General features: G+C 44.5%; 1 protein-coding gene and 1 long non-coding RNA gene across 3 annotated transcripts; one reads left to right on the plus strand and one right to left on the minus strand.

Moving 5' to 3' along the window:
* Positions 1-296: 296 nt before the first annotated feature.
* Positions 297-25,252, plus strand: FBXW12 (F-box and WD repeat domain containing 12). 2 transcript variants are annotated; one of them, XM_054976806.1, is made up of 10 exons: positions 297-449; positions 2,896-2,933; positions 10,153-10,313; positions 11,894-12,015; positions 13,653-13,859; positions 18,810-18,971; positions 20,541-20,748; positions 21,498-21,682; positions 21,775-21,902; positions 24,934-25,252. In XM_054976806.1, the coding sequence occupies exons 3-10, from the start codon at positions 10,157-10,159 to the stop codon at positions 25,031-25,033; spliced, it is 1,269 nt and encodes a 422-aa protein (XP_054832781.1). In that variant the 5' UTR covers positions 297-449; positions 2,896-2,933; positions 10,153-10,156; the 3' UTR covers positions 25,034-25,252. The 2 variants fall into 2 exon arrangements, with proteins under 2 accessions (XP_054832781.1, XP_054832780.1); XM_054976805.1 differs by lacking the exon at positions 297-449 and adding an exon at positions 882-1,013.
* LOC129328067 (uncharacterized) lies at positions 21,676-31,132 on the minus strand. The gene is made up of 4 exons (XR_008596849.1): positions 31,025-31,132; positions 28,914-29,900; positions 25,440-26,545; positions 21,676-21,827 (listed from the first exon to the last, which is right to left on the minus strand). It is a non-coding gene; the product is annotated as an uncharacterized LOC129328067 (long non-coding RNA).
* Between the last annotated feature and the right edge of the window lie 40,957 nt (positions 31,133-72,089).

The raw sequence follows: 72,089 nt of genomic DNA on the forward strand, positions 1-72,089 counted from the left end.
TGAAAAAGAAAAGAAACTGGCTCAGGGTTTTCTTTTTTCTTCCACTCGCTCACTCGACTATTACAACTGCTGCTACTGAGCGGGGCTCCTGTCCTTCTAAAAATTGTACGCAATGCAGGAGTTCACGCACAGGCAGAAATCCTGTAGCAGAGGCTGAGGCCACAGGCGCTTTTGCAGAGACGATGCGGCCTGCGTCCAAGGGGCGGAGCCCGAAGGCAGGGAACCTCGGAGCCGGAGGGACGCGTAGTCGGCGGGGGCCTGCAGGGGGCGCGGCAATAGAGGCGCGGGCATCAGGCTCCGCAAGTGTGCGGGAAGGCGCCTGGGGGCGTTCTTGAGGGCTGAGGTTGTCAACATAAATCTCAGCGTTAGAAAACGTTCGCCTGTTTACGAGTCCTGTAGCTAATAGGCATGGGGAGGATTGCAGCTCCAGTTACAGTTGCGTTCCTCAGGTAAAGATCCTCCGCTTCCTCGTTTCCTTTTACTTTTGCCAAAGTTGGTAGGCTTGTGGTCAAACTTGCAAACTCAGCTAACCGTAGTAGCGCCTTCGAGTCTTAAAACCTCCCCTCTTGACTAGGAAGCACGTTAGGTTGGTTTGACTACACTTGCTTCGGGAACTGCGCCGAGGCTCGATTGCCTTTGGAGGGGTTATTCCAATGGCGAACAATGAGGCAATTATTGGGGATGAACAGATTTCTCCCTTTCCCCTAAGGGCGAGCGAGCAGCACGAGGGAAACGCCCAAGCCGAGCCAGGCAGTCCCAAACAGAAGTGCCCCCTTCCCCGGTAGCAGAAGCTGCTTCTGTTTAGGGCTGGTGCGGAAAGCATTAGTTCCGCCTCGGCTGCTCCCGCAGCTGCGCCGGGGCAGGAAGGGAAGGGAACTTGCCCGGAAGTTTGTTTCGGGCGCGGCGATCTTGCACGAGAGATGAGCGGCGAATCGCTTACATTAGATTGCCTGGTCCATATTTTCTCGTTCCTGGAAGCACCGGATTTACTCAGAGCAGCCCAAGTGAATAAGGTAACCAACAACGGCGGGCTGGCAGCAAACGCTCCAAATCCGCCTCTAGGCGCGGAGAATCGTGCCTGTGTCTTCGCCGTAGACGCGGAGGCTAGAAAAGGAGCCTTTTCTTGCAGCCCTTTTCCCTACAGTCAAAGATGCAAGTAGTAGCTGCAAAACTCTTCCGATGTTCCCTTTAGGATCTTCAGGTTTAACGAGCATATCGGTCTTTAGGCCGCTGCGTGTCGCAGTAGTTATATATAAGTTTGTTCCTCCATTTGCTTTTAGGGGAGGGAGGGGGTTGTTTATTTTTTAAAAATGGAGTTTGTCTCTGGTCAGAGAATGACACAGTATTTAAAGTAAAAAACCCTTACATTTTTGATCCCAGAGGCATTTATTTTCTCAAGGGCTACTGACTGGATTCATAGTGATAGGATTCCTTAGTGAAGTATTTCCTAGGCCACCTATTTGGCATTTAGGTATCCAATCCAAATTTAAGTGCTCTGTAAGAAAGTGGATGAGAATGAAGTTGCAGTTCTAAAAACGCTTTCCTGGTAATAAGCCCCATTGAATAAAATGAGACTTGCTTCTCAGAGCCTCGCTACAAGTGACATCTTCCACGCGAAGGGCACTTGATCATTTTCGCAAGTCTTTCTGGGTACTGAAGTCCCTCTCCCACACCCCTTTTCCTTCTGTTCCTTCCCGTCTCCGTTAGCACGGCTGCCTGAAGAGACGGAGAAAGCCTAGGAGAGCAGCTTTTGCAAATCATCTTGCTGGGGGGTGGGGAATGCTCTAGAGAAAGCTGACATGTGAAGTCCTCCCCTCTCTGTTAGAACTGTTAGGATCGCTGCCTTAAAAGTCAGAGAAAGCTGCAACTTTCTAAGCTTTCTCTAGAGTATTCCCCCCCTCCCCGAGCTGCCCGCTGCAACTTTGCTAATAGTCTTGCTCGGGGAGGGGGGGAAATACTCTAGAGAAAGCTTAGAAAGTTGCAGCTGCCCGCCCCCAAAGATCATTGAGAGCAGGCTTGCGACTAGAGAAACGATTTGCAAACGCAGGCTTTCTCTGACTTTTAAGGCAGCGATCCTAACAGTTCTAACAGAGAGGGGAGGACTTCACATGTCAGCTTTCTCTAGAGCATTCCCCACCCCCCAGCAAGACGATTTGCAAAAGCTGCTCTCGTAGGCTTTCTCCGTCTCTTCAGGCAGCCGTGCTAACGGAGACGGGAAAGAACAGAAGGAAAAGGGGTGTGGGAGAGGGACTTCAGTACCCAGAAAGACTTGCGAAAATGATCAAGTGCCCTTCGCGTGGAAGATGTCACTTGTAGCGAGGCTCTCAGTAAACCTGTTTAGAGTTGCTTGCTGAGTGTATTCTGGTCTTGCTTCTTAAAGATTGTGCTGACCTATTTGCTTTCTGTTTATGTTCTGCCCCATCTTTGAAGTTTCTGCACCAGGTGCAATGTATTCGATGCATAACTTCCCTTGCCCAACATTGTTTTTCATAGTGCTTATATTTGAGTAGAAGGAATGAGGGGGAAGCTTATAGGGTTGTGATCTTTTTCTGGGAGGGCTCTTGTGTGTTTTACAGTTGTACCACAAGCAGTGATTCAGTTGGGGATACTTTCCCCAACATTGTACCTGCATGCCAAGAAAACATCCCCTTCTAAATTTCTGCTAAATCATGCCACTTAATAGGATAGATGCCTGGCCAGAACCTCTCCCTTTTGAGCAAACGCTGAAGGATGAAGTAAATAATGGATTAAATAATGCTTCCTACTTCAGTGTTGGCCCTAGGGAGGGGTTTCTAGAATTGTGCTTAAAACTCTAAAGAATTTTCTCAACCTGCTTTTGTCAAGTGAGTCCTGAGGTAGTGCTTCCTACAAACCTGTAATTATTTCTCTTCTTAGACATGGCTCGAAGCAACAGAGACCACTACACTTTGGAGGTAAGTTTTGTATTTGTTAAAAACTGGATCTGAAGATTCGGTAACTAAAGATCACAATTTTATGTCTTCTGTTTTTCAACTTGCTATGTATGTTTATATGATCAGCAAAATCTAGAAAGCTCCTGCCCCTAATCATAAAATCAACAATGGGAAGGACAATAGAGTTCTGGGACACACAGAGAGAAATAAGATTTGCAAAGGCTGGATTAGACTTGGTTATGCAGATTAATACATAACCATTTACCTTCAGCCGTGCAGTGAAGATCCTTGTGCTGTGGTTGCACCTGCTGCCAAAGCAATGTTTTTTAATATTTGCACAGCCAATCAGATTTGCAATGGCTAATCAGAGGCACTGGTGGGCAAAAGTTCCATCCTGCCCCACTCGCTTTCTAAAAGCACTTGGTGGGTGCCAGAGAAGGTATTGGTGTGTTGGAAGAAGCAATGTCTGGCGTACAGAGAAAGAGAAGACCCTATAGGGGGCAGCAAAGGCCAGTCAGATAGGGACGTGAGGTCAGCACCCTAATGCTGAGTGTCATTTCCTTGTCTTGTCTCCAGATTGGTACTCTCAGGGCAATATCCTGCTTCTTCTTGGAATCTCTCAGTTAGCTATATAGCTAGACGTCTGTCTGTATCTCTCCACTTCACTATAAAGCATGTTAGTTCCTAAATAAATTTTCTTTACTCTTTAATCAGTTCATGTGACTATTGTTGTGCAAATATTCTGCCAACAGGGTTAATGAGCTCCAGACCACGTGCATACTGATTTAAAGGTAGAAAACAGCCTGAGGCTCTTTAAGTGCTAGCAGGGCAAGGTGAGCGTAGCGGAGAACAAAGGATCAAAGATGGCGACCTGCTTTGGTGCACTGCATGGACTTTGGATAGACAGGCTGGCAGATAATAATTATCAGGCAGATAATAATTATCAGGTTTGAAGTGAAAGAATGAAGACCCATCTGATTGAATGTGATCTTTGGGATGTCACTCAAGCTGGGAGACCTGCAGATGGACCAGAACAGCAAGCAGCTTGGGACTCCGCAAACAGTAAGGCACGAGCAGCTATTGTCTCGGCTCTGACAGATCGTCAGCTTTTAAGAGTCATAGATATGCAAACGGCTAAAGAGTTGTGGGAGGAATTGAGGAAGCTGCATGTGAAATCTTCTTTGAAATGCCAAATGTATCTTCAAAAACGCTTGTTCAGTTTAAGAATGAAAGAAACTGATGGTCTGAAATCTCATCTGGATGAGATGCTAAATTTAGCTCATCAGCTAAGAACAGCAGGCAAGGAAGTTCCAGACCTGGATATGATTGCCTTAATTTTGATAAGCTTGCCAGAGAGCTATGAAAATGTGATCCATGAAATAGAATCTAAAGATTATCTCTCCCTGAAAAGAGTTATAGGAATGTTGGAAGAGGAGAAATCATGCAGAGATTGTAAGAAAGTTAAACAGAACAAAAGAGCTTTAAAAATTTCTGCTAAAGAAGAATATACTTGTCATTCATGTGGAGAACAAGGGCACATTAAGCGAACCTGTCCCTTAAGTGATTCACAAAGAAGGGGCTTTAAGCCAGAGGGAAACAAAAGGACTCAGTTTAAAGCCAGTGGAAGAACCTCATTTAAAATTAATAATGAAGGGCTTGCAAAAAGCTCCCGACTGGTATATAGATTCAGGTGCCCTGAATCACATGTGCAAAGATAAGAGTTTCTTTGAAATACTGAATGAGAACTTATACTTAGCAAATGGAGAAACAATCTCTTCTGAAGGAGTCGGGTGTGGGACACTTTACTGCAAACTCCCAAGTGGCAAAATCAGGGAAGTTCTTATCACAAATTGCTTGTATGTTCCAAAACTGGAAAATAACTTATTCTCGGTAAGAGCCATGGGGAGAAAAGAAGTAAAAACAATATTTGATGGAGAGAAATGTTTTATCAGAGAAGAGACTGATTTGATTGCAACTGCTGCTGAGAATGATAATCTATACAAACTTGAGTGTCACAAGGAGAAAGTGAATTTTACCTGGCAATGTAATCACAAGACTTGCAGCAAACTTTGGCATAGGAGATTTGCACATATAGATAATGAGGCAATAAGCCAACTTGAATGGAAGAACCTAACAAAAGGCATGCTGGTGACCAAATGTGCTGATACAGAGAAGTGTGAGTGCTGCATAAAGGCAAAGGGGACTAGACCCGGCTTTAACAAGCATAGCACAAGCCAAACGAAGCGACCCCTTGAGGTGATTCATAGTGATATCTATGGACCTATGAAAACACCAACACCAAGTGGAAATAAATATCTGTTAACCTTCATGGATGATTATTCAAAATTTACTGTGGTCTACCTGATCAGAGAGATAAGCCAAGTACTGGAAAAATTCAAGTCTTATTTGGCTATGGTGAGTAATAGATTCCGAAGAAAGCCACTAGCAATCCAGATAGATAATGGAGTGGAATACCTGGGAAAGGAGATGACAGGCTACCTAACAGAGCAAGGAATAGAGCACCATCTCACAGTTCCACACACCCCAAAAAACAAAGGAATAGCAGAAAGAAAGAATCACTCTCTCACTGAAATGTCCAGATGTATGCTGCTTGAGGCAGAGCTACCTGACAAGTATTGGGGAGAAGCTATCAATACTACCTACCTACCTGCAAAACATACTGCCTACTAAAGACAGAAGTAGTACACCATTTGAGCTGTGGTATGGCTACCAACCCAGAGTGAATCATCTGAGAGTGTTTGGGTCAAAAGCCTACACTTACATTCCTAAAGAAAAACAGGCAAAGATGGATCTTAGAGCGGAAGAAGGCGTGTTCGTTGGTTATGCACTGGGATGCAAAGGATACAGAATCCTCAGCCCAGAAACAGAGATGGTCAAGATCTGCAGTGTGGTCGATATTGATGAAAGGGAGAAACCAAACAAGGTGGAGAAAATAGATATCAGAGAAACTACACCAAAGAGAGGAATGAAGCACAGCAAACAGAAACAATAGAGCTGAGCATGATGGCTGACACACCGTCAGAACTGAAACAAGGTGAAGGGGATGCAGAACAAAGTGTCAAATGTTCAGCTAGATCAAACAAAGGAATTCCACAAAGAAGACTTTCCTATTTGGCAAGAACAGCAGCTGTACCAGAACCTTCTAGCTGGGAAGATATTGAAAGGATGCAAGCAGTAGGATGCAAATGGATCTTCAAGACCAAGCATGATGCAAAAGGGGAAATACAAAGGTTCAAGGCTAGACTAGTTGCTAAAGGATACTCTAAAAATATGGAGAAGACTATAATGAAACCATCACACCAGTGGTGTGAGACACTTCAGTAAGAATACTTCTGAGCATAGCAGCAGCAAGAAAGATGCACATGGAACATCTTGACATGAAGACTACTTTTCTACATGGAGAATTGAAGGAAGATAAATACATGGAACAGCCACAGAATTTGAACAGTCCAAAGACAAATAACATGTGTATAAACTTCAAAAGAGCATCTATGGGCTGAAACAGGTTGCATGGGCCTACAATAAGAAACAGACCTAAATGCTCATCAAGCAAGAATTCAAACAAGGTGGGGCAGAACATTGCCTTTATTCAAGAAGACATTGCAACAGCAGTGGGAATACTATGCAGGAAAAGCACATCACCAAACAAAATGACTGGAATGCAGTTAAGAGACTAGCAAGATAACGTAAGTGGCACTGCACACTTGATATTCAAGTTACCAGCAAGTGATAACCCCAGACTAGTGGGATACATGGATGCAGATTGGGAGGAGACTACAGATAGAAATTCTACCATGGAGAGGTGTTCTTCTATAACGGAGGAGCTGTCAGCTGGGCGAGCAGGAAGCAAGAAACTGTAGCCACATCCTCTACTGAAGCTGAATATATATTGGCATTGGAAGCGTGCAATTAACTCAAGTGGATGCTACAGCTAATGGAAGACTTTGGGATAGATGAACCAAGACCTATATAAATATTTGAAGACATTCAAGGATGCATAAATCTTGCAAAGATGGAAAAGATCAACTCAAGACCTAAGTACAAAGATATAAAGTGTCACATAGTAAGAAACACGCAAGACGAAGGGCATGTTGAATTATAGTACCGTGCTGCAGAAGAAATGATTGCAGGTGTTCTCACCAAACCACTTTATTGAGAAAAGCTTGAAAGCCTACGTAAGAAGATGAATCTTGTGGACTGTATACACAAGACCTCAAGAAGGGGTCTTGGAAGAAGCAATGTCTGGTGTACAAAGAGAGAAGAAAACCCTACAAGGGGCAGCAAGGGCTAGTCAGATAGGGATGTGAGGTCAGCACCCTAATGCTGAGTGTCATTTCCTTGTCTCCAGATTGGTACTCTTAGGGCAATATCCTGCTTCTTCTCCGAATATCTCTCGCTCGCTCGCTCGCTCACTGTTACATAGCTAGCAGCAATGCAATCTAGCCAATGTCAGTTGTTAAAGGATGCATCCAATTGCAAAGAGGTATACAATCTAATGTAAATCTTGCATGGTATGTAGAACGTAGGTATTCTTATTTCACTATTTGGCATAAGTTAGCCTGAATCAGTAATTACTGAAACAGCTTTAATCAGACATTTCTCTTTCTCACAATCTTAATGCAGTTAAATGTCCTTGAGAAATTAAGCTGCCATAAATCAGCTTTGATAACTGCTGAAGTAACTTCTCATGAATAGTTGTTTTTCTGCCATCATAAATCCCAGAAAAAGAACACTGACTGTGTAACTGGCAACTTGTTTTTAGCTTTCATAGTTTTCCTTTGAACATCACTTGTATTCTAATATAATAAAACAGACATTTCAGAAGAATGTAAGAGCTTGAAAAACATGCAAACTTCTCAGATCTGGATTCAGAGAGGGTGCCTTTTCTGCATATGCTTTGGCAAGAGACTTAAAATTTGAATTCATTCTTATATTTAGTGTAGGCAGAGTAGAATTGCCATGCATTCTCTCATTTTGTTATAATAGTTTTTACATATTCTAATGTGGTATCATATCATTGATTCTCTTATACTTTATTTTTTTACATTTAGTTATACTGATTTAAAATAAAGCTTTTTTCTAGAATATTGAGTGATTTTTGACTGAAATAAACTTTTAATTTTCCTTCCGTGCCCTAAAAGTGATGCATGTCAGAGAGTACTCACTGATGTTCACATCTGTGACTTAGTAGTTTGTGTGTTGCTTTAATTCAACACAGAGAGACATCTTAAGTTTCTGCATGGTTGTTTTTTGACAATACCCCTTCACAGTGAGTCTTTAAAACTGGCACATGGAATGAACTGCAAGCAATTTTGCACAATACAAATAGATCACTATAGTGACCCAAACATGTCTTCAGGGGATATGTGCCTGAATTATCAATCAAGATACATTTGTTCTTGGACTGGCCGAAACAGCCGCCAGCAGCAATGACCTGGCTGTGTAAAACTAGCAGCTACTGCACGAAGTGACTTGAGATGAACTTTTGACAGCTGCTGTCAAGGAGCTTAATTAGGTGCCTACCTTATGTGTAATGAAGGAATCAGGAAAGTTCATCTTGTGTCTGTAGCAATGCTAATGGCGAGGAAAGACAGAGGTGGCACCTTATATCTATTCAGGAATGGAGTTCCGTGCACAGAACCATAAGGGAAGAATGGGTGGGATTAAAGTAGTCATTTTGGCAGTGGAGGGTGATGGAGATGGTCAAGAGTACAGATATAGTGGGAAAAGAGCTGGAAAACAGACTGCAACAAGAGAGTGGAGAGCTTTAAAGGTCAAAACAAGGAATTTGTTCTGCAAAGGAAAGGGAAGAGTCAGATAATAATCAGATCTGGCTGTTTTCTTTGATTATATCACTGAAGGGCTACACTTGCCAGCAGTGGGGTAAGAGGACCAGAGCATGAATTAGAATATTAGCTGAGGGTACAGAGAGGAAAGGCGGGATTTTTACAATGCTGTGTATTGGGGCGGGGGGAAGCTAACGGTTTAAACACAATGAACTGAATAACTGATTCTTACTGAGTTGCCAGGTTGTAATCTACAGAGAACCTGATTAATAGTGATTCAGTGAAAGTTGTGCAGCTGTTGTGTTTCTTGCTCATTGCTTCCTTCCCAGCCTTCTGAAGCCTCACAGACAGTGTCAGAATGAAAAGAGAAGGAAAAGAAGAACAGTCAAGAGAAGGCCTCAGATGCAAAAGTATCATAAGACCTGCATTAAATTGATAATTTGTCTCCCAAACCTCTGTATTTTCCTTCTGTCGACTTTTAGAAAATATAGCCTCCTCCTTTGTCACTACTAATCTTTTGAAAATGGCTGTGTTGTACTCTTGACATGAATCAACAGATCATTTCAACTGACCCAGAAAAATTTTGACCATCGAATGACACAGAATGAATTTCTTAGAGGTACTGAGTGACTGTATCATGCATCTGACAAAGAGAACTTGATTCTCAAAAGCTTATGCTACAATAAAATTGGTTAGTCTTAAAGGTGCTACTGGACTCTCTTTGATTTTGTAGGAATTGGGACTCCAGGATGTCATTATAATGACAAACTTGAATACTATTTATAATATAATCTTAAACTGGAGTGGCTAAAATTTGCTGAATAATTTTAAAAAACATTTAGCATACTGATTTTAAGCCAGATAGAAAAACAGCTGTATCATCTGAGTTTGTCAATGTTGTACTATTACTGCTTTCTGAGTGTCCAGGCTGTTTGGTTTCACTTCTGTGCAGCCTTTTGAATACTTAGCTAATCATCAGACTTGGCAGTTTGCCTCAATAATGACATTGCAGAGGTAGCATAGTTATTAGCTGTCACTTCCCTACAGTGTACCCCCCCCCGAGTAAAAAAGCCCTCTTGAATAATTCAGTTTTGCAGCATTTGCAGAAAGCCAGGAGAGTGGGGGCTTTCCTGACCTCTTCAGGTAGACCAGTCGATAGGGTGGGGGCCACAGCAGAGAATGCACATGTAGGAAAAACCTCACAAGGAGATCTTGATAGTTTTAATGTTCCTTCAGAGCAGCTGTGGGTGGCTCGAAATTTGATCCGAGTAGCAGTGCTGGGGAATACATTTCGTTTTGTTTCACTACCTTTCCCAAACACATCTACAGCGTAGAAGTTAGTTGTGAACAATTACCTACCTGCCCCTACGGTGAAAGTTGCAGAGAGAGAAATCTATATTTCAAGATGATACTGTCATAGTTTGTATTTACAGAAATATGTGCCTAAATCAGTGGGCCTTCTGCAATATCTCAGTGATCCCAGGAACACAGACCTGGAAAAAGTATTATCTCCACCGTTTTAATATTGAGCATAAAATGGTATCAGGACGACCTTCAGTTGACTATTCATGTAAAGCCATGAGAGGACATCAAGGTATGAGGTGTGGTAAAAACCTGGTTCTTCATCTAGAAGAATTTTTTTAAATCACCCTGTAAACTGCATTGCATTCTGTTTTATAAAAAGCTTGCAGGTACAAAACTTGCTTTGTAACAGTGGGGTGCACACCATTTCCCAAGAAGCACCTATCTCCTCGGCTTCCCTGAAATGTATTTTAAATTGCTCTGAGTCTAACAAGCAGTTTGGTATGACTGCTGCAAGTCTGGAAAGTATGTTTGGTGCACATACCATTACCAGAGTCTGAGGGAAATTTTTAAGCCCATACTTCAGAGGCTTGCTGCATAGTCGCTTCTGAGGAAATGCCGAAGAGATATTAATTATACTTCAGGTCTTACCCTGCCATCCTTTGCTTCACTCCTGGTAGCTGCTTTTGAATGTGTATGCATGTGTGTCATTTTTAGCCATTGGGCTTACTTTTTATCCCCACTGGGATTGTTATGGATGTGATGCCAGAATTCCAGATAATCAGTTGGATTTGGCTTCATGATGTTACTGACTGCAGTGCAAGGTGATTCCTGTATTGCATTGGCTCATTCTGAGACTGAAAGGAAAAGAGACCTTGGAGTTGTAGTGGATAGTTCAATGAACGTGTCAACCCAGTATGCCATAGCAGTGAAAAAAGCAAACTTTGTGCTGAAGATTATTAGGAAAGGGATTGAAAATAAAACAGCCATTATTATAATGACCTGGTATAGATCTTTGGTGCAGCCTCATTTGGAACTGTGTGCAGTTCTGGTCACTATGTCTCAAGAACATTGCAATGCTGGAAGAAGTGCAGAAGAGGGCAACCAAGATGATTAAGGGATTGGAACACCTTCCCTGTGAGAAAAGCCTGAAAGTCTGGGACTTTTCAATTTAGGAAAGAGATGACAGAGAGGGTCATGATAGAGGTTTTATTAAACCACACACACGGTAGAAAGTGAACATAGAAAACTTGTTCTCCCGCTGCCAAAATACTAGAACTTGAGGGCATCCAATGGAGTTGATGGCCAGTAAATTCAGGACAGACAAAAAGAAATACTTTAGACAGGAAGTGATTAAATTGTGAATTTTTTTGCCGGAAGATGTAGTGATGGTCACAGGCATAGATAGCTTTAAAAGGGGGTTAGACAGACACATGGATTCATACGTCTATCAGTGACGACTAGCCATGGTGACTAAAGGGTACCTCCACATTCAGAGGCAGTGAACCTCTGAATACCAGCGCCAGGAATCGGTTTCAGGGGAAGGCCTCAGGCTGTATGATCTGATTTCCCTCCATAGCAACCGGTTGGGCACTGTGTGGGACGGTACGGGATGCTGACTAGATGGACCACTGGTTTGATCAGCAGGGCTCTTCTTACATTCTTAACTATTCAGTTATTCTAAATGTTTAATTGCAGGTTTATGAGATACTAAACAAGGCAACCCTGATACTAGAAAACAAATGCCCATCGGAGTTATTGCTCAGGCTTTATTTTGAGAGAGTGCTCATTCACTTAGTGAACCAAAAATTAACAGATTTTGAAGTTGACATATTTGATTTCCAAAGAAAATTCTGTGGTATGTTGTCCTAGGAGAGATACACGATATGGCTTACCTGTCATCTAATGAGCACACATTTGCTGTGGGAAAGGTGAAATCGGTTGTGTGCACTGCATCTGCTGATGGCACTGTCAAGGCATGGGATGTCCAAGAGGTAAGCCAGACTCCAGAGGAAGAGGGACAACTTCTCTCCTGGCTTTCAGTCACCTGAATTAATGTTCACTTTCTGCATACCCATTATATTAGGAAAATATTGTTTATAATTTGCCTTTCTCACTGGGACCCAAGGCAGATTACAAGTATGATTAAAGCTTTCAGTCAATCAGTAAGTGCATTATAAAATATGGTAAGATCAGGAAATCAGTGAGCAGATTAAAAAAATTTGGATCTAACACTAAAGATTCCAAGTTAAAAAAAGAATGCAGTTGGGCTGGGATTGTAGAACAGGGAGGTTAAAAAAAAACAAAAAAACGTGCAAACATGATTGAGACCCAATAATAAATTTTCCTGCCCTTACATGTCCCTGCAGACAAACCCCACCCTGCTGAACTGAAAACTGAGTTTTCTTTTCTGTGAAAATAGCCAAGAGTCAGATCCATGCTAAATTTTTCATCAGTGGAACAGAACTTTCCTGCCTTCCTCCCACTGCAGCCCACTGATCTCATGAGATCAGTGTTCTTGCATCCCCTGGAAGACACAGCTGCCAACAGGCTTAGAGAAAAAACTTGTATCCCTTTAATAGTTATTGTGTGGAAATGGGCAGGCAAAGCCTTTCGTGGCATTGTGGTAAATAACACCCTATTATGTCTTTAAAGGGGGCAGGCTATTTTTTCTCCCGGCAGTTAACAATGCTAGGACCCCACAGAACAACATGTAGGGGTGGGTCTGCAGTGGAAATTGTCAGTTTAGTCTGGGTCAATCCCCAAGGTTACATAACAGCAGGGAAAAAGCAAATAAATATGAAATTTGATTTAATCGGTGGAGAGATGGTGTGTATGTATACTGTTTTGCTTGAACAGGCTAGGAAGCAAGCTAGCCATCTTGCACTGCTACTGAAAAAGCAGTAGGAAAAGGGGACCAAGATATTAGTGTATGTCCAAACAAACACTGTTGTTCACAGTGGCCTTGATACAGTCAAACGTTTATGTATGCTGTCAGTCTTCTCACATGCCAACAGATTTATGGAGGGGGGAGAAAGCAAAGACCTCTTGGATTGGGCCAACTGATTTCTTAGCAATAAACTTCATAAAAACACTGCTAACGTGGTATAATTAGGACTAGATACTGTGTGGACTGTATAAGTAGCTTTTTTCTTGCCAGAATAAATGCAAGTGATGACAACAATTAAAAGGAAGTCAGAAGGGAAAATAAAAATACATATGGTGGTTTTGAAGGCAACTTATATGAGAACAGAATCTTCCAGTCTCCTAATAGCTGTTTAGTCTTTGGGTGTAACTTGGGAACAATACCGAGCTGCCTTTGGATCACAGTTTGTTTGAAATTATGTACATTTTGTTAAAAGCCTTTTGGTTGTAGATCAGGACTTCGAAACACAGTGAACAAGACTGAATCATCATTGTGACCCAATAAAGAGAACAAGTTCCAACAACGTAGAGGGGAAATGTTCTATGAACAGGTGATCTTCTATATAGTATAGCATACAAAATTGTTACTAGAACACATGCTATATTGTGATACTTTCAAAAATGCATATTAAGTATTGACTGCACTGATGTGGTCATGTTTTTAAAGTGGTACTCATCAGCTGGCACTTTCTATTGTTTTGATCAGGGTACACAGATTTGGTCGAGTCCCAAAGAGGAAACACAAGTACAAGTTATCACACTCCCTCAGCATAATCTGGTTGTCACAAGAGATTTGACTGGGACAATCAAACTTAGGCATGGGGATACAGGGAAAGAGCTTGGAGCATTTTCAGCAGCCTCTACTTTCTGCCCGATGGTTGCCTACACAATAAACAATAAGCCATTCCTGTCGGTAAGTAGTGTTTGACAAGCTTCCTGTTACCTTGATCAAGAATTGCTAAGAACGTGGCATAGTGAATTTTAAAATCCTGTAAACAGAAATTGTACAAGCTGGATCAAAGGTCAGCCTTGTCTAATATATTTTACAAGAATGCAAAGCATCAGCTGGTGTCAAGTGGTCCACTTGAGGTTGGCTGCTGCTAAGTAGAGCCCATTTTAGACCTTTCTTAGCTTAAGAGCAAGTGTGATGGAGAGCCTGCATTTAAAGGGTCAAATTATCTGCCTCCTACCTGTTGGAAGGCTGTAAATAGGATTTATTTCCCATTTTTCTCTGCAGTGGGGACCCTAAGCAGCTTACAACACAATTCTCCCTTCTTCCATTTTATTCTCACAACCACCAATGAGGTAGATTAGGCTGAGAAAGTATAACTGGCCTAAGATCATCTAGCAAGCTTCTATGGGAGAGAGGAGTTGAACCTGGATCTCCCAGATCAACACAACCAAAAACCACAGTTGTACATAGGGACAGCTGTGGGTGCTTAATGCTTCTCCCACTGTCTAAAAACTTCCAGTTGCTTTTCTCTAAGGGAAAGAAAACAGTACAGCAGGGACGGTAAAAACTGTGTGTGGGGGGGGGGGAGAACTAGTACTAAAATAGCTGAAGCTGCTGCTACTGATGAAATTCATAGCCTTCTCAGGTCGCCTGAATTGCTTGGAAAATCATCTAGCTTGACCCTGGAAATACCGTAACAAAACTTGGAATATGGAAGGGGGAGCACTTTTCTTGCCTTTCCAGATCAGAGAGCACTGGTCGTGAGGTGAGACAAACCTGGCAGTGAAGGATGGGCTGATCCTGGTTCCTAGATGTGGCAATATTATGCATAAAACAAACACACAATCACTGTCCTTTGTCCATGGAACTCTGCTTAAACAGTGTACTGGGGAGAGCTGAATTCCAAAATATATAGACGTGTCAATAATGTCTATGTTTTGATTCTGCATAATGTATTCTGCTTCTGTATGTTCGCCAGGGGAAGGCCAGAGCGTCATGGCAAAACATACCACACATGTGAAGCTTGTACTGCTGGTGATTCCTAAGGCTTGATCAATGATGTTTTTAAATCTCAGAATCAAGCATCTTTTTTGGTGACATTTATTTTGTACTGGAATTGTGCTACATGCTGTTAGCTGTACATAATGTGTGGCTCGATAAGGAGTCTGTGAACAGGAAAAAGTGAATTTTTTTAATGTTAGGAGGAGGGGGTAGGGGAAAGGTCAAACATGCCACTAATAGGAAATGTTCTTTTTGCATATATACAGTTCTTTAATAATTATTAGAAATAGTGAATTAAGATTGCTGTGATACATTTCAGTGGAAGTTTCTAGAGGTGCCTGTTCACATCCCAGAATCTGCTGTAACAATGTTTCAGCCAGCACCCAGATAACTTCTCTCTTATACAGACAAGTTTAAAACCCTGTGTGTCCCTAAATATCTTAGAAACCTCATGTCCTGCCACTGGTCCTTCAAAATCAACTAAAGCACCTTCTTGACTGTGCCATCTGAAGCCCAAGTCTAAATACAAAATAGATAACATTCTTTATGATATCTATAAAGCTTGTTCTCTCTAGATGTTGCCAAAACCTGAACATCTCTGGAAACACTAAAGTTATTTGGGCTTGGCCTTTTATAGCCGAGGAATCCATTTTAACATGAGGTAAAGGAGGGGGCTGTTCTGGATTGGCTTTTATATTTTTACGTTGAAATAATTTTGAAAGAAAATTTCTTCAGTCTTCTGGCTAAAGAATTTAAAAAACACTTTGATACATTTAGTAATCAAAAAAATTCCATGTTGCCTTGTTGCAGGGGGGACATCTCCTTTCTTGCAACTAAATGGAAAGTTTATTCAATTACCATGAAGTTCCCTTCTTAGTGGTTCTAGGGTGGAACAGTCATAACTGATAGGTAGAGGCCCCTAAGAGGAGGGGCTTTGCCCCAACTCTCCCGGGAAGATCATGTGTACGGACATGTCCAGGATCACCTACTAGGACAAGGCAGCTCTTCTCCCTGTTGATGACAAAGCCATGGATCTGAACACAGGTCAAGGTCCAGTCCACATTCACCAACATCTCAGTCCAGGAGGGTGATCTGATAAGTATGTCATCCAGGTAAGGGAAGACACCTGGGTTCATACAAGTGTCACCAGTGAGACCAGCAATTTGATGAATACTGGGGGCTCTGACTTCAGGGGAGGGCCCAGTATTGAAAATGGAGGCCAGCATAAGCAAAGCACAGGAAGCACAATGAGCTGGGAGGATTAGGATGTGAGGGTAGACTTCCAGTAGGTCCAGTGAGGCTAAGAAGTCTCTCTTGGGGATTGCCACTACAATTGACCTGAAAGTCTCCATGTGAAACTTCTTGTCTCTTATCTGCTTGTTCAACCATTTCAGCTCTAGAGTAGTTTTCTCATCTCCATTCTTCTTGGGAACTAGAAACAGGATGGGGTAGATTCCAAATTTCCTCTGGGACTGTATCTGGAGATGGTTTAGTGACTAGAGAATGAGGTATGGTGTTTGGTTGAGCAGCAATATCTGGGGACCTGAATGAATTTGCCCTAAGGCAGGAATTTGAGCTCCATGGAGTAATCCCTGGAGAAGACCATGTTCAGTACCCACTGGTCTTGGATTGAGCAGTGCGAGGCATATGCAAACAAGACAGCCCCCAATATTGTTTGGGGGGGGGGCGGGGGGGGTTACTGACAGTATGGCATCAGTCTGAGGAGGGTTAGTTTCCTCGTTTGTTGATAGAGGAGCGCTTGCTGGCACTGGCCGAAAGCTTTGCTTGTTGCCATTTTCCTTTGGTCCTGTAGGGTCTGAAGTCAGGGATGGAGTCCATAAAGGATTGAAACCTCTTCTTAAATTTGCTTTCCCTTTTATGGCTCAGGAGTGCCTTTTTCTTGTCCTCATCCTCCACCAGGAATTTATCCATGGCATCCCCAAATAAGTTGAGCCCTTTGAAGGGAACACTGGTCACCTGGGCCTGAGAGGCAGGATCAACATTGCAGTTTGGCATAGTGGTTAAGAGCATGGGACTCTGATCTGGAAAGCCAGGTTTGATTCCCCACTTCTCCACTTGAAGCCAGCTGGGTGACCTTGGGCTAGTCACAGTCCTCTGGAGCTCTCTTAGCCCCACCCACCTCACAGGGTGTTTTGTTGTGGGGATAATGACATACTTTGTAAACCTCTCTGAGTGGGCATTAAGTTGTCCTGAAGGGTGGTATATAAATTGAATATTATTATAACTAGCAGCCATGTGACATTAGAAGTCATATCTCTGGCCGAAATCTAGATGGCATCAAGATGTTTTGGCCTTGAAGGCAGCAGTCAAGGTGATTTTAAGTTGTCCTTCAGCTCCTTTGGAGTGTCTTTGACAGTAGCAGAGAGGTTTGAACCCCAAAAATAGATGGCTCCATCAAACAGCAAGCCCATTTATGAGGCCCACAGGGTTGCCAAAGAAGCCTTGAAGTTCTTGCAGAGGGTCAGGTTGATCTTATCTCGGGATCCTTGGGAAGCCCACCAGAATCCAGAGATGACTGTGTTAGACAGCAGGTCTGCCACCAGAATGTCAGCTGCTGGGAGCTTAAACTACTCTGCCACCTCTGGGGTCAAGGAACAGATGGGAAATAATTTGGTGACTTACCTTTGGCCCATTAGAAGCCCCATGGTGCAGAGTGGTAAGCTGCAGTACTGCAAGCCAAGCTCTGCTCACGACCTGAGTTTGATCCTGGAGGAAGGCGGGTTCAGGTAGCTGGCTCAAGGTTGACTCAGCCTTCCATCCTTCCAAGGTCCGTAAAATGAGTACCCAGTGTAGGTGACTGGGGAAGGCAATGGCAAACCACCCCATAAAGTCTGCCAAGAAAATGTGATGCCGACACGCCCCCCCCCCCCCATGGGTATTGACTCGGTGCTTGCACAGGGACTACCTTTTTTCACCTTTGGCCTAGCCAGCACCTCTCATTCAATCTTGACTACCTTATCAAAAACCAAAGGAAGGGGGAGGCCACCATGGCTGGAGGAAGGCTCTCTGCCTGTGGGAAGGCACTAGCCTAATCCAAGAGCCTATTCAGGTCTGATTCCTTCTGGTTCTATTTTGTTCTGTGGGATTCTTCAGGATGGAGAACCTGGGTCAGCAATTTGGGGCAAACTTCCCATGGGAATGGGTGTGTTTGCAAGTTATGACCGGTGGCTCTTGCTCCGCAACTGCTCCTTCCTCACTGGTCACATAGGCATCTGACTGGTCCAAGGCCTGTGAGTCTTAATCCAGCCTCTCCCTCTAGGGAGTTGGTAAAAGACTGACAAGCTAGCATGCCTCTAGGTCAGGAACCTCTGCTCATGAGTTGTGATTGTCCCACCCTAGGACCACTGAGAATTTTCTAAAATGAAGTATTTTGGTGTAAAAGGGGGTCTGAATGGGGATTGAAGTTTCTTGAAAGTTGCCTGGCCCCTTTGTTCACATGCTGGCCATAGACCTGGTAGCAGTGGCTATTATATGATCTGCCAATGATTGCCACCATCTCTCTCTCCCCGCCCCCCCAGACTGTACTACAGTAAGGGCATAGAAGCATTGTCCTCAATTTGATTTGCCTTTGCATCATCACCATCACCAATACCACCATGCAGCCAAGTCTTACTGGTAATGTAGCAGTCATAAACCCAAATCACAGCAAATGACATTGTTGGTACTTTTTTCTGGTGTCATGTAACCAAAGGGGAGAAGAGTCAGCAAGTAGTCATCAGGAATAGCCACTGCCATTAATGAGATAGGTGGACGTATCATCCAGTTTTCAGATGCCCCAACAAATTGTTGAAAGGCAGGCCTCCTGTTTTCAACTTATGAAAAGTGCACACAGCTGGAGTGCCGTTTTGATTTAGCCTTAATGTTAACCATATTTCCTCTTTGATTTAGGTAGCCACGTCAAGCAGCAAAATCTATACATTAGCAGCTCCTAATCTAAGTCAGATTTCTTGCATACAACCATTTCCAAATTGTGGTGTAGATTTGTCGCCTTGTTCACCAGATGGACAATGGATAGTCATACTTCCCCTGGATAGCAACGAGGCACCAAAGGTAGTGTTACGTTTTACATCTTGTTTCTAAAGACTGGGAGTCTCTAATAAATCTATTCAGTTTGCTGTATTCCTCTTCCTACATATTTCTGGCCTCATTAACATTGATTAAATGTGCTGGGTATTTGTATGAAGTATAATGGTAGTAAACAATGTACATATGAGACATCTGAGTTTTAGTAACAGACTTAATTATGAAAAAAAATCAGTACTATTATTTTGGATTCCCCTTACTGAGGATATACAGTATATATGCCTAAGGGACTTCTATACTCTGCATTAATAAAAAAGGGAATGTTGTATTAGGAAAACCTTTCTACTTGAGTCTATCAAGGAACCCCTGCAAATTTGCTGCAAAATCCATGCACATTATGATGCTTGATGATGGTCTAGGGTGTATTGCTGCTCTCTGAATGTCTGCTATCACCCTGGAAAAAGACAGTGTACGATACACTCAGTTCTCCCCTGTAGCTGTATTTTGAGAGTCATGTCTATTGGTTTGAGAGTCATCTCCTCAATAAGGAACTCTTCCAAAGAATTATTTTGCATATAGTGAAGGCTTTGGGTTAAAATATGTATTTTCCCCATTTACCAGACTGACATCCATTCTATATCATAAGCTGAACGTGACATTTCCTTCCATTTAAAAAGACGTTTGACAAAGCAATCTGTATTGTTTTTTAAAAAACCTAAGTTCAAAGCTCCTTGAAGCAAAGCGGAACTGGTCGCACAGTACTTTGGATTCGGTCCATTATACTTCATGCCCTTATTCTAGGCACTGCATTGAGTAGTAAAGTTGTCCGAAGCTTGTGCATTGTAATTTTCTGAGCTGCCTGCTGTACTGTGTTTAGAAGAGAGAAAAGCACTAAAAGTAGCAGTGATGCAGTAAGTGATCCAGGAACTAAAATTTCTATTGTAATCACCTTTTAGGAACTGAGAAGCTCTGAAATATAATGCATGGATCATCCCAAAATACTGAAGCTTAACTCTACAAGTTCTCAGTTTACATTATATTCATTCAAAAGTTGCTTTGCTTTTTTCTTTCACAAGTATTCCCTTATTAGTGCAGAAAACATGCCATGCCTTTTAAACAGTACTTATTTCATCTGCTGTGACCAAAGGAATTACTTAGTAGCTATAGCAATATTTATGGAAGATTCAGGTCACATTATGTTTTCTATCTAGGACCCACTGACTATGACATTCTCAATTAGTCCCTAAGCTTCCTTGTAGCTTGTGAGATGCCTTTTAGTAAGAGCTGTAGGATACCTTTTAGCATGAACATTGTCTAAGTGGTTATGTATTTGGGAGTTTTAGTTGTTGATAATGACCCTGACACAAAGAATGTTCTAACTATAAAGAACAGTGTTTTTGAGTGGCAGCTGCCTATGCTACATAACAAATGTCTTTGGAAACTGAAGCAAGTTTCAAAACCCGTTTGTGATATGGTACAGGGCTCTGCAATTTAGAGAAACAAAAGTTGAAAATCCCACAGACAAGCCCTTGGATGCAATTGACATAGTTTGTTGTAGTCAGGCCAATAAATATGCTTCTCATTTTTGCATGTTAGGTGCTATATACATATTATGCAACTAATCCAGAAGATGATCAACTGATGTTTTCTAGTCCTCTGCCAATTAATAAGTGTGCTTTTGTCACCTGTTGGTTACCAGCAGAACCAGCAAGGATAGCCCTAATGCATGAAATTGAGCAACAATATCACATCACGACTTTTGATATAGCTATGCAGAAATCTAAATATAAACTTAATATTACAGGTAAGTTTCTTTAAATTGTTGCTTAAAAGCAGTAGAGTTTTACTTGTTATTTTATTTATTAGCAGTCCAAATATTAGAAAAGAAACAACTTTACCTTTTATTCCAAGTCATTCTTTGTAATCATTGCATAGTAACATTAACTACTTCAGATGACAATCTGGAAGAAAATCCACTCAAGTGTTTCAGTAGTTGGTATCACTGAATCTTCCCCAAACTATTTACTATTGGTAAAGCTCTACACACTTAAATTGACCAGGCAAATCAAAGTAATTTGTTACTTTTAGTAGCGTGCAATAAGTAGTAGTTTGCTTGTATAGGTTGGCATGTCCATCTTAGATAAAACAGCATATTTTAAGGGGTTTTTTATCTTGTAGAATGAACATATGGACTGCATTCTCTTTCTGTTTTCTGGGTTGCTTAATACACTATTGTGCTGAAGTATTTTAGTCTTATGGAGATAAGTCTATTTGGTCAACCACATTTTCTGAAGCCCTCAGACAACACGCTATCTAACTGGAATGTTCTGTCTGCTGTCACTCTTTTCCAAAGTGTGAGTATACCAGAGCCACTACGGAGATCCAAATCCCAACAGAAGTCAGAGTAAGGCAACTAAAATGTTGTAGAGCACTCTTGCAGTACTCTTTAGGAACATGGAAGTAGAATATCCATCACTAGAAAACACTATAAATGTAGTTTTAGTGCTAAAACTGTATGGAAACAAGGCATCTAACTATTCTTTTCTATAAAAGCTCAACAGGTTGCAACCTTCCAATTACCAAACAAACACATATTTACGCAATACAGGACCTTTGCAGGATTTGGGAAACAAACACTTATTATAGCATTTGATATGGAGTTGAAATTGTACTCTCTGAATGGGACTGAACTAAACACTTTCCAAGATCACAAGAGGATGATTACATCAATATGGGTGGTATATACAGTTACTACTACTACTACTACTACTGCCCCACTTACACTGCACTTAAGAAACACCAAATTTTAAAGGATTTTTTTTTTTTGCAGGATCTTTTTCGTGTTGTCACATCATCCTTAGATCTCTCACTCCGTGTGTATACCTGGAAAAATGATAACAAAACATCCTCACTCATTAGTCGCTATCATTTAGTAGGGGGATCTCATAGATGGTCACGGTAATGTTACCTTCTTAAAGCTCATTTCTCAATTGCTTTCTTTAGAATCTCTAATTCTTGCTATTTCAAATGTTAAAACTATTATTTTTCATATAGACATAACACAGAGTGACTGCTAACACATTTCTGGTGGCCTACTCTAAATGACTAGATGCTGACATTTCAGTTAACCAGGTTCCTAATCTAGACAACCATCACTCATTCAGGACTTACTACCTTTTATTATTTTCAGACTTCAACAAAATTAAAATTTGGAAGTGCTGGAAGTAGAAGATAACACTAACAGGATCTTAAATGAAACCATGTTAATTAGTGTGACATGGAGCTTCTGTAGCATAGTACTTAAATGTTTGGGCTCTGCTAGTTCAAATCCCACTACTGCCATGATCTCAGCAGATGCCCTTGAGTAAGCCATTCATCTTAGCCCTAGCTCCCCAGCTGTATTGTGAGGATAAGAACACTAACTTTGTTTGTCTGAGTGGGGTACAAATCTACCTAGAAGAGTAGCATTTAAGTGCAGTTATTATGTTCACCTTTAGCAGTATCCTTTGTACCTAAATGGCGTTAGTAGCAGTTTATACCCTGTAACTCGCTAATCTGGAGAGACTGGTGTTGAATACAGATACTGCACATAGTACTTTGGATTGTTACTATGGCTGGGAGTACACTTATTTGTATGAATGAGTCTGACTTTCCCATCTCGTCTATGTTCGGTTTGGGTAAGACTAAGCATGCAAAACCTTCCTTCTGCTGTTACTTACTCCTATAACTAAAGGTGCTGCTGAAATAAGTCTTATATGTAACTTGAGAAGCTGACACAGTAATTACTATGGGGTCATTTTTTACAAAATAATGAAGTTCTTCAGCAAGTTTCAAAAGAATACTGAAACCTGATTGCAGTTTGGGGGGAATAAAATACCCATGCAGCAATAGTACTTTCAAGCACACTAAAATAGCACCAAGTATTAGAATGCTAAAAAGAGCCCCGTGGTGCAGAGTGGTAAGCTGCAGTAGTGCAGCCCAAGCTCTGCTCACGACCTGAGTTCGATCCTGGCGGAAGCTGGGTTCAGGTAGCCGGCTCAAGGTTGACTCAGCCTTCCATCCTTCAGAGGTCGGTAAAATGAATACCCAGTTTCCTGGGGGTAAAGTGTAGATGACTGGGGAAGGCAATGGCAAACCACCCTGTAAAAAGTCTACTAAGAAAACGTCATGATGCAACGTCCCCTCATGGGTCAGTAATGACTCAGCGTTTGCACAGGGGATTACCTTTACCTACTAGAATGCTCACAACGACATGCATTTAAAAAAAGTTTATACTGCCTACCAGGGAATCTGCCTGAGATAGCTTACAAAATAAGGGGGGAAAGATACTAATTAAAACATGCAGCCACAATAAAAGACCATAAAAACACAGACCATCAAGCAGTATAAAATAAGTTCCAGACTAAAAATACATTTAAATGTTAAAAGGCCAGGTCCTTATTTAAATCCCTGGGTAAACAGAAACATTTTGTCTTGGCTCCTAAAAGACAGCAACGTGAGTATTGGGTGAGCCTGAAGGGGAAGGGAATTTCCTAAATGAGGTGCCATTACTAAAAAAACCCGTCTCTGGTCGCTACTCACCTCACCTCTGAAGTCGGGAGTGGGGAGCACAGAGAACAGAGCTTGTCTTAACTGGCTGTTCTTCAAGTACAATGCAATAGCATGGCATGTTACTCTATAGTGCAACCATAGAAACATATAGTGATTAAGAGCATGGGACTCTGATCTGGAGAACCGGGTTTGATTCCCCTCTTGAAGCCAGCTGAGTGACCTTGGGTCAGTCACAGCTTCTAGGAGCTCTCTCAGCCCCACCCACCTCACAGGGTGATTATTATTGCGGGGATAATGACATACTTTGTAAACCGCTCTGAGTGGACAGTTAAGTTGTCCTGAAGGGTGGTATATAAATCAAATATTATTATTATGTTACTATTTTCAAATACTGCTAAGTTTCCATTTAAGACACTGGAGACCCAAATCCCAATTCTTTATTTGGAAAAGTAACACATTTCAAGAATGGTTATTTCTACGAAGCATAGAGGTTCCGTTCTCCAAATCACATCTTAGATGACCTTAAATCAAACTATTTACTCAGTATGAACTCTGTTCATTATTGTACTTTGCTCAGTGAATGTCCTGCTGATTATATCTGCATTTTAACTTGCATTGTATAATCCACCTTGGACCTCAGTGAAAGGCAGACTATAAATCATAATACTAATACTACAACAACACAAAGGTGAAAAGGTAAACTATGAGAATGCAATTTGATCAGAACACCTATAATTTAATCTTATGTCTACTACAATTAATCTAAAATATCAGACAACACACAATGGTAGTGTGGTGGTGGAGAGTGCCCTCAAGTCATAGCTGACTTATGGCAAGAGACGAACAGGTGTTTGCCATTGCCTGTCCTCGTGTTTGCTGGAGATCTCCCATCCAATTACTACTCAAAGCCAACCCTGCTTAGCATCTCAGATATGATGAGATCAGGCTCACCTGGGCTATCCAGATCAGGGCATCCAATAGTAGTATGAATTTTATTTTCACATAATGCCAAGAGTTTAATCTTCAACCCTATAGTAAGACTTTTGCTAGATGAGATTTAAACTTGCAAGAAAGTGATTTTATGCATGCAGAGAAGTAGTTATCTATTTTTGCTTACACTGCATTAAGTCCCTGTGTGAACAGTATTCTATGGTCCTGATTTTTTTCTGGGAAAGTAACTGGGATAGCTTAAGCAGTGCATCTACATATGGAAACCTTAAAACATCAGTTGTTCTTGTGCCCCAACCACAAGCTTTTAATGTAGAATTAACTAATCAGCTTTTACTTAAGAATCCTTAAAACTAGGACGGGGGTGTGATATTCCTTGCAAATAAGAAACTGTGTAACTCCATTTGTAATAGTGACCATGAAGAGTTAAGTGTTATATAATTGTAAGTACTAGCGTGTGTTGACCATTTTATATTTTTCCCTTTACTAGGGGCTTTACAAAGGTGGCCTGTGATGACGTGAGCATTGTTGGTGTGGTGACTGGAGTGAATCAGACAGACATTTTAAGAGCATACTGCTTTGATCTGTAAGATTTAATTCCATTTAACATTCATCTAACAGACTCCACATTAATCGGAACAACAGCCTTGCTGGTCCATAATTTTGTGCACAAAGGGCACAACTACAGTGTTTAAAAAGTCACTAAGAATTATACAGAAAACTTGATGTAATTTTGAAGTTGCAGAGAATGAGATATGCTTTGATATTTATTATAAAAATAAAACACTTGGTCAGTTATTCATATCTTACCTAGACTCTTAAATTCTTGAGTTCTCATTACCTTATCTTCTTTTTATTAAGTATTCTATTACAATGTAAATGTATACAATGAAACAATTTTTTCCAACATTTGTAAAAACAGGCTAAATTACAATTCATCTTTTTTGTAAGATAAAATTCATTCAAAACTAAAGCATCATAGTAGACAAAACATACCTGTGACAATTTCCAAGTTTGGATGTAGGATAAGACAGAAGGGTTCTAAAGCCTCAGACCACAACTTACACCCAGACTACAAGGATCACTGCATGAGAAACAGATGGAACCAGTGTAACAAAATCTCACTGGACACTACGCTATACAGCAACTACATTACTATCAGTGCCATCTGAACTGAAGCTGCATCCTTCTTTGTCTATTGAAGAAAATGGGCTTCGAAATATTTGTTTAGAACTGTACTATGTCCTACTTTACAGAAATATGATTTTCAGACTTTTTTTTGGAGTAATCTTCTCTCTTGTCCTCTTACTGGGATAATCAAAATGCAAGGATTCTTACCAACTGCTCAAGGGAGCACTGTTTCACTTCAGTCCTAGTTAATGATGTATTTGACTGCATTTCACTCTGAATTACCCTGTGTGTGTACGTTCTGGAGCCTGTAAGAGTTAATGTAGAAGTACCTTATCTGGATTATTCAGACAAGAGGACAAAGCAATATTAAGTTCTGCATACCATACTCTAATGAAGGAAGGTTAGACTGAGCCAATATGATCCTGTTGTAATTTTAAAGCCCTAAGAAAGGCAGCAGGTTGTATAGTTAACTCCTTCTGGGCAAAACCACTGCCCTAAAACTATGCAACCTACTACCTCTTCCTAGGAACTCACCACTTCTTCTGCAATTCTTCAAAAACAGCTGCAGTGAAAGATCAACTTTACATCAAAACAGAAAAACCAATTATCAGAAACACATGTTCATCTTGGATAGTAGGCATTTCACCTCTTGTGATTGATTTCTTAAGCACAAAGGCAGTATTATAAACGCCCTTCATTTAACTTAGACTGCTAAATGGTTATCACCTTACATAATGGGTTGGATCTCATCTAAGTATTCCATTAAATGAAAGGGGGAGATTTGCATTAATTAGTCCTTCTGATTTACCTGATGGTGCCCTGCCACCTCAGGAGCAGTATTTTGGGGAGATCAGTGAGCTGAAGGGGGAAGAACAGCTCCATTTTGCTGACAAATTCCTTCCATCAGCAGAAAATGTAGTCTGAATCCAGCTCATTGATTCTAGTTGAAACACTCAGTGCCCGCATTCAATCTAGCAACAAAGGAATCATGTCTTTTTAAAGCTCAAGTAAGAAGCACAGTTTTTCAAAATGCATACTTGGAAATACCATAAAGCACATATACAAGTCTGTTACACTAACTCCATTCTTTGAAAAGTGAAGAGTTAAAATGAAATTGATATACTATCTTCATGACCTTTGACCCATCCATCTCTACATCACAGCCAGAGGAGAAACTGATTACATCAATGAGAGTTTTCAAGATAAAACAAGATTTCTTCCTAGTGTGCAAGAATTATAGAAGATAGGGGTGAGATCCAGTGCAGCATTTCTAGGGGTACAAGGACTCTCTCTCAATGCAAGACTTTCAAGTATCCCCAACCTTCTATTCCTGAGAGCCCCTTCTCCCCCAGCAGAATTTCACGGGTCCTCTCTCAGCTCCCCTATCCTGTGGCAGTCAGGATCTTGTGCGTTATGGGCAACAAACAGCAAAAACTGTACTGCAGAAATGTTACTCCTCAGGGAAGGCAATAGATTGTATAGTTATCTCCTGAAGAGGGCAAAATAACTGCCCCACAACTATACAATCTACTACCTCAACCTGAGAAGAGAAATTTATGAGAATGAGAAACCTCTACTTCTAGTCAATTTGGCATCTTTGCATCTGAAACCGATAGGCAGGACTAGAACAGGTGTTTTTGCCATGTCAATCTTATTCAGGAAAACTATTAACACTGGCATTCAACAACTCAAAAAGCAAAGCTTTGTGACAAGACTCATAACTCCAGTAATGAAACAATGAAGTTGTCACTGTTGATTCTCTGCTTCTTTAGGAAAGACAGTAGACTGTATAGTTATCTCCCAGTGGTGGGTATGACCCTAAAACTATACAACCTACTACCTCAACCCACAGTGCAGGCATCTTCACTTGAGAGATGGAGATCATACGATGAAAAGTTAGTTTAAAAAAAAATAATAGCTAGGATTCGATATTGCAAAATTCAGTTGATAGCAAATGCTCAGTAAAAGACAAACTATAGTATCCTTTCTCCTTCATGTTCAATCTTGAAGGGAAGAAGATGAATTAAAAACTGCACTTTCAATTGTCGGCAAAAAAATCATTCATAAAACCAACGCTGCTGTTTTTTTCTGGGGAAAAAAAAGCAATTTAGTGGTAAAGACTGCCCTTTCAAATACCAGATTTAGTGAATGTCAACATCTACCCATATAATACTTTACTTAACCCCACTCCCGCTTTGGTTACTGAAGTGTTTTTTCTATTCAAGCTGTTGCCAACTGTCTCTGAGGAGCAGTTTTTGAGAAGCACGGGGACTGACGGGACTCTGCTCATGGTTCTTGGGATCAAACCCATACTTCTTTATAATATTCATTTGGTATTTGTCAAATACAACTTTACTAAGAAGTTAAAAACTTTTTACAGACCACATTAAAGAAAGCATAACAATCAAGAAATTGAAAAAAGGATCTAATTAATGATTAAGTATATTTCTCCCAAGACCCAAAGTAGCTAATGAAAGAATCTATGAAGTCTACAAAAATTTTATCAGAAGTCAGATTTAGCTCCTTTTACACAACAAACACTTTCTCATGAAGTAAAAAAACAAAACTCAGTGATGTGTGACTGAACTATTTGGAAGGGACTTTCCTTTCCAGGTTCTTAAAAAAACCCTCTGTAACAGCTAGAAATCCTACCATGAACCACAGCTTCTGTTCATAAAACAATTCCTAAGTTGCAGGGGAAAAGATTTTTAAGAGAGAGACAATGGGAGGGGGGGGGGGAGCGACTACTGTTTAAGGAACAAAATCCTAAAGAGGCCTGTTTTGTAGATCCAGTTCATAGAATAACAACAGTCATTAATGCCAAGACATGCAGGTCCTTCATGTTTTTGAAGTTAGGCCTGCAGATGAATATTAAGCATATCCATGATAAATATACGTCTTCTCCTTCACAAACAAAGAGATGTAATGTAGGTGCACAACAGCACAGTAACTATTAGAAAAGGGTTCAAGAATGTTGTATGGGATGATCCGTTTGATTTCACATACAAGTTCATTGAAATCAATGAGACTCAGTAGAAAGTATGTATGTTTAGAATCTTAGCTGTTTAATTCCTAATAGAATTTAACAGAAATCCGTAATTTCATTAAAATAACAAGGATTTCACAAGGTCAAGCAAGTTGTCTTTGCATGACCTGAAAATCTAACAAATGTATTATGGAATAGGCTTTTATGAACCAGAGTTTATTTTATAAGATACATGAAGTGCATTACTTAGCCACAAAACTTCTTTTTCTGCAACAGATAACATGGCTACCCCACCAAAATGTGTATCTTGGCTCTAATTCAAGCATGTATGGAATAAGCTGTAATACACTTACCCTGCTACTGGAGATGTTTTTCCCTATTCAAGGCACAAAGGATAAGGCATCAGTAACTGTTATACTCGATTTTTTTCAGTTACTCATCTTGGGTCAGTTAGATGGAGCCAAATAAAGTTTGTTTCTTCTGCAACAGAAGAAATAAACTGCTGGCCTTGGTTACTGAATTAATGATACTGAGTTTTGTTTCCCTTCAATGTGAAGCAAAGTTTATAAATAAACAGATTTCACACCAAGCACAACATTCTGCAATATACCATCAGATCTCTGGAACTGAAAGCAATGCCTCAAACCAAAGTAAGTTGACTCTTATATAAATTTTCTTCTGAAACGCTCAGGGTTTATTTCTTGAAATGCTAATATTAAATGAATCAAGTTAAAATAGTCCTTTTGTACATGTCCATTTTCTTTTATTTGACCCTTTTTATAACTGGTCCAATCATATTTAATTCAACAGCTCTACTTCAGAAGATGCTTAGGTATGTACATTTTCTACTGTATGTGTATAAGCATACTCGGCTTTGGTTGCAACTAAACAAGCAACCTTTAAGTACCTTAGTAAATTTTTAAGGCATTTGTCTGATACTCTGCAAAGTAAAGAGTAACTGGTTCCAACTATTATATGTTGGTTGCTGTGTTTCACCAGATCAAAGAATTAGCATAAGAAGAAATATCCAGTAACTATTATACAAGAGGGATTAACAAACACATTATCTGCAAGGGATAGAGAGAAGTTAACTGTACAATAACTAAGGTAATACAGGTCTATAGGCAGGGTAAGAGGTTAATCCACCATTATTTCAAACTGAAATCCCATTTCCCCCAAAGCAGACACAGTTCACCAGGTTAGCAAAATGCATAACAAAACCCCTACTACCAAGAGCTAACAAAAACAATTTAAACATTTCCCAAATACTTTCCTTTATCATAATCTTCAGCATTGTCTGACTACCACATCTGAGGCCCAGGTCTCTCCTTTTCCAGCTGCTATAATGAAAAAGACAGCCTGTAAATCTTCAAAGAAGTCATACTTCTCTACTGTGTGTCAATGCACGTCTCTCCCCATCCCTACCCTGGCACATGAAAAGCTTTGCAAGTCTTTAATTTACCTCCAGTTAGGATACAATGGGTTACAGCACCGCTCAGAAACTGCGAGCCGTGGATTTTAAGGTGAGGGGAGGTGTGCACCCAGATCTTCACCATAAAAACATCTTAAGTTTGAATTTCGATGCGGGAACTAGAACAGCGCAGACTTCGGGGATGGAAAGGAGGAGGCGGGTGGAAAGGGTAACGCGACCGCTCCGCGCTAACAAGTTGCAGCCTGACTTTGGCGCTAAAATAGCGTCGGCCAGACACGCACCGCCTCTCCTTCTGTGGAAACACACGCGCCCTTCCAGCTCGCTTTCGCCGCCTGCGATACGAGACGCGGGAGCGAAGGCGCGGGAAGGGGAAGGAGAGGCGGCGCGCCTCGTGGCGAGCAGGGCAGCCTGCCAAGGAAAGCCCACCCCATCTCGTCCTACTCCCGCCCGCTCCGGCAGAACTCGGGGCGCGGGGGGCCTTTCGCCTCGCCAGGCCCCGATGGCGGGAAGGGAAGGGGAAGAGGCCAGAGGGCGCAGAATGAAGCAGCGCCGGCTCTGGGCTGGAAGGGCGGGGCGGAGTCTGGACGCGGCTTCGGCGTCCCCAACTGCAGCATCGCTCCCGCCCCTCCATCCTCCTCTCCCTCGGCAAGGTCTCCCCCTCGCCCAGCACAAACTTGCTACGGGAACTGACGCCACCTATACAAGCAGCGGCGCCAGCCAATCGCAAAAGGGTGCAGCCGAAAGCGCCAATCAGAAGCAGGCTAGCGGGCGGTACTGCACGAACACTGAGGTATGTCAGAGAAGGGAGGGAGAAGCCAGGGATGCAGGAGGGGACCAGATACCGGGGAGCCGAGGGCACGTGACTTCCACCCCCTTTTTAGGTCGTCGCAGTAACAGCGCGGAGCCCCTCCGGCTTCCTCGAGCGGCGCTTTCCCGGCAGGCGAAGGGGAAAATAGGCTCCCCACCCACCCCCAGCACCGAAGGCCGGTTTCTCGCCTCCACCTTCCCCAGCGCCTCCCTTCAAGGTTTCACCTCCGTTACTTGCAGAAGGGTGACCCCGCCAATCCAGCAGCGCCGCCGCCGCCCAAGATCCGGATAAAGTCTTTGCGGTGTCTCCTCTCGCAGCATTGCTACCGCCTTTCGCCGCACTGCATCACGGGAAATAACGATGACGCTTCCCAACATCATTGGAAAAGAAAAAAGACAACGGGAAAACTCCGCCTTAGAGCCGACCGGTGGGTGAGGCGAGAGAAGGAGAGGATGACCTGTCCATCACCCGCGCTTTCCACAGCCATTGGATTAGAGCAGGGGGCTACACCCCCAGTGCCACATCCTCCTGTCTGATTGGGCAAACGCCAAAAGAGGCTTCCTGTGTCGGTGCTTCTTACCTGGGCGAAGGAGGAACTCGAGCCCTGCAGAGGATGCGACTCATTTCCCCCCCCCCACCTTCCCGTCCTCCCACCCCGCCTTTAGGCGGGAGAATGCCTCACTTTCCCTGGCTTGCTTGGGCGGTTACTGCTTTGTCGCATACGCTGTTACCTCGAGAGTAAGTTCCACCGAGTCAAAGGGGTCTTGTTCTCGAGTAAGCACGCACAAGGTTATGACGAATTTACGCGAATTAAAAGGGTCTGTCCTGGATCTGCCCGACGTGCTGGAGTTCTTTCTCACAAAAGTGTTTCCTCTGGAAGAAGAATGAACAGGCAGACTTGTAGCACCAAATAACTAGCAAGTTTATCGTTGACTTTCGTGGATTTCCATCCACAAACATTTATGCCACAACCAGTCAATCCTTAAAATGCCACTAGAGTATTCCTGGAATCTAAGGAAGAATAGCGTGAAATGTAAGCCCTCCTCCGGTGAAATTGTATTTGAGGAAACGTGCCAAAGTAGAAGCTCAGAAACACAGGTGAAGAGTTAATATCAGTCTTACAGAAAAATTGTCAAGAATTTCAAGAAGGGGAGGAAGCTGCAACAGCATGCCTGAAAGTATATAGAACCAGGAAAACATGGGGGCTAGGAGAAGTTCTGAGAGAACAAGCTAGGTGTTTAGTCTGAGGGGGAGCGCTGTTGTTATGGCTCAACCACGAGTTATCTGAGGATACTTCTTCTTTTCTATGTACTGCATTCTGTTTTGAGGGATGTTGTTATTAAATCTGCACCAGAAATTCAGAAGTTACACAGCACAATAGAACCTGGATTCTAATAATTTTCATCTAGAGCTCTGTTCACAAGTTACAGTGAATGCTTGTACAATCTGTGTTCTTTTTATGTAGAGTAATTCTCATGTTACATTCAATGCATGTACAGCTGATTGTGTGATACACCACATTTTTCCAGGTACTAGTCCCTAATGTCATTCATAAAATGAACACACATTGGCATGTTTTTAACAAACAAATGTGCACATGTATATGTACACAGGAAGGATATTTGTGCATTCACTATAATGAGAACAATTTTTTAAAATATGACATGTTTTTAATTGTAAGGCACCTCAACCAGGCGTAGAAGAGAGGGCATAGAAATATCCTAAATAAATAATATATTGAGATTATTCAAGATCTTTCCTATATATTCAAGAGATACAGAGTTTGCCTCAGTGGTGGGCTGAATTCTCACTAACAAGAAACAAGTGATTATTACTAATAAATCACAATTTTAAGCATGATTTTTAAAAACTCAATTTATTTACTACGTAGTCTGCTTCTCTCGCTGACTCAAAGTGGATTACATGGTGTAAATTGATGCAATCAATATGAGACATCTAATAAGCAATAGACAAGAATTACAGAAATCTGAACAAGCATACAATATTAGACATGATATAGAATGCAGATGCAATGGAGAAAAATGGCATTACATCAATAGAAAATAAAGCAGTGACAGCAAGATAATACATACAGCAAGCACATGACCCAGTGGTATAGTCCACGGTCCCTTTTCCTTTATAAAGGATCTTCCAGGACCATTCTGTTTAGACAGTTTGCAGAACTATATGACATGATGACATAAGATTGCTGTCTCTAGCTGTTGCCTTTCTTACTCGTGCAATCTAAAAGCTACTTATAAAGCAGAAGTTCATAAGGGAGAATCCAAACTATGTAAGAAATGTGGTTTCATTTCTTCCTTATTCCAGCTTGCATGCAAAAGGGCCTTTCTGCTTTCCACATCCTTTCTCCTCCACCTGCATTGTGACTGTCATTCAGTTTATAGGTAAAAGCATCTCATTGTGATAATTTCCACTGGTAGACCAATAAAGGACATTGTTTTTCTTAGGAGAACTTCTGTGGAACTTGTTTCTGAGTTATTGGTATCACTGCTGCAGAACCAATCAGGATTGGAAGAGGAATGAACAGCATGACTAGAAAGTAACTATTGGATGTGTACCAAAATCCACTATTAAGCCAGTAGGATAAGATGTGGACCAGGTATATTATAGGAAGAACTCTTGGCACATACTGGTGAAGAAGTTAAACTCCCGAGGATTGATACAGTGGTAAAACTTCAAAAGACAGAATGTGGAGACACGTAAAATCTCCACAAGTATCATTTCAAGGGCAAATTTAGACATTGGACAAAAGAACAAAGGTAAGACAACCTGTGATGCAAATCAGTTGGATTTGAAATTTACCTCTTCCAGAAGGCCTCTTTACTAAGCAGGGACTAGGTTCAAGGTGCGGCGGAATGGGCCGTGCAGGAATATCTGTTCCATCATGGAGGGATGTAGAATTTAACCAACTGGCCCATGTTTTCCCCATGTTATTCAACTTTTATGTAAAACATTTAGGAAAAATCATTTATAGCTATGGGACTGGACATCCCCTAGTTATGCAGTAGAAGCTTTAAGCCACTGCCTGACAACTGTTGTCAAATAACTGAATGTGAGCAAATTGTAACTGAACCCAGACAAGCTAGAAGTGATACGGTTGGGAAGGCAGAGATATTAAAGGATGTGCTCCCCACTTTTGATGGGGTTCAGCTGACCTTTGCAGACTTGTTTAAGAGCCTGTGGGTTATACTGGCCCCAGTGCTGCTGCTGGAGAGGAAGGTTAATGCAGCTGCAGAAAATGCCTTCCATAAACTCAGTCTAACCTAAAAGATGCCCCCACCCCCTATTTTGACACGGCCAATCTGGCCACCTGGATCCATGACATGGTAACATCAAGACTTGGCAACTGTAATGCTCTCTACATAGGTCTCCCTTCAGCTGGTGCAGAACGCTGCACCTCAGTTATCAAGAGCTAAAAGAAGCATGTGTGTAATGATTGTAAGTAAATGTGTGCATGTGTCTTTAAGTGCTTGGTGTGATATAGGTGAAGAGGGGGTGAAAGAGAGGGATGAGTGAGTGATATGGTTGGTTGGTGTCTGAGAGTGTGGGCAGAGTGAATGCAGTTTTAGACTGAGAGTGAAGAAAGAGCATTCAGTCAGGGAAAGAGAGGCTAGCTGTGTGCTGCCTGAGCATGTTTAAGTATTATTGAGAGAGAGATAACCTGTGTGGAAACCTGAACTGAGTATGTTTGTGAAAGAACATTCAGTCAGAGAAAGAGAGGCTAGCTGTGTGCTGCCAGAGTAAGCAGTTCTGAGAGAAATATTGAGTGAGGAAAAGAGAGGCTAGCTGTGTGCTGCCTTAGCGTGTTTAAGTATTACTGAGAGAAATATAACCTATGTGGAAACCTGATCCGAGTATGTTTCTGAAAGAACAGTTAGGGAAAAGCAGGCAAACTGTGTGTGAAACCTTAGATCTGTGTGAATGAGTTTAAGTGAAGTAACTTTAAGAATTGAGAACTACTCTTATGAAACCAATATGCTTCTTGAAAAAATAAAAGTTTACTTTTGTTTTTGTTATATCCCGGAGTATCTGTCATTGCTATATCCCATTCATATCCTCAGGGCCTCATAGAACCACAAGGAGCCTGACGCTTGGACACGTTACAAAAGGGAAAATTTAAATAAAGTATCTTGGAATATAATATTCCTGGTGGCAGCAATCTACCTAGAGAGTGTAAGGGAAAGATTAAAGGCAAAATCTACCCAAGAGAAAGAAGGGGTCATAACAATGTATATTACTCCCATTCTGAAGTCGCTCTGTTACCCAAATAAGAGTTTCCTGAAGGAGGGCGGAATACAAATACAATATTAAAAAAAAAAGGAGATCTCCTTAATCAGTGGAATTAGATTTAAGGAGGCAAGCAAGAGGGGGGTAACTGGAATTTTCCAAGTCAGGCAGATGTTCAACCAGAAAGGTTTTTTATTAGAGAAGAAATAAAAAGGGCAAATGTACAAAAATGCCATGGTCAGACCATGCGGTCTTGAAGGCTCTGCTGGGGTTGCCAAGCCCCGCCCTGCAAGGGCAGGGAGCTAATTTATGCTCACCCGCAGAGACTCGTGGATCTGATTGGTTTCCAGAATGCTCTGTGAGAACCGATGCTCCATAGTGGTTCATTGGAAGAGCTGGTGGAGGACTGGCAAAGCTGTCTCTCCAAAGCCATCAACAAAATCGGACCTCGTTGTCCTCTTCGCCCCTGCAGTGGCCAAGCTCCCTGGTATATGGAGGAGCTTCGGCAGAGGAAGCGGGAGCTAAGACAACTTGAGCGCGTGTGGCAGCGATCTCGGGACAAAGAGGCAAGAACGTCTTATAGGTTGTTTATGAAATCCTATGAGGTGGCAGTGAAAGCTCTGAAGAAGGAATTCTACACAGTTTCCATTGCATCAGCTAGCTCACGCCCAGCTAAATTGTTTAATGTGGTACGTTCATTGGTCTCCTTATCGGGTGGAGACCATCAAAATTTGAATTCGGCCATTAGCTATGAAGCTTTTGCAAGCTTTTTTGCTGATAAAGTCCTGTCCCTCCACCACGATCTGCCGGCCACAGTTGACACGGTATGTGAACTAGAGGCCCCTTGGCCACCTTCGGGGTCGGTATTCGATCATTTCAGCCCTCTCTCTGGGGAGGAGGTAGACAGGATCCTTCAGGTGGTGAGGCCTACAACTTGACTCCTGGATCCATGTCCATCGTGGCTGGTGAAACCTAGTATAGGTGGACTACAGAAATCCTTGGAGGCTATTGTCAACACATCCTTGGGCTCCGGGGGTTTTCCCGGGGCACTAAAGGAGGCTGTGGTGAGGCCCCTGTTAAAGAAACCATCACTGGATCCCACCGACCCAATCAGTTACCACCCAGTCTTGAACCTCCCATTTCTGGGTAAGGTGATAGGGCGGGCAGCAGAGAAACAGCTACAGAGTTTCCTGAAGGAGCTCCAGGAGCTTAATAAGCTGTGCCCTTGGTACCCTGAGGAGGGTTCTCTCCGCCTCAAGGACTGGGAGAAAATCGGCCGGGTTCTTCATGCCCCGCCACGAACTAAGGTAGAGTTGTTGCATACCTGGCACCAATGCAGGCATCCAGTGGACAAGTTTACACCCGTTCCCACTGCTCAGTTGTCTAAGGAATGCCCACCAAAGTATGATGATGTGCAGTTGCTTCCTCCAGCACCGCTCAGCTCCCCCTCCCCTCCACAACCTTCTGCGGCCCCCAGTAAAGATTTTAATCCTTCACCTTCTGCTGGAGGAGTCCCAGGGGGTCTTGTGAGGGAGGTACTGGAACGTGAGCTCAGGCAGGCAAAATCCGAGGATGTGGCAGAATTAACTGAAATGCTTGCTATCTGCCCAGTTCATCTTACTGACCAGGTTGATGCTCAGGGTCACCGGATTGTGGAGTATAAGCTTCTCTCTTATCCTGTTCTTACTGAGTTAAGGAAAGCTATTCGAGATACGGGATTGCAGAGTAGCTACGTGCAAGGCATGCTTGAGGCTGTCATGCGTAATCATACCCTAGTTCCAGAGGACTGGAAAACCACAATTCGCATGCTTTTAACTCCTGCACAATATGTGGTTTGAGAATGTGAGTTCCGCCAGCAGTGTGTATTAAGAGGCGCCAATTCTGGCGGAGCTTACACTGCTGAGCAACTCTATGGGGCAGGAGATTTCAGTGACCCTAATCATCAGATAGTCTTACCTGCAGCTACGCTGGAGGTCACTTCGCAATGTGCTTATCGTGCTTTCCAGCGGGTTCCAGCTTCTGGCAAGCTGTCTCAGACCTATTCGAGCATTTGCCAGAAAGCCACAGAGCCCTATCCAGATTTTATCAATCGCCTGCAGGAAGCCCTTAAGCATCACGTTGATAATGCTGAAGCCCTGAAGCCCGAGCGGAGCTGTTGATTAGATTAGCTAAAGAGAATGCTACCTCTGAATGCCGAAGGGTTATCACAGGTCTGGGGGAAAACCCGGAGTTGGCAGAAATGATTAGAGCTTGCCAAGATGTAAGAACTTCCTCACATCAAGCCTCTTTGCTTGTTGCCGCTCTCCGCCAGGTTGTAGAGCCAGGGGGACAATGTTTTAACTGTGGCAACCCTGGTCATTTTGCAGTAGAATGTCAGGCTCCTGGGGGTGGAGGTGTACAACCGACACCTACCAGCCCAACTTGAACAGGAAAGCCCCTCACACTTGTAGCTTTGCAGCAGCTCCTAGGCAACCTTAATTGGGTGCAACCTTATTTTTCTTTACCTACTAATCTTTTGAGCCCGTTGTTTTCCTTACTTACTACTGTGAAAAACTGTGATCTTATTACTGCTCCCCTGCAAGCCCAGGCAGCTTTACAACAGGTAAAGGAGATTTTAGCTCCACAGTGTGTCAATAGACTCCCCGCAGTGCTGCATCTTGGGCAAGTCTTTCTTGTAGAATGGTTGTATCTCTCTCATGGCTCTCGCCAAAATATCCTTCCGTATCCTCATGCCACGGCTGACCTCTGTGCTATGGCACGAGAGCATGCTCTTGAGCGTACTGGTCATGATTTGCTATCTATCACTATGCCTTTTCCTAAACATGATTTCAATCACTTCCTGCGTACTTCCCTGCAGTTTCAAATTGCTCTTGCTGACTTTGTGGGAGAAATCCTCTTTCATTTACCTAAAGATCACCGCTTTTCTCTCCTACAATCAGCACCTATTTTCCTTCGATCTCTTCAGTCTCCTCAGCCTCTGTGCGCGGCGGTCACAGTTTTTTCTGATGGTGGCCGCTCCCGAGGAGCCATTGTTTATCAGAGCGAAGGTCGCTGGATTACTAAATATTCAGCGAACCAGGCCTCTCCCCAGCAAGCCGAGCTTGCTTTGGCTATCCTCGCCTTTCACACCTTTGCCCATCACCCCTTCAATCTTATCTCTGATTCACACTATGTCTGCAAACTAATTAGCTGCCTTTACTGTTCTTCTACGTTTCAACATGTTTGCAATCTATGGAATATTTGTCTTTCTCTTGGCCTTCCCTATAACTCCACTGGCCAAGCTTTTGTTGAATGGGCTAATCATTCCTTCAAAACCCTGTTGCAAAAAACAATTGAAACAGGGAAATATAGAACCCCCAATTTAGCAAACGTTACACAGCAAGTCCATAAAGTTCTTTTTACTTTGAATCAATTAACTTTCTCTCAAACCCCAGGAATCAGGCCTTTAATAACCTGGGGTCGAGGTTTGCTTCTTTTCTTACCCCTACAGATCCTTTGTGGGTTCCTACAAAGTGTGTGCATCCTGCTCATGGCATGGCATCAAGTGGCAACCAACCCGGTGCCCGAGATGGAAAAGGTCAGCCTGGAGCAAGCTCAGACTGCCATCCTTGCGGTTATAACTGCCAATTCACTTCTCATTCTGTGTGTGCTGTTTTGTTTTCTGACCCCTTTCCAGACAAATTCCTTGCCTGACCGCCTGCAATATAATCTTTGGGAACGTCTCGCAAAGCAGGTTAACGTTTCCTCCTTTTGTCTGAAAGAATCCCCTGATATGCACATGCTTTTAGCTTCTTGTTTAATCCCAGCATGTACCCCCTTGTCCTATCTGTTGAGTGATACTAACCTTAAGATTTTTATAGACCGAACACAAATTGGGTACCAGCAAATGTATGATTGGGGAACTACTTCTTATCAATTACCTTCTGATGCTGTGTCATTGTATACTCCTTTTATAGCTTCTAATAGCACTGCTAGCCAGACTACATACACACGCATTGTGAATTGCTCAACCAGCCCCAAAAAGCCTCACTGTTTGTCAGTTGGACCAAATGTTATTAATTGTTCTACTGTTGAAAATGCAACTTTTGCCTTTGCCTATATTAGTTTGCCCCCTGGGTGGTTTTTCTCTTGCGGTTCCCGCACCTTCAACTATATCCCTGGCAATTTGTCTGATACTGTTTGTTGCTTAAGTCGTCTTACTGTTGTACTCCCCACCAAAGAAGATTTGTTAACCCACACTCGAAGACGCCGAACTGCTACGCTAGATTCCAGCTGTGACTCTACCGTGAATCTCCTAAGCGATGAAGAGGCCGTGGCCCTTGCAGCCTCTATGGTCGGCGTTCCAGCGCTCACCTTTGTGAACCATTGAACTCTTAGCAAAATAGCTTGCAGCCTGGCAAAGACAATAAACACAACTTCTATTGCAATTGCTGCCTTGAATGCTGAGCTCATGGAGCTCAGATGTGCTGTTTTGGACAATCGCGCTGCCATTGATTATTTACTGTTGCTGAATCATGAAGGTTGTGAATCTGGCTTAGAGTCAGATACTGAATAGAAATGCTTGTTTTAAAGAAAAGAAAAAAGAATGGAATGTAGGTCAGCGGTTGAGGCACATCTGCCCTGACCAAAGGACATTCTGCTGATGCTCATAAATGCTTAACAATTCAAAGTCTTTCTCTACATGCAGTCTCTGCTAGTAACTGGTTAACCGGATGTTAGCAAAGACAGACACCTATTTCCTTATTCATTGTTCCTGGGGATTATGCAAGAATGCACAGGCTATGCTTAAATAAAACGACCACTGCCTGGTGGGGGAGACTGGTGTTCAGAATCTTCAACCCTGTGTCGTGTGATTCCTACACTGTCCCATTTCATACTATGCACTTGCCAATATGAAGCAGACCCAGGTTCCACCATGAAAATGGAAGTGACTGAAGAAATCTTAATGTCAGCCTGATTGTACCAGTTTGCAATTGTTCTAGTTCAGACACTGGAACAGGAAAGAGTCTGGCTTATGAGTCATGTCTCATAATAAGCACTTGGCTTAGATCAATGGACTACCTAGCTTAGTGTTCTATTGACTGGCATAGGTGGCTTTGAGATCAATCCCTCTGTCCATGCCCACATCCAACTCCAACATCTCTGAGAAGGGTTTATTTTGCAGCAACTATCAATATACTGTCCATAGTAAAAAAAAAATCATTATACAGCAATGAGTTCCAAAGTTCAACTGCAGATTGTGATCCACTTGAAACTTGCCACCTGTTTTATGAGCACTGATTCTGATGTAGTCAAGTGTCAGAAACAGCACACCTGTCACAAATCCATGCATTCATGCACCTATCAGCTCCAATCTAATTTCTGAAAGGATTATGCACAGTGTCACATATAGAAGCTGTCACCTGCAAAGACTGAAGACATTTCCAGAAAACAGCCCTATCCATCCACCCACAGGTTTTCTCTCAGAAGTGCCCCATAAGGCAAACAAGAATGATTGTGCATGTCAGTCTCTAACAAGAGGCAACAGAGCAACTCTTCTAAAGCAAGGGGCAGTTTTTTAACCACAGGGGGTTTTTTTTATGAAGACAAAAAATTTAAGCAAATGTTGAACCATCAGTACATCTCAAACCACAAATTATAAGAAACCAGAAAAACACCTTGGTTCTAGAATACCTGAGCAGCAAAATTAAGCCATCTCCTTTAACTGATGAGTAGCTCTCTCCACCTCTTGAAGGGGGATGTACTAAAAAGAATGACAGGATTGTCCATTAGAAATAATGGGAGAGGCGTGAAGGCCCATTGGAAATAATGGGAACCAGGAATGCCAATTTACTTGCATGGACTCTATTGAAATACATTACAGCAAAAAAAAAAAGTTGCAAAGAAAATGTGGAATGGATTTTACAGAAAGGTCTCTGGGACCAGAAAGATTATTCAGGTACTGGAATGACAGGCCCCAGAGTGGAATAACAACCCTTGGGAGTATCAGAAGGGCTCTGAGGCTAGAATAAGAGACCCCTAAATAACAGAGCCCTGACAGCCCCTGGGAGTATCACAAGGGCTCTGGGACTGGAATGACAGGCCCCTGAGTGGAATGACAACCCTTGGATGCTATAATGTATTTCAGTGGTGCCCATGCAAGTAAATTGGCATTCCTGGTTCCCATTATTTCCAACGGGCCTTCAAGCCTCTCCCATTATTTCCAATGGGCAATCCTGTCATTCCTTTTAGTACATCCCTCTTGAAGGATAGCAACAGTCAGCATCCTATGCATTATTACTCCAATGTCAACCCCATAGAATTCAATGGACTTACACTCAAGTCTGTATGATCCCAGTGCAAACCAAAGGGCATCATCCCACTGAGGGATCTGGGAGAATTTTGCATAGGAGGATCATCAGCACTAGTCACACCAAACATTAAAGAAGGATCATCTTCCAATCAAGTCCCTGCTTCTGTTCTTTCCCCAAATGTTTCAACTTCAGGTAGCCTACTCAGAATCTATAAATACAGCTAGATTTTAATGAAGCAACTTAGTTTTCAGCAACTCACCAAACTTTCACAAACAGACCTGCAAATCAATTACATCCCTCTGCTCTGCTGCAGCTGCAAAGGCAGCTCAGCTCCCCATATTGCCGGTCTGTTGCTTTCTTCTGCCTCTCTCACCTCCCATACGAGGAAACTTTGCCAAACCATTGACATACCAAGCCTAGTGCTCTTGCTGCTTCCAAAGCAGCCTTAAAAGCAAGTCCTTCCAAAAGGGGGGGGGGATGATTTTTACACAGTCTTGGAAGGGGGTGGGCGAGAAGGGAGAGAGGAAGAGTTTCGGAGGAAGCCCCTTCACCTGAACAACCAGCTGCTTGCACCTCTCGGCTTGGTTCAAAAAGGGCACTGAAGAGAACTGCAGCAACTGTGAATGGGGCTGGCTGGTGCTAAAATGAGGTATTTGCATTTTGGAAGCCTAAACCCCTCGAAGATGGAGATTCTGTATTTGATCTCTTTGAGTCGTGGGATTCTTTGAGTCACGGGACTTGAGTTGCGGGAGTGTGGATTTGGGGCCCAGGCATCCTACATTCAGTGGGGTGGTGCTTACACTGGCTCCAAGAGTTAGGAGGGTGAGGGTGATCCTTGATGCCTCCTTGAAAATGGAGGCCCAGGTCATGGCGGTTGCCAGGTCATTCTTCCATCTCCGACAGACCAGACAACTCGCCCCCTATCTTTCGACCCACGACTTAACTAGGCTACAAGGTTACACTCTTATACTATTCTGGTTTTGGGAGTAGCCCAGAGACATAAAACAAGTATAAAAATAAGAATAAAAACCTTCCACCTTCATAGGTGGAAGAAGGTGAGTGAAGGGATATTGCCCCATAATGAGGACTGACTGGATATTTAAATATATCTCCCTCACGATGACTTAACACCTACTCAGAGCAGTTTACAAAGTATGTTGTTATTATCCCCACAATAACAAACACCCTGTGAGGTGGGTGGGGCTGAGAGAGCTCCTGGAAGCTGTGACTGACCCAAGGTCACCAAACCTGGTTCTCCAAATTAGAGTCCTGCACTCTCAACCACTACACCAAACCATCCTTCTATTTGAGAGACGGTTAGGAAGTCTTTCAATTGATTTAAGATCTACCTCTTCTGCCTCCAGCCTCAGCAGCTGGCTTAAAGAGTAAACCAGTTCTTGTCTGTTGCCTCAGTGACCTGCGTTCACTGCACTTTGAGCAATTTCCAAGGCAACCTAGGAGTTTTTCCATATCAAACAGTCCTTAGAGGAGAGTTGATCTGCAGCTTTATCCTTCCAGAAAGAAGGATGGCATGGAGCAGCACTAGAATCTCTCTTTTGCTATAGCAAGGTGTTAGCCTCTCCTTCAGGTAGATGATTTATTGCTTCTGTTTGCAGCAAACCTCCATCTAGATTTCTCTTTAGCACGTTTTCCAATTTGACCAGGCTGGCTGTCAGTCTATGGAAGACAGGATACGTTGAAGGTGACCCCCGACCCTTGCAGCAAGAAATCCAAGCTCTCTTGAGTAAATAGTTCTTTATTGAGATATCACAGGCTTCTCGATACATATGTCCATAGGTTACACAGAAGCAATTAAAGGCGTCTGGCTGTCTCTTGTTAAGAATGATGCAGTGAGCATAGGTTACATTATATCAACCCTTTCACATGTCCCCCCCCCCCACTGGCCCTCCCAGCCGAACACAATCAGTAGCGGGACAGAAAGAGCTGTCCCAAGGCCGCTGCGGCGAGCCATCCGAGATAAGGGCTCGCTCGTCTCAGGATCTGGAAAGCAACAGGGAGCAGGTGCAAGAGGCTATTGCAACATATCATACATGGAATAACAATATGGAATAACAATATGGAGACGTTGAAACGTCTCCCAGGTATAATCCCAGCCGGTCTCTCGCCCTGGCTGGGTCTCCAGGATAGCTGACAACTGGGGGTCCAAACCACTGCTGAGCCCTGTGCCCAAGGAGTAGCGCGCAAACAAAGTCCCGTGGCACCACTCCTCTTCCCTCAGCCAAGGGGCCCATTGTCTCGGGGTGGGCAGGGAGGACCACGACAGGTGGGTCACCCTGCTCTGGGGAACCGCCCCTGTCTCCACAGAAGGTCGTCCAGTCATCTGCCCCGAGTCCGGGGGCCAGACTGGTTGAAGTGAAAGACTCTCCTCCATCTCTCCCAGGTCGGGTTTCTCAGTCGGTGAAAAGCCGGTAGCCATCCCTCCAGGGTGTGGAGTCGGAGATAAAGGGGGATTCTTAACAATATGTCAGTCTGTGGAAGACAGGATACATTGAAGGTGACCCCTGACCCTTGCAGCAAGAACTCCTATTAATGACAGTGGGAAACTAATGTCCGGAATTTCAACATCTATTAATTTGGTCAGAGAGCTGAAACAACCTCTCTGCATTGCTGTAATATCCAAGATACCCAGCAGCCTGAGATTTCTAACTCTCCGGTCAATCCATCTAATATCTTGGATCTTTCCTGGTCATCTAAGGTTATATAGCAAGCACATGATATGCAGTTGCTTCCAAAGTACTGCAAGATTCTAGAAGGAGGGGATGTTGTTGATCCAACCTCTACCAATCAGGAAGACATTATTCTGGGGTCAACAGAGTAGGAAACCCAAGAAATTCAAGGAATCCCTCTGAAAACAATCCCCCAGTTAATCTGCTGGATTTGAGAGCAATTCAAGGGGATGGCCCTCCTACCCAGCAAATGGGCACAGATCAGTAACCAGATAAACAATGAAGGCAGGATAACCCATATCTCATGGCTTTCTTTCAACATTTCCATTGCTTTTAACATTTCTACATTACTAAACTTTCATGTACTTTTCTGTCTACACTGTTACGTTGTTTATTGCTGTTCTACTGTTGTTGAAAATGGGCCTGTTTGAAAACATATATATAGATAAGATAGATAATATGATTTCACTGTGGCAAGGAAGTGTATACATCTTAGAGAACTTCCATACATGGGTTCCATTCCCCTATTTTTTGTTCTCATTCAACTGTTGGTAATCACCTAATTCATTTATCAGGTTTGCCCTACATTGCAATGTAAAATTACACCTGTTTTTCCTCCTCCTGCTACATAATGTTAATTTTTATTAAGTAATATGTACAGATAGTCATTTCCAGTAACTATGAGGATGACTTTATGAACACGTGGACAGGGGTGGGGAGAGATCAACAGATGTGAGAAAATGTGTATTTTGAAGAAGACCATGCAGCAAAAGTGAAATTAACAAACTAAATAAGAACCTCAGTCTGGAGCCTATTTATACAACAAGCCCAGAACTCCTTGGAGCCCAAAACTCAGTTCTAGTTCAATGATGCCTATAAGCATAATGAACTTTATTTGACTGTATTAACTGTATACAATTTTTTTTTTAAAAGCCTTGCCCCTTGTGGAAAACTAAAAGATCTGTAATTTCTGGCTTGACTAACACAGTTGGAAATACCATTTAAAGACAGAATTGGAGATAGGGCAAAAAGGTTTTAGAAACTTACTCCTTTTCTGAAATAGTCATTTCCTCCCTATTCTGACACAAAGTATACTTTCCAGTTACCCCCAAATGGCTAATATTGTTAATTTTAACTTGTATTTCAGATAATTGTATTTTTATGTGTTGAATAAATAACAAATAATAATTAAAAAATAAAAAAGGAAAAGGAAAAGCTACCAGGTTTGCTTAATAATAATAACAATAATAATTAACATTCGATTTATATACCACCCTTCAGAACAACTTAATGCCCACTCAGAGTGGTTTACAAAGTATATCAATTATCCCCATAACAAAACACCCTGTGAGGTGGGTGGGGCTGAGAGAGCTCCTAGAAGCTGTGGCTGACCCAAGGTCACCCAGCTGGCTACAAGTGGAGGAGTGGGGAATCAAACCCGGTTCTCTAGATTAGAGTCCTGCACTCTTAACTGTCAGGTTCAGAATGCTTTCCTGTATGTTATAACCAAAGAGACTCCATTTTAATTCTTTTAGTGTTCTGAGTGCTTTATTCACAGGTGCCAAGACGTTCCCTAGCAGCTCACAGAAGAGGAATGTTTTGACTACAGCTTTTCCAGCCTTGGGAAACTTTCACTTTCTCAGCTTCAAGGGGATTGTTTTGAGAACTATGGGGGGAGGCTGGGCCTGCTGGGGTTTGATACTTTGTACCTTGTTCTTTGCCTCTCATTCGTAACAATACACGTGTACCAGCCCAGATATTGCATCTGGGCCCGTGGACTATAATGGTTGCTTTTTTCAGTAAATCTTTTGAAAACAACGGACTCTTGTCTGATTGCAGAAGGTAGTCTGGATACAACTATTATTTAGCCACGGATCTGACATTTTGTTACGAATCACATCTGTTCCAATGCCTAAGCCGGGGCAGCCGGATACCAAAGTCGTTCCCGACAAGGACCCTTTATTCGATCCCTATGCCTCCCCCGGTTCGGAAGGACTGGAACCTCAAGGACCCGTTCAAAGGGGAACAGGGTCCTCCGTTACTACGATATATACCCTCGCTCCTAGCAGAATGGATACCCGGCCCATAGCAGCAGCTGACCCCCTGATATCCTTACCGACGCCAACACAGTGGGGATTGAGGCCTAGAGACGCGAGGGAAAGGAGAGCGAGTACTGTGTTCATGCAGCCCCCAATGGAAGGCTGACGGAGCTTGGGGGTTATTGCAGAGCATTCCAGTAGCCAACCTTGGTATTATTGGAACCGTGAGGCCAACCAGTTGGAGTGGGATCGAAGAGGTTCGGAGAGTACCCAAACATGGGAAACGTCCCGCCGCGATGTGATGAGTTGGGACTATGCGGAAGTTGCTCCGTGGACGGGACAACAAGATCCGAATGAGCACACATGGATACAATTACAAAGCCGAACCATAGCAGTAGAGGCCGGAATTTCGGCGGTCACAGGATTAGCGAAAGGAATCCTGGCGGGGAGATCGCATGAAGAGCAAGGTACCGGGGCCCAGGGCATGGGAGAAATAAGACCTTGGCCTGGGGCAGCCTACGCAGAATCCTATGCAGAATACTTAGAGACTACGCAAGTCCCTAATGAACCTCCCCAGAAGTATGCAGAAACCGAAACCACCGCGGTGGACTCGAGTCGGGTACAGGTCCCAGAAGAGAAACTGTCTAGTATGGAAGATAGTTTGGCCCATGCAGTCCATTGGCTCTCCGTGTTAGTGGTCAGAGGTTCGGATGGGAGCCAAGAGATGGCTTCTGGCGTACAGAGCATCAGTCAAAGCTTGTCAACTTTACAAAGAATCATTCCGTGGACAGAAACCGTGGTACAAGATCAGCAACTTCCGTTAGCTGATGATTCGCAACAACCTGTACAGCCACTGAACCCCACACCAGGGCCAGTCGATGAGAAATCGGTCGATACCGAAGAAGAAGAAGAAGAAGAAGCCGGAGAAGGGGGGCAACCGCGAGAGGAGCCGATGGGAACCCCGCCGCAACCCCAGGGGTACACCACAGCACCCACAGGGGGAAGCTCCGGTCCTCACGCCTACACCAATTCTGCCGCAAGGACAACCAACTCCCCCCCCCGACCACGACCCTGCAGCAAGGACAGCCGTTCCTGCCGAGACTTGTGGCACCGATTCCACGGGGCACCACCCCTCGGCAATACCCACTGCCGGGACCGATAGGACGGGGCACCACACCCCGGCCAATACTGCAGCCGGGACCGAGGGGACCTCCTCCGCTGCTACAGCCAGTGCCGAGAGGACCCCCTCCTCCTGCTCAACCAGTGCCGAGAGGACCCCCTCCGCCAGTTCAGCCAGTACCGAGAGGACCCCCTCCTCCATTACAACCTCAACCGAGGCCCCAGCAACCTCTGGTACAGCCTCCTCCGCAGTACCCAGAGGGGAGACCTCAACAAGTGCCTATAGATTACCCACTGCCTGCGCCGGTCGCTAGACCCCAGGAATTGCCGATGGGGTGGGTAAAACTGGAAGCCACATTCGACGGAGACCCCTCCAAATTAGGATTTTTCCTAGTACAAGCTTTACAATTCTTTAACCGTTGGGGACATTTGTTCGGAGATGAAGCCAGCCAGATCGAACACTTGGGGTCACACCTACAAGGAAAAGCAGCAGAATGGTACGTAGCCCTTTACGAATTGGGGCCCCCTGAATTAAACACATTACAAGGTCTTGTAGATGCGCTTCGCGCTCAATATGAAGACCCCTTGGAAGAAAGTAGAGCTCGGACCGAATTACAATCTATTAGACAAGGCAGCATGTCGGCTAGAGACTATGTTACAAAATTCCGACAGCTGGCCGCCAAATGCCCAAGGTGTGAGGAGTCCACCAAAATAATTCTGTTCAAACAGGGCATGAATCCCAGACTATTGGACAGGGCCCTTATGCAAGATAACCCCCCTACACTCTTGGGGTGGATTCAATTAGCTTGTGAAGTGGAAAATCGTATGCAAGAAGTACGCTTGGTTGAACAGCAACAAACCGCTGGGCACTGGCGCTCATCTATACTTGTGAGAGGGAGCAGGGGTGCTGGATATGCAACCAGAGGATTGAGAGCTGCTAGATGGCAACAAGGATTGTGTCTACAGTGTGGCCAAGGTGTTCACTTTGTGGCACAATGTCCGTTCCAGCCTGTGCAAAGAAATCCGTTCCTACCAAGGCGTCCAGCCCCCACCTCTCAGCCCACGCCAGCCTGCCCAACACCCGCTCCCAGAGCGATGAGAGGCAGAGGGACTTTCCGCAGAAATCCTCCCGAGAAAGGCTTAGAGCTAGAAGAAATTATGGACTATGATTCAACAGCTCTAATCGGTGAGGAAAACCCCGAAAGTCCTGCCTCGGGAAACGAGATGGATCTGTCGTAAAAGGACCCAAGCGGCAGATCAAAAATCAGTCAGTTCCAATTCCGGAAAGACCTCATGGGTCCATACTATTCATACCAGTAACGTTAGTTAATCCAGAAAGAAAAACACATATCCGTGTGCAAGCCCTCATAGACTCTGGCTGCTCTAGAGACATTATTGCACCAGCCTTAGTAAATGGATTAGTACTCCCTATAAAAGATCTGGAAACTCCAGTCATTTTTGAACAAATGGATGGCACCAATATGAATCCTGTCACTACCGAAACGATACCTTTCATCACTGGTATGGGACAACATTGGGAGACGAGATCGTTCGTAATTAGTGCTACAGCCAAATACCCGTTAATCTTGGGAAGCAGATGGTTGTGGGATCACAACCCCTATATAGACTGGACAGTAGGAAGCATTACCTTTTCCCATGATAAATGTGAAAATCATCGTTGGAATCAGAATTGGGGTAACAACCCTACCCTCGTTGAACAAGCCCTGTTAACTCAAGAGGAAATTAACCAAATACCTAAACAGTACAGAGCCTATGTCCAAGCCTTCACCGAAGAAGAAGCCAATTCCTTACCTCCCCACCGGAGGACGGACTGTGCCGTGGAAATTTTACTGGGTGCATCTTTACCCAAAGGCAGACTGTATCCCATGAGCCCAAACAAGCGGGAAGAACTCCACAAATTCATTGACACTAATCTTCAAAGAGGATTCATCCAACCCGTAAATAGCCCGCATGCTGCTCCAGTGCTATTTGTCAAAAAAAAGGATGGGGGATTGAGACTTTGCACAGACTTTAGAGGACTTAATGCACTCTCCTCCAGCAATGCCTACCCCATACCACTCATCCGGGATCTACTCAACGTCGTGGCACAAGGTAAGATCTTTACGAAATTGGATTTAAAAGATGCTTACTTCCACGTTCGTATAAGAGAAGGTGATGAATGGAAAACTGCATTCAATACGCCCCTCGGCCAGTACGAATACTTAGTCATGCCTTTTGGCTTGGCCGGGGCACCTTCGGTTTTCATGGCCCTGATCAATGAAGTATTGCATGACTTTTTGTACAAAGGAGTAGTGGTGTATCCAGATGACGTTTTAATTTATTCAGAATCTGAAGAAGAACACATAGATCTTGTGAAAAATGTCTTAACTACTCTGATGTGTAACAAATTGCCCATTAAACTGTCCAAATGTGAATTTCATAAGACAGAACTCACTTATCTAGGATATTGCATCTCCAAAGATGGTTTAAAAATGGACCCGAGCAAAGTGCAAGCTGTCCAGGAATGGCAAACGCCCACTACTCGCAAAGAACTACAATCCTTTCTGTGGTTTGCCAACTTTTATAGAGAATTTATAGCAAACTTTGCTCAAATAACACTTCCCCTGACTGAACTGTTAAAAACCAAAGACAAAGGGGAACAAGCTAAAAAACCAAGTGCTAAATTGTCATGGACGCCCCAGTGCCGAGCAGCATTTGATCAGCTCTAAAACCAATTTATTTCCGAACCAGTTCTGCAACACCCTGACAAAAATCGCCCATTTGTAGTACAGGTGGACGCCAGTGATACGGCGATTGGAGGCGTCCTCTTGCAGCGTGGGGAGGACGGGGTGCTTAAACCCTGTGCCTTCCTATCCCGCAAATTTTCTGAGCCTGAAAGAAATTGGAATGTTTGGGGAAAGGAGGCTTTTGCTGTAAAGGCGGCACTCTCCACCTGGAGACATTGGTTAGAGGGAGCCCGCCATCCGTTTGAAGTATGGACGGATCACAAAAATTTAGAAGCCTTACGCAGCCCCAGGAGGCTGAATGTCAAGCAACTGCGATGGGTGGAATACTTTTCTAAATTCAACTTCACTTTAAACTTTTTGCCCAGCAAAACTAACTTCCTTGCCGACGCCCTATCGCGCATGCCTCAACATAAGAGCAAAAGGGAGGAGACAATAGACACTATCTTTTCACCTACGCAATTAGGAGGAGTGGTTACAACGCGCAGTCGCGCAGCCCAACCTTCTCAACCAGACCAAGGGTGGAGACTAAAACTAAAAGCTGAGGTGGAAAAGGAGGGGGGGAATGTACCCAAGGAAAAGTTACAACAATCCGAGCAAGGAGAGTGGCTTTGGGGGGACCGCTTTTATGTACCAAGCAGTTTAAGAAAAGAAGTGTTACAACGCTGTCACGACGCCCCCACGGCTGGCCACTACGGGTACTTAAAAACACTCCATCTAGTGCAACGGCAATTTTGGTGGCCAGGCATGCGCAAGGACATTTCCCAGTATATAGCGTCATGCCCCATCTGTCTCGGTGCCAAGTCACGCAAAGGCAAGCCACCCGGACTGTTACAACCTTTAGAAACGCCAAGCAGACCATGGGAAACCATATCCATGGATTTTATTACAGACCTTCCCCCCTCCAAGGGCCACACTTGCATTTTGGTCGTAGTGGATTTTACCTTGCACCACTATACCTTCGGCCCGAAAACTAGCAGATATCTTCCTAAAACACATTGTTAAACTGCATTCTTTTCCGTTAAAGGTGATTTCGGACCGCGGCGGACAGTTTGTTGCCAACTTCTGGCGGGAGCTTCTACAAATTATGGGAATTGAGCAAGGTTTAAGTTCCAGTCATCATCCTCAAACCGACGGGCAGTCCGAAAAAACTAATCAAATATTAGAGCAATTCCTCCGCTGTTATATCAACTTTCAACAAGACAGCTGGATTGATTTGCTTCCCTTAGTGGAATTTTCGTATAATAACAGCGTGCATGCCTCTACTGGAGAAACTCCCTTCAAAGTAGTATATGGCTTCCACTTCAAACCCTTCCCGTTTGAAGCGCTCCCCCCTCCTACTTCAGCATCCAGAGATGTTTCAGAATGGTGGGGGGAAGCAGCTCAACAATGGACTCTAATTAAAAAGCATCTCGACAAAGCCAAACAGGACTACAAAAAATACGCTGATCGCCATCGTGTGGCCGAATGGGACTTACAACCTGGAGACCTTGTTTATCTATCCACAAAAAATTTGAAAGTTACTCAAACCAGCCGAAAACTAGCATTGAAATTTCTAGGACCTTTTCCTATTCATAAAGTAATCAATAAAGTGACTGTAGCCCTGGATTTACCAAAAAATCTGCGCCATGTACATGATACATTCCATGTCAGCCTCTTAAAAAAGGTTCCCCCAGCAAATCAATGGCACACCCGTGCCCCTCCTATCCCAACTTTGATTGATGATCAGACCCATTATGAAGTGCAACAAATTTTGGACTCTAAACTTAAAAGAAATTAGCTGTTTTATCTTATCAGATGGAAAGACTTTGACTCTGGGTTTGATGAATGGGTGAACTCTGTGCATGTTCATGCTCCTAGATTAGTTAAAGCGTTTTATACCCGTTATCCGCATAAACCAGGGGGAGGAGCATTTTAGAGGGGGCAGAAATGTCAGGTTCAGAATGCTTTCTTGTATGTTATAACCAAAGAGACTCCATTTTAATTCTTTTAAATGGAACAAAACATAAGCAATTTGACATAGGCCACTGGTAATTTTCCAGGCTCCTGCCAGCTGGCATCTGCTCTGAGCCAGGCAGTGCCTTGGATCTATGATATATAAGGAAGGGGTGTTTATGATATTCCATCCATAAACTGCCCTCTTAGCATGAGGAAGGGTCTGATTGCTAACAGCTCCATTGGCTGCTCATCTGTTACTGGGCTCACTACAAAGTTTTGACTATCGCATAAAAAACCCTTCATGCCTTTGTAACTCTTATCTATGGGAGCATCTCTCTCCCTATGTTCCACTAAACTGAACAGAGTCATCAGTCATCTGCATGCGCCACATTGCAAATGGGCAAAATCCACAGCTGCCTGTACATGCACATTATCTGTATTGGCCCCCACCTTAAGAAATGGCCTGCCTGAAGATGTCAGGAAAGCCCCCTTTCTTTTGGCTTTCTGCAAACTGCATAACCAAATTTCAGGAGGGCTTTCTTACACAGGTAATTGGGTTGTGCTATAAGGAAATGGTTCAAGGAGATGCTTTTATAAATGGATAGGAACTATTCTGCTAGTGTGCACAATCTGTTACTGTTGTTAATTATGGCTGTTTTCATACTGACTGCAGAAAATCACGCAAAACTCTCAGAACGACGGTGTCTTCCTGGCACAATTTCCCGTCATGTCTGATGTCATCGTGCTATAAACTGGAGTCATGACGGGAGATCATGCCAGGAAGACGCTGTCATTCTGGGAGTTTTGCAAGATTTTCCGCAGTTGGTAAGACGTGTGAAAATGGCCTATGTCAAATTGCTTATGTTTTGTTCAATATTGTTTTAACCCTGTATGAGATTTCTGCTTGTTTACAAATTTCTGCAATCTATACTCTATTGTATTGTTTATTGAGTGCCCCAGCTGTTGATGGTGTTGAGTTACACTGTGTAATCTGTCTTGAGTGTCAGCAAGAAAGACAGACTATAAGTAACATAAATAAATAATCCGCCTTGTGTCTCCATGATATTGGTGGACTATAAATAACATATAAATAAGTTAAATAAATAAATAAATGAGTTCACTTCTACAAACTTCCACTCCAGCCTAACATATATAATATTTTCCCCCACGACTACACCAGATGCTTATAGAGAGATGTAGTCCCTCTGTAAACTAAACCTCCTATTTGTTGTGTGTTTGAAGATTTCTTCAGATCAAGACCCTTATGTTTTTCCTGGCCACCAACCTCAAATTAACCTGGATATAGGGGGATCCTTGAATATCACACCTGTTGAAGTAATTCAAATCCAGGCAGGAATCTCCTCATCTTCTCTTTGGTTTTGGTATACATGGGCCCTGCCAGGCTTTTACATGGGAAGGAAAAAACAACAGCCACAGGCAGTGTTCCCGCTAATGTGAGCACGTGAGCAATTGCTCACAGATTCTGACTCCTCCGCTCACAGCTTCTCAGATGTAGCTCACAGAAACTAACCCTCAGGCAGCCCCGCCCTCCCAGTCAGCCAGCATCTACAGGTGGGCCCTATAGGGATGGAGCAGGGATGGAGCCTCATCCCACTTCTCTCCTCCCTTCCTAGCTGTGGCTGGTTTGGCCCCCAGGATGGTGCCAGAGAGCGCCTCCAGCCACTGCTGGCTCTCTAGCTGAGGAACAGAGCAGAGCTGAGTGATCAGGTCTGGCCTGACCCATGCAGCCTGAAATCGCTAGGATCCCCTCAGCCCCAGAGAGCGGAGGAGAGGAGGTAGCACCTCAGCCACCACCATGGTGAAGGCGTCATTTAACTTGGCCTTGGTGCAGAAGGAGGCTGAAGAAGTAAGCATTGACTCACAAAAGCTCATTTTGAAATAAACGTGCTAGTCTTTAAGGTGCCATTGCGTGTCTGCTTTATTTTGTAGCAACAGACTAATACAACTACCTCTTTGTAATCTGCATGGACATACCCATTTTTATACAGAAGTATACTCTGATTTTTGTGTCCTTTCACCTAATGGCTTTTATTGTTAAATTGTTTTGATTGTAATCAAAACAATTGGATTGTAATTTTTTTTTTAAAGGAGGTGCACTCAAAACTTTAATAAAAGTTGTTGTTTCGGCTCACAAAGTAGATTTTTATCTCACAACACTGCAAAGCTTAGAGGGAACACTGGCCACATGCTCACCTGTGACAGATGCTATCAATGGAATAATACACTACTCTCTTATTCTGAATATTAAATCTATTACCATTTCTTAAAGTGTGCTAAGTGAAACAAATTGAAAACATTACAAAGTGCTCAAGTGCAATAAATAGTTGGTAAAGATAGCAGCTTGCCCCATCATATTCCTATGAACATAAATCAGTAAGCACAAACAAATACATAATCAGCCATCCACCAATAATTCATAAATGCACCCAACCACATGACACAGAAGCATAAAAGATTTTTTTCCATATGCAAGAATCACCGAGAGTCCGTGCCCAAGGCTACATGTCTGGTGTTCCCAATCATAATACCATCAATAATGAGTCTATGTGGCAATTAATTCTTTCCTTTTATATTCACAGGTCTGTGAAGAAATCAGCTGCCTGGCTTCATGCACTCAATGAAATGCTAGCTCCGTCCTTGTTTCGGATCTCTTTCTTAAGAGTGTGCCTGTTTGTAACAATAATCCAATGATCAATCCAACATTACTGTATTACATGAACAGCTGTTTCCTGTCCAGGGCGATGCTGCTATAACTCCATAATAACAAGAGCAGCAATAAATTTGGTGGTGGAAAGTGCTATCAAATCATAGCTGACTTATGGCAATCCCTGGTGGGGGTTTTATGGCAAGTAACTAATAAAGGTGGTTTGCCATTGCCTGCCTCTGCATAAGGACCCTGCTCTTCTTTGGAGATCTCCCATCCAGTTACTAACCAAGGCCAACCCTGCTTAGTTTCTGAGATCTGATGAGATCAGGCTTGCTTGAGCTATTCAGGTCAGGGCAACAATAAGTCTACTTGTAATTAATGACATTGGTTGAAAAAACGAGATGCATATAGTTGAGCAAAAACTGTTGAAAACAGTACAGGGAAAATAAAATAATTTAAAAAAACAAGTCTATCCCTAAGTCTACTTTTCTATAGTGGAGAATTAAGAACGACCAGATTTCTATTTCATCCCTTTGTACTGGCTATCTGTTTCATTTATTTCATTTCAGTTAGGCCAAAATGTCAGCTATTCCTAGCATTTTCCAGTCAAAACTTCATTTTTCTTTTCCAAAGGGCACATTTCCTTCTTTTAAATACCATCAGACCCTTCCCCATTGATTTCAGACCATTGATTTCAAGGGCTACCAGGCTAAATTCAAGGTTTTGGCTATCACATACAGAGCCCTGCATGGCCTTGGTCCCTCATTTCTGTTTTGCACAGGTTAGTGGGAAAGCCAGGTTAGTGGGAGCCTTCCTGGAGTCATCAGGGAGGCCATTCCATCTGTCAGGGGTCACAACAGAGAAAGCACATACGGGCAGTTGTGGATTTTGCCCATTTGCAGGCTGGCCCCTGCAGAAAACCCTGCTCAGATAAGCAAAGCTGTTGTGGCAGAAACAGGGGGTGAGTCGGTCCCCTGTTTCTGCCACAACAGCTTTGCTTATCTGAGCAGGGTTTTCTGCAGGGGCCAGCCTGCAAATGGGCAAAATCCACAACTGCCCGTATGTGCTTTCTCTATTGTGACCCCTGACAGATGGAATGGCCTCCCTGATGACTCCAGGAAGGCTCCCACTAACCTGGCTTTTCACACACTGTGCAAAACAATTATTAAAGAAGGAGGCTTTTCTGCACAAGTAATAGGACTCTACTGTACAAAATGGTTCAGAAAGTTACTTGGGTAGAGTTAGGGGCTGTGGTCTATACTGCTATGTATAGCTTGTACTGTTCTGCTGCAACTTGGATCCTACCATGTGATTTTTGCATCCTTTAATGCATCGTGTTAATATTTATGCTTTGCTTTGCTTCAGGTCTGTATTCAGATTTCTGTTTGATTCCAGTTTTCTATAATCCAAATCCTTCTGTATTGGTTATTGAATGTCCTATCCTGTTGATTGTATTGACTTATTCTGTGTAATTCGCCTTTAGTCCCAGTGAGCAAGGCAGACTATAAATAACTCAAATAAAATAAAATAACCAGAGATCTGTTGTAGCACAGTGGTTAAGTGGTTTGGCTGCAAATCAGCATTCTACATGTTCAAATCCCACTACTGCATGAACTCAGTAGGTGGCCTTGGGTATGCCACTCCTCTCAGCCCCAGCTCCCCAGCTGTATTGTGGGGGTAATAATAATACTGACTTGTTCACTGGGTGAGTCAATAATCCATTAGAACAGTAGTATATAAGTGCTGTAGTTATTGTTATTGTTATTACTACTACTATTACTCTAGTAAACTAAGGACATGTATGTGGCTGCCCAAACACTCCAACTCATGAGCTCCAAATAGGTAGGATTGTTTAATGTAAAGTATTGTCTTGTCTCTTCATTCTTGAGCTTTCTTGCTCTGCATAATTTTTATTTCATCATTCTTTGAAGTGGGCAGAGGGGGGCAGCTTTGGTCTGTGCTACAAATGAGCTGGGGCTGGGCATAGCTGATGTAGGAATGCTGATAGTACATGATAGTTGAGCCAGTGTGGGGACTTGGGACAGGAACAAACTCAGCTGCAAATGGATAAACCATGCTGTTGTGGCACAGTTAGGACTCCCCTGTGATCCTACATGTTGTAGTATCAGCAGTATAGGAATACACAAAACATTTATGTGAATGGTTGGCAAAGACTGCAACTTCAATTCTCTGTTTTCTGTCACAAGAGGGAGCATGAATCCCATATTACTGAAATGTGTTTGTGTGAGTGGATGCAGGAAGAGTTAATGCACTGAGGATATTGTCTTGGACTGCTGAGTTGTATATGGTGATCATTTGGTCTATTCCAGCACTTTGTTTATTAGTCACTATCACCAGACTATGTATCTTGCCCTTGAAGGAGAAGATTTCACTGTAACACCTTCAAGGAAAATTTATTTATTTAGGAAGCAATCCTAAGCAGGTCTGTTTAGAAGTAACTCCCATTTTATATAATGGAGCTTATTCTCAAGAAAATATTCTTTGGACTACAGGAGCTCAGGGAAGCATGAGTGCCAGTGTTGTATAGTGGTTACAGTGTTGAATTAGGATCTGGGAAAACCAGGTTTGAATCCCCACTCTGCCATGGAAGCTTGCTGATTCACCATAGGCCAGTCACACTTCTCAGCCTAACTTACCTCACAGGGTTGTTGTGAGGATTAAATAGAGGAGGAAGAGGAGAATTATGTAAGCCATGTTGGGTCCCCTTTGGGAAGAAAAGTAAATAAATGGTTCTCCCTTCCTCCTTTATCTTCACAACACCCTTGTGAGGTAAGTTAGGCTGAGAGAATAACTAGCCCAAGGTGTCTCAGTGACTTTCCTGTTAGAGTAAGTATTTAAACCCATGTCTCTCCATTCCTAGTCCACTAACAACTGTGTCACACTGGTATATAATATAATATCTTCCACAAGGTGGAGAAGGAGACAAAGGGGTTTGCTGTCTTGGTTATGATTCTCAACAACAGGGAAGACCTGGTTGTTGAGGTAAAAATGGTGGGAACCTTAGATAGTGACCATTTCATTTTAGAATTTAAGTTCTTGGGGAGAGGGAAGGTTGAGTATAGTCAGACATATAGGTTGGACTTTAGAAAAGCTAATTTCAACCATCTTAAAGAAATGCTGGGTAGAATCTCATAGTTAGAAATGTTCAAGGATAAGGCAGTTCAAGGTGGGTGGGAATTTCTTAAAAGTCGTGAGATACTGAAAGCTCAATTGCAAGTGTTTCAACTGAGAAGGAAAAATGGGAGGCATCTCAAGAAGCCAGGGTGGCTTCATAAACAACTTTCTAATAGGCTTAGAATTAAAAAGGACACATTTAGGAAATAGAAGGAGAGGCATATGACCAAAGCTAGTGGCTGTAGGGAGACTGTTAGACTAAAGAACAGTATGAACTTAGGCTACTGAGAGATACACACACACACACACAAAGTTATTTGGTTATGTTAGAAGCAACAAAAAAAAGAAGTGGTAGGCCCACTACAAGGAGAGGAAAGTAGAACTTTAACAGGTGATAGAGAGAGGACAGATTTGCTCAACTTCTGCTTTGCCTTGGTCTTGCAAGGGAAACTACTCTACCTGTCAAAAATAGAACACATGATGAAGGAAGGGAGTTGCAGCCTGTGATAGGCAAACACCTAGCTTCCTTAAATGAGATCAAGTCCTCAGGGATAGATGTATCATAGGTTACTAAAGGAACTTTTCATGTAATTTCAGAGCCTCTGTCTATAATCTTTGTGAATTCTTGAAGAATATGTGAGGTGCCAGAAAATTTGAGGCAGGCAAATGTTGTTCCCATCTTCAAGAAGGGGGAAAAGGAGAGTCCAAGTAATTACCAACCTGTCAGCTTTATGTCCATATGTGGAAAGCTTCTAGAACAAATCATCAAGCACTCAGTCCTAGATAGGCTGTGATTATTAATAGCCAGCACAGGTTCCTCAAGAACAAGTCATATCAGCCAAAACGTATCTCCTTTTTTGATAGACTTCCTACTTTGGTGAATCAGGGGAAGAGTGTGGACACAGTTTATCTTGATTTCAATATGCCTTTGATAAGGTTTTGTATGATATTCATGTTGATAAATTGGTAAAATGTAGTTTGGATGCTGCTACTGTCAGGTGTATTTGTAATTGGTTGATTGTACCCAGAGAGTGCTTGTAAATGGTTCACCATCATCTTGAAGAGGAGTGACAAGTGGAGTGCCTCAGGGATCTGTCCTGGGCCCTATGTAGTTCAACATCTTTGTAAATGACTTGGATGAAGAAATAGAAGGGATGCTAGTTAAATATGCAGATGATACTAAATTGTGAGGGTAGTTAATATTGTAGAAGATTCAGGATGATCTTTACAGGCTGGAAAACTGGGCTAAAACTAACAATTTCTACAGAGATAAATGTAATGTTCTGCATTTAGGTAGGAAAAAAACCAAATGCATAATTATAGGATGGGTGAGTCTTGGCAGTAGTAGGGATCTTGGTAGATCATACACTAAACATGAGTTAGCAGTGTGATGTGGTAGCTAAAAAGGCAAATGTGATCTGGGGCTGCATCAACAGAAGCATAGTGTCCAGATCACGTGAAGTGATGGTATGGTCACCCTGGGTCCCTTGTCCCAAGTCCCAGATGCTAACAAAGCACTCTGAGGTCAAGAAACCCCTGCACCCCAGGTTAGAGAGCTACCACCAATTTCGTCTAGCTAACCGTAAGCTCAGAGACCAAAAAAATAGTCTCAAACCATACTAAGTGTTAACTTGGAAGTCAGCCTTACAAGGTAGACAATGTGTGCTGAGTTCCAACAAAACAATTATATGTGTCAGGCTATGGGTAACAGGATATGGTAGACAGGTCTCTGTACCATTGCAACAAGAAGTCCAAGCTCTTGGTTAAATGGTTTTATTCAGAAATCCAATCATTTCCATATATATGTCCATAGAATTACTCAGAAGCAAGAAAGCATCTAAGCAGTACACGCTCCATTGACAGGAATAGAAACTTGAAGAAAGTACATCTCTAAATACCCAATCATTTCCCCCCTCCCACCTAGACCACAGGTTTGCACGGGAAACAGTCTGGGAATTTCTTCCAGAGTTTATACATCAGCCTAGACAGGACAAAAGACATAAAACTGTAACATTTCAGACAGTGCAAGGTCGCTTCTGGGAGCTTCAAAGGAAGGAGATAAGACAGCTGCGTTCTCAGGATGCTTGAGAAACGAAAGTGATGGTTAGAGCATTTGCCAAATGACATTAAGGTACAGTATTAGCAATACATAGAACAATGACAGGGATGTAGGGGTACAGACATGACAATATGATAGCTGGACTAATTGGTAATGTCTTTGTAAACTCGCATTTATATACCCAATGGCATTGTTTATTGAAATGTCCTTGATATTGACTGTACTAATCTTACACTATGTAATCCACGTTGATGACATAAATAAATAAATACATACATACATACATACATACATACATACATACATACATACATACATACATAGGTTCTGGTTTCAGATTGAAGCCCAAGCCACAGAAGTACCACACAGGATTAAAGAACAATTGGTTTATTAAAATTGTGCATTGATACATTTTAGATTGTATGTTTAGAAAGTGTGCAAAAAAACAAAGCGAGATCACAGGGTAAAAAACCAAGACAACACTGTGATTTATGCCTAGTATATCATAAAATTACATATGATCCTAACATATTACATAAATAACAGAAAAATTTCACAATAATTATGTGATCTGGGCCGAATCCACACTTCCTTTTTGTTTCTGCGCCTTTTTCGCGAGCGGTGCGCTGTTCATGCAGATACTCACACGCTTTCCCATTCCGCGTGTTCCCCGCCATCACTGCGCCACAATTGCGCCTTCCTTCCAAACCACGTGATAGTGGCGGAAATCTGTTTTCTCCCCACCTTTTTTTTTTTGCACAGTGCAGAAAGGTCAGTATAGAGGTAAACCAACTGTACTGAGCAGCGGTTTGCGCGGGAAAAGAAACGGTCACTGGAGCATGCGCATGTCACACAGGGACCATTTCCCTACTGTGTCCCGCCATTTTTAAGAGTGCGAGGAGCCAAGCCAAGCAATCCTGTATTTCCCACAACAATTGTCTCCAGTAAATGGCAGGTGCGGAAAACAAATATATTCCTGAAAGTTTAGGACGCAGGTGGGAGATTCTACCATGTGCGAAAGACAGAATGCATCATCTTGTGGTGTTGCGTAGCTGTGCTGAGAAGCATGCCAACCACAATCTGAGCCATCATCACAAATATCACACTTTGAGCATCCATGTTGTTAACTACTAAAAGCAGAAAACCACTCTGAGCAGCAGAATTTCCAGACAATGCCTTTAATGTGACAATCTAATTTCAAATTTGCCCGCCATACCAACCAACCAATTGTTAGAAAGTGGTCTGTGACGAGAAAAAACTGAGCCAATCAAAGATGAGGGGGAGAGTACATTGCCATTTCTTAAAAGTTGGAATATCGGTATACCAGAAAAATGACCTTTTTTTTAAAAAAAAAAGAGGAAGTGACGTGCACTGTCAATTCTGACAGCGGAGGATGGAACCGCCCACTGTAACGCTTTACTCAGTGGCATGTGGAGAAATGATTGCACCATGAAGACGCACTGGAAGGGTGAATGTAATGATGCCCAGCATGGTAGTGGAATGAACCCAATTGCCACGACTGCGCAAGATAAGCGGATGGTGAGTAAGTGTGGATTCGGCCCTTGTATTACAAATTTAGAAAACTCCCATTCTTGTGATACTGTAAAACAGCTTCTGTAATAAATTGTAGTAAATTGAGCCAACAAGCATCTAGATGTAAGCCCATTTTGTAGTTGACCCTCCTCAGAAGTTATTTTTAGTAGATCTTCCTCAGAAGTTACCTCCCTAAAATTAACCATAACCATTATAACATGAGGGACACGAAGCAGCTGAATGGAATCTTAATATTATAAAGAAGCGTATGATCTATTATTTAGACTTACCTCTTGTTTACAACTCAGCATTTCCATAGGAAGCAAGCCAATCCAATAGCCTTTCCTTAATCAGGTACAAAGCCTACTGTTCTCGTACTAGCTGGCAAAATGCATTCTAAACATATTGGCAACATACCCTTCTTAAGAAAAACAATTCCCCGTAATTCCATGGAGCTATATGTGAAATGACCACATCCTTAAAGGTACAGGTCACAATTATAATCATTACCATTATCAACTACTAAAATATATGTATAACATTACCTCAAACATTCCATACATTTTAAATCATACATTTAATATTACAATGTAAAAATATTTCAGCGTGCATCCTATCATAGATGCAATCTCTATATATAAAGACAAGTGTCCTGACTGACTCATCAACACCAGCCCAAACTCCTGGACCTAGAAACGTGAAATTTGGGCAGGACGTTCCTTTTGATTTGTTTTGTTTTTTGAAATTTTTTTATTATTTTTAATGTCTAACATAAAAAACTACAAAAGACTACAAAAATATAAGGGGGAGGGGGAAAAAAGGGAGGGGAAGACTGGGAAAAGGGAAAAACAACATACAAACAACAAACGCTACACTACATGTCTTGTATTCCCTTCATGCTGCAATTTTTCTTAAAAGTTAACTTTCTAATATGCTATCAGGTTGGTAGATCTTATACAATACAGACTATATTCAGGATCAGGACTTCTTCCCCCCCCCCTTGCATCTCGGTCTCAGTTGGAGCAGCTGCGCCCGTTCTTTCCTCCCCCCCCCCACTTTCCCCTTCAGACTTCGAACTTTCTTCTTGCTGAAACTCCTGATGGTTGAACAAAAAGTCTGTCAGCTGCGTGTCCGATGTAATCTTGTAAGTTTGATCCTTATATCTGAACCAGACGCCTTCTGGAAACAGCCATTTATATTTTACATCACATTTCCTCAAGAAAGCCGCAAGTCCTTTATACTTGAATCTTCTTTTACGAGCCAAAAATGGAACATCCTTCAATATTTTAACCTTATTGCCCAAATAATCCAAGTCCACATTGTACGAATTATATAAGATGGTGTCCCGAATCTTCTTAGATAAAAAGTCAATTATAATCTCGCGAGGCAGCTGACGCTTCATTACATACTTTGAAGATGTCCGCCGGACTTCCAAAATATCGCTTTTTAGCTCTTCTTTAGTTGCCTTTGCGAATGGCGCCAAAAGTCCAGACACCAAATCTTTTAAATTTTCACTTTGCTCTTCTTTTACATTTTGAAGACGCAGTACCGTTTGGGCACGGTCCACTTGTAATCCTATTATTTGATTCTCCAAAAGCTTCACTTCCTTACTTGTTGCTTTCATGAGTACTGCGTTCTCGTGTGCAGACTGCTCTGCTCCGGTCGCTGTTTCTTTAATGGCTTTCACTTCGCTCTCCACTGAATCAACCTTTTGCCCCATTTCATTCAGTTTTGCAACAAAGGGCTGCACAGCATCAAAAACTGCTCGTCTCACCATCTCTTCCAAAGTTTCCCCCTTCCCCTGTAACGTCGCCATCACCGATTTACTCATTGCTGGGCTCTGCTTTCTTGTCGCCATCTTAGGGGGGGGGCGCCAACTAAGTTCTGAAACTCGGTGCAGGGGAAGAAATCCGCGCCTTTTTAGCTTCAACTCCCACCAATCCTTCGCATACGCTTGAAAATCAGAAGGGATTCGCTTACTTACAGGTCTTCACCTTAAATCTGCTTATTGCCGTTCTCCATGGCCCGGCAGCACACGGAGTGCTGCGCAAGTCTGCCGGCCTCTGTTGGAGCAAACGGGCAATTTACCCCCTGCATTGCTTCCAGGGGGTTCTTCCCACGGCGCCCCGGACCCTGGCTCCCTCACTGGGAGTCCTGGGGGTTAACCCTCGCGGGTCAACCGCCCGGTCAGGCTGCTCAGACGATTCCTCCCGGACCTGCGGAGAGGAGCGTCTGACATGGCCGGGAAAACGAAACCGAATCCGGCAGGACGTTCCTTTTGTGATGTAGGGGCTCACTAAGAGATTTTAAGAAATTCCAAATTGGGAGGGGAAGCAAACACCCAAGAAGATAGAATTAAAATTCAACAAGACCTGAATACTCTGGAGAAGTGGGCAGCTGTGAATAGGATGCAATTCAACAAAGACAAGTGCACAGTATTACATCTGGGCCACAAAAATGGGAAGCACAAATACTGGATGGAGGATACACTTCTGGGCAGTAGTATATGTGAAAGGGATCTTGGGGTAAGAGTGGACTGTAAACTAAATATGAGCAGTCAGTGTGATGCGGTGGCAAAAAAGGCTAATTCAATCTTGGGTTGTATCAAAGGGGCCATAGTGTCGAAATCGCAGGAGGTCATAGCCCCTCTCTATACTGCTTTGGTCAGGCCACACCTGGAGTATTGTGTGCAGTTCTGGAGGCCTCACTTCAAAAAGGATGTGGACAAAATCGAGAGGGTGCAGAGGAGAGCGACAAGAATGATCAGGGGTCTGGAGACTGAGCCCTACGAGGAAAGGCTGAGGGCCTTGGGAATGTTTAGTTTGGAGGAGGTTGAGGGGGTACATGATTGCTCTCTTTAAATATTTGAAAGGCTGTCATTTGGAGGAGGGCAAGGAGCTGTTCCAGTTGGCAGCAGAGGGTAGGACCCAAAGCAATGGGCTTAAATTACATGCACAAAGGTACCGGTTGGATATTAGGAAAAACTTTTTCACGGTCAGAGTAGTTCAAAAGTGGAATCAGCTGCCTAGGGAGGTGGTGAGCTCCTCCTCACTGGCAGTTTTCAAGAAGAGGCTGGATGAATACTTGTCAGAGATGCTTTAGGCTGATCCTGCACTGGGCAGGGGGTTGGTCTAGATGGTCTGTATGGCCCCTTCCAACTCTATGATTCTATGATTCTATGAAATTTGCCCCCTAAGGGGGTAAAAAGGGGTAAAATGTGTTTTCCCATACGGATACAGCTTCCCTGTGTGGCTGGCAGGTTGCTCCTCCCCACTTTCGCCAACTGCCACTCTTCCCTGAGCTCATTTGCATATGCAGCATTGATTGGTCATCATCCCAACATTCTAAATGTTATGCAGGACACATGCAGAACCTCAGGACACATTCAATGACTCCCAGTCACTGACAGTGTCTTGAGGTAAAAATACACCTCCCCTCTAGGGTTGCCAATCTCCCTGTGGGGCCTGGCTTTCCTGTGTGGCTGGCAGGCTGATGGGTCAGCTGTAGAACTTGTTCTAAGGTAAAAATCAGGTAAAGGAAACTGGAGACAGTTGAAGAAAGGCAGTACAAGACTCCTGAAAAGGGATTTTATATCAAAGTTAGTATGGAAACTGAGTTTTTAAATGTTCATGGGGAGATGGTGCATGACCTTTGTAGGGGTCATTTCAATGCGAACCTCTCACATGAACCTGTCAAAGTGCCCACCACACCACCCCTCCCTCAGCCCAACTCCACCTCACACCTCTTGCCACCATCACCTCTAAGTGCTCCCAAGAAGCCTCCTGGCAGACATTGTGTAAGATATACTGACGCTAAAAGGAGGTAGCAACTTAGAGATGTGGCAAAGAAATAGGCACATTATACTCCTGTGGTGCACTGAGCAGCAGTGACCAAGTACCAGCAAGTCCCAAGTCCAAGGGAAAGGTGACCATCCCTGCAGGCCTGGCCACAGTAGTGACAATCCTAGCAGACCTAACAGCCATGATACACTCTGATATTGTTACTATCATAGAGAAGTCCATGGATGGGCTGTGCAAGCGTGCCATTCTGACCCCCAAGAATGACAAGGCTGCGATCATTAATGAAACACAACTTAAATCCCTCGAAGAGGCAGAAATGGAGTACAGATCTGTGGACTCAGTGGTGCAAATGGATGATGCGGTCCACTACTCTGTAGAGTTCCTCAACACGCTGAACTCTCATGGCTTTCCAGCCCTCAAGCTTCTCCTCAAAGTGGCGGCTCCAGTGATGCTGCTCCAAAACCTCACCCCACCCAAACTCTGCAATGGCACCAGACTATGAGTGAAAGCCCTCCACAGGAACATCATAAGGCTACATTGTTCACCAGCAGTGCTGGGGTGGGGGGGAGGTCCGTTTTCATACCACGCATACCATTCATACCATCAGATAACCTCTTCGAGTTCAAGAGACTGCAGTTCCCCCTCAAGGTCTGCTTTGCTATGATGATCAACAAGTCCCAGGGGTAGATACTGAAAGTGGCAGGAATTGCCTTGAAGGAGGACTGCTTCTCACATGGGCAGTTCTATGTGGCTGCTTCAGAGTGAGCTCACCCAGCAGCCTGGTGATCCTAGCACCTCAGGGGAAAACCACCCATGAGGTGTACAAAGAGGTCCTTAAAGGGGAAAAAGGCTGTACATATTTTTCACTTTATTTATTGCACTACAATCTTTTCCTTTTAAAATCTCTTCAATAAATGTTACATTTCGAAATTCACTTCATCAGTTTTAGGCATCAACATGCTTTGCTTTATTCAAACACTTTTGTGAAGCTTGGGTACTATGCTATTATACTACAAAACCAACTCAAACCACCACCACCACCCCCAAACCAAAAACGTTACTTACCCATAAATATTATAACTGGATTTAAAGTAGTTAAATACCTTAGCGAAGCATGGGCATCAAGCTAGTATAAATATATTACAAAGGGGTCTTAAAGAAGCAGCTCCTATATATGACATGACAGATCCAAGTTTGTATTAAGTCCTTAGGGCATATATTTTTTTAATCTATAAATCCAGGCTGCCTCTTGAAGGAGCAATATTTTTTGAACACTAAAATTATTATATGCATGTGATACATGTTTGCTAAGTATGAAGAACCACAAATCTTCAGCATACTGTCCCTTTTCTATAAAATATGCTACCAAAGGTACTTCCATATTTTTATTGTGGATTCATGATATATCTTCTGCAATACGTGTCTTTACAGCGTGTTACACTCATCCCAATATACAGAAGCTTTTAGGATTACAATTGTAAAATGAGGAAAAAAAAGTTACGCCACTGTTAGCAACTCAAGCAGGGTTACAGAACACAATGGCCAAGGACTGAAACTCTATCTGAATGTTGGTTCAAGAGCCCAGAACCATACCAAACTCAATTTTTACCTCATATTGGCCAGCAACACAGGCAAACTCTAAGGACCAGTCAGGGCCTTGCTAGGATGTGGTCTTGGCTCTCTGTAGTGGAGTCACACCACCCATCAGAGCAATTAACCTGGACTAGATTCCAATAAGCTTAACAAGATGGAATGTGGGGGATGATCCTCCCTCTGACTACTTGGCCTTGGTGCCTATGTGATATCACTTGCACCTGTGTTCTGAAAAAACATTTCAAGGCATAGCCCTCTGGAGACTGATTCTTCCTTAGTTTCACTAAGTTACCCAGAATCTTCCTTTAGGCATAGCCAGGTAGGCTTACCTTAAAATATTCTTTGGCCAAGAAGCAGGCCTAATTATTGACATGTATAATTTTACTCTGCCCATTTGGAGGACTGTGTTCAATTTTGGGCACTGCAATTTAAGAAGGACAAGCTGAAATGTGTCCATAGAGTGCTACAAAGTTGGTGAGGGATCTGGACACCAGGACCTATGAGAAAAGATTGAAGGAGTTGTGTATGTTTAGCCTGGAGGGATGACTGAACAGTAATATGATAGCCATTTTCAAATATTTGAAGGACTGTCACATAGAGGATGGAGCAAAGTTTTCTTTTGCTCCAGATCATGAGACCAGAACCAAGAGATTAAAATGAAACTATGAAGTTCCCTTATCCTTACACAACAGAAATGGCACCATAGTAGGCTTGCCATTCTCCTGCCCGGGGCAGGGGATCCTCTGCTCCCACCTCCTCCCTCCGCCCCTACTTACCTGGCCAGCAAGGGGGTGCCCCCTGGGCAGCACGGCGTGTCCTCTTGCCCACTGCAGTGTGCCCCCACGCCCTGCAACAAGCCCATTTCAGGCCTAATTGGGCCCGCAGGGGGGCAATTCAGCTCTTTGGTGGGCATGGGAGTGCTCCCGGGCCGCCCTTTGACCTGAGTGATGATGTCACGCCCCGGAAGTGACATTATTATGCACGCCGGGAGCCTACACCAGAGGCATTTTTAAAATTCCAAAAATAACTAATTAGTTTATTTACTTTAGAGGGAAAAGATCAGGGCCGTTTCCAGATGGCTTACCTGCCTCTGGAACGTCACGCCATGTTGCGGGGAAAACATGAAATATCGCGTTTTCTCGCACGAGTTTTGCGCGACGTCGTGCAAAACTCGCGCGAGAAAACGCGATATTTCACTCTCCTTAAAAGATCTATCCCCTTTCCTTGGCCCATTTGGGAGTCTGCACCTGCTTCTCAAACCTCCTTGCCAACTTTTTCCCAGTGGTCCTGGCGGTGTTGTCCGGAGCAGGACCTTCCCGCCCCGGACTGGGCCCACCCAGGGCCCCCCCTGGACCGAGGCCAGGCCCCGCCAACGCCCCCCCCCGCTCGCCAGACCCCCAGCGCTCACCTCAAGACCCGGGGGAAGCCGGCTCGAAGGAGCGCCGACGGGCGCGGCGGCAGAGCAGCGCCCGGGCGTGGCGCAGGCCGGAGGAAGCGGCCGGGCCGGGGAATGCCGGGCCGCCGCCGCCGCCGCCACCACCCCCGCAGAGGGGCACCAGACCGGCGCCCCCGACAACGCGGGTGGCGGCGGGCGGGGAAAACCTGGAGAGGCCTCTGCCGAGGAGGCGGCTGGGTGGAGACATGGCGGCCGAGCAGGCCAGGCCCGGGCCGGGAAGGGGAAGGGCGCGGGTGCGAGCAGTGGAAGGGAGGCGGGCACCCGGGGCAGCGCGGAGCCAGATTGGGGAGCAGAAGGTTGGGAGGGCTCCCCAGTATGAAGAGACTGGCACGAGAAGGGGGAAGGAGAAGGGGTCAGCGGAGTGCAGGCAAGGGAGGAAGACGGAGGAGGCAAGCGAGCTGAGAGGAAAGGGGTGGGAACAGACAAGGGAAGGCACCAGTGACAGGACGGACAGCAGAGCACGGGGCGGGGAAAGGAGGGAGCACGATGGCGGATTGGGGGAGAGGGGAGAAGCGGGTTGAGGCGGTGGCAGAAAAGGGAAGAGCCCGAGGACGCCGAGGAGGAGAAGTTGGCGGGGAGAGCGCATACGGCCAGAGCGAGGAAGCGAGAGAGAGAGGGGAAATGGCCATAGGCTCTCCAGGCAGCTGGTAGGAGGCAGAAGCCAGTGGCTCAACTGCTGCCCCCGCCCAGTCTGAGGCCGAGGGAACTCCTTTGCCACCACCCCAACCGGGGTCCAAGGGTACGGCAGAGCAGGGGGGGCCAGCGGCGGGTAGGGCGGGGCCTCACAAACTGGTGGAGAAGGCAGGCGCTGGGACAACCGCGCCGTCCGGCAGCGCCAACCCCGGCATGGACCTCACCCAGTTCGGGCAATGGCTGACAGAGCATCAAGGGCAGCTGTTACGCGAGGTAGCCCAGCAGCAGTTGGACGCCCAAGCCGCCCTCGCCCGGCAGCAACAGGACGCCCAAGCATCCCTGGTGCGAGACCTACAGCAGGTCCTTGCCCAGGCGGGGGCGGGGAGCGGGTGTAGCTGGAGCAGGAGGCGGCGCCCCTGCCCCCCGTCCACCGTTCCAACTAGCCAAGCTGGGCCCGGAAGATGACGTTGATGCCTTCCTAGAGGCCTTTGAGCGCACGGCCGAAGCCGCCGGATGGGCCCCGGCCCAGTGGGCCTTCATACTGGGTCCGTACCTGACAGGGGAGGCTCAGGCCGCCTTGAAGGCCCTGCCCAAGGCCGAGGGCGCCGACTATGCCAAGTTGAAGGATGCCATCTTGGACCGGTACGAGATAACGCCGGATACATATCGCCAGAAGTTCCGGGCCCTGACCCTGCAAAAGACGGACCGCCCCCGCACTCTCGTGGCCAACCTGCAGGACGCCGCCTACCGCTGGCTCAAGCCGACCACAGATGAGGGGCGACGAATCGCCGACCAGGTGGTCCTGGAGCAACTCCTCCAAGTGATCCCTACCCGAGCTAGGAACTGGGTGGCCTACAACAAGCCGGGCACCCTGAAGGAGGCCACCGTATTGTGGGAGAACGTGATGGCGGCTGAGACCCGGGAGCCTCCCCGGGGGGACACCCGGCCCAGCGGGGAAGGGGGCTCCGCCACAGGGACTCGAGGCGGCCGGGCGAGACCCGGGGTGCGAGGGCCCCCGCCCGGCGCCAGGGGGCGGAACCCACCGGGAGTGCCGGTGGGGCCCCGGGCACCCTGGCCTGTACTGCCGCCACCAACCCCAGCCCCCGCGGCCCGACCAGGAGGGGGAGCCGGGAAGGAAACCAGCGAGAAAGGCCCCTGCTTCACCTGCGGGCAGTGGGGACATTGGAAGCGTGAATGCCCCCTCATGGAATGCGACCTCGGCTGGGACACCGCCCTGCCGGTCTCGCTCAGAACCTCGCGGCCCCCACCCATGCTGGTACATGTCCGGGCGGCAGGGCGGCGGCTGACGGCCCTACTCGACAGCGGGAGCTCAGTGTCCATGATCCGGTCCCATCTCCTGCCCCCGGACCTCCCCGTGGTCCGGCAAGCCACCATTGCCTGCTTTCACAACCATATCGAGGAGTGCCCCGTCGTCCTGGTACCCGTCACTTACCAGGGGCGCACCTGGGACACCCCCTTGGCGCGGGTGCGGGCTCTCCCATACCCGGTCCTACTTGGAAGGGATGGCCCTCACTTCCGGCCTGCCATGCGAGAGGCGCTTCCGGTGGTCGAGGGGGAGGAGGACGAAGAAGCCCTGGCCGGGGAAGAGGTGGACGAACCCGAGGCCAACCCCGCAGAGGCCGAGGCGGCAGGTGCCCCTGAGCAGCTCCGCCAGGAGTGGGGGGGGGAGCCTCAGTTCGCGGCAGACCAAGCCAACGACCCCACCCTAGAGGATCTACGCCGGATGGTGGCGGTAAGCGAAGGGGCCGTCCTTGACCCCCGTCGGGCGGGAAGATGGCCCCAAGTCGTCCAGGAGGGGGGGGCGTTGGTACCGGAAGGTGAAGGGAGCCCGGGGGGAGGTTTCCCAACTGCTGGCGCCTGCGGCCTACCGACCCGAGATCCTGAAGACCGCCCACGATCACCCCTGGGCGGGACACCAGGGCGCCAAGAGCACAATGGCCCGGATCGAAGCCCACTTCTACTGGCCCGGCTTGGCCGGGGACGTACGACGACACTGTCGGGCCTGCACCCTTTGCCAGCGGCTGTCCCATCGTCGCCCGGTTAAGGCCCCCCTTGCCCCATTGCCGGTCATTGAGGAGCCCTTCACCAGAGTGGCAATGGACTTCGTAGGACCTCTACCCCGGACGCCGCGGGGGGCCCGCTACATCCTGGTCCTTATGGATTATGCCACCCGGTACCCCCGAGGCCCTCCCAATGAGGGACATGAAAGCCCCCGGGGTGGCACGTGCGCTATTGCATTTCTTTGCCCATGTGGGCCTGCCGCGGGAGCTCCTGTCCGATTGCGGGAAGCCTTTCACAGCTCAGCTCACGCGGCACCTGTGTCGGACTCTGCAGGTCCGCCAAATTTTCACCAGCGTCTACCACCCCCAGACGGATGGGCTCGTGGAAAGGTTTAATCAGACCCTGAAATCTATGCTGCGGAAGCTGGCCCACGACCGCCCCCAGCAATGGGACTTATACCTAGACCCCCTGCTCTTCGCGGTCCGGGAGACTCCCCAGGCTTCGACGGGGTTTGCCCCATTCGAGCTCCTCTACGGACGCCGCCCTCGGGGCATTCTGGGGCTGGTGGAGGAACGATGGAGACCAGCGCCGGCGGTGGAAGCTCGGCCCATCCCCACCTACGTCCAGGAGCTACAGGCCCGCCTAGCGACCTGTCGAGCTGAGGCGCGGGAACACCTCCAGGCAGCCCAGGAAGCCCAAAAGGCTTACTACGACCGAGGGGCCCGAGCGCGAGAGTTCCGGGTCGGCGATAAGGTTCTCGTCCATCACCGAGTCATGGGGCCTGGGCCAGGGGATCCGTGGAGGGGCCCTTACCCGGTCACCAAGGTCAAGGGGCCCTTGTCCTACGAGGTCCAGTGTGGCCCCGAACCCCGGCATCGGAAGCGGCTCCACGTGAACGACCTAAAAGTGTGGCACAACCCCGCGACCCTGCAGTGCAACCTGGCCCCGGAGCCCCTGGAACTCTCAGAAGGAGACCTACCCTGGGCGGCCGACGCGTCAGTGGGGGAAGAGCCTGAGCTGGACCCCGACCTCCGGGCGGAACAGCAGGAGCAGGTGCGAGCCGTGTTCCGCCAAGTCCCAGGGGTCTTCTCGCGCCGCCCGGGGAGGACAGCGGTCATCTCTCATCCCATCCCCACCCCGCCAGGGCGGGTGGCCCGGGCCCCGTGGCGGCCTCTGCCGTGGAAGAAATGGGAGGTCGTAGCCCGGGAGGTGGAGGAAATGTTACGCCTGAACGTGATCGAACCGTCCCGCAGCGCGTGGAGGAGCCCCATAGTGTTGGTAGGGAAACCCGACGGCTCGGTGCGCTTCTGCGTGGATTACCG

Source organism: Eublepharis macularius, chromosome 4 (assembly GCF_028583425.1).
Source record: "Eublepharis macularius isolate TG4126 chromosome 4, MPM_Emac_v1.0, whole genome shotgun sequence".
Lineage (NCBI taxonomy): Eukaryota > Metazoa > Chordata > Lepidosauria > Squamata > Eublepharidae > Eublepharis > Eublepharis macularius.

Coding starts and splice junctions, on each gene's coding strand:
- FBXW12 (XM_054976805.1), top strand. CDS start 921: ATGAGCGGCGAATCGCTTACATTAGATTGCCTGGTCCATATTTTCTCG. Junction 1,014..2,895: donor GAGCAGCCCAAGTGAATAAG/GTAACCAACAAC, acceptor TTCTCTTCTTAG/ACATGGCTCGAAGCAACAGA. Junction 12,016..13,652: donor AGGCATGGGATGTCCAAGAG/GTAAGCCAGACT, acceptor TGTTTTGATCAG/GGTACACAGATTTGGTCGAG.